The sequence below is a fragment of the Balaenoptera acutorostrata genome, chromosome 1, assembly GCF_949987535.1.
Source record: "Balaenoptera acutorostrata chromosome 1, mBalAcu1.1, whole genome shotgun sequence".
NCBI classification, from domain to species: domain Eukaryota; kingdom Metazoa; phylum Chordata; class Mammalia; order Artiodactyla; family Balaenopteridae; genus Balaenoptera; species Balaenoptera acutorostrata.
Genome location: NC_080064.1, coordinates 29,711,469 through 29,783,557, shown reverse-complemented (window position 1 = coordinate 29,783,557; position 72,089 = coordinate 29,711,469). Strand labels below are relative to the sequence as shown.

General features: G+C 48.9%; 1 pseudogene; it reads left to right on the top strand.

Annotated features, from left to right (window-relative positions):
• The first annotated feature begins 62,101 nt into the window (after window positions 1-62,101).
• Window positions 62,102-62,412, top strand: LOC103008551 (ATP synthase subunit g, mitochondrial-like; annotated as a pseudogene).
• The last annotated feature ends 9,677 nt before the right edge of the window (window positions 62,413-72,089 follow it).

Below are 72,089 nucleotides of genomic sequence, written 5' to 3'. Positions count from 1 at the left end.
CCAGGATTCAAAAAGAAAGTCTGTCCAACTGCAAAGCCAGAACTCTGAAACTCTGTGCCCTGTCCTCACTACCAGGACACGCGTGTGTGGTCGGGACAGTGGTCAAGGGATAACTGCGTGTGACTGAATGACCTGCCCTCTGTTACCTGCAGCTGACAACTATAAGAACTAAAAAGACGAAAGCTAACCGACCCCTGTGAGAACAAAAAAGTTCCAAGATTCTTCCAGAGTCTGTCCTCACTTACCCAATAATTCTGCACTGTCTCGTTCCCTGCTTCAAGTCTGTGTCTCCAACAAAACTGTAAGCCTCTGGAGGGCAAGACCTGGGTCCCCCTTTTCACCCACATTCCCCAGGGCTGCACAAAGTAAGGATTCAGTACCAACTTTCCACATGGTTATCTATGGGTTGGTTAGGTGGGTGGCTGACTGGCTTTATGTTTAGATTGTCGGTTGGTTGCTTGGATGGTGGGAGAGTCAATTAGTTGAATGTTGATGAGCTGGTTGGATGATGTCAGCATGTGGGGTAAGTCTAGGGGGCGTTCCCTGTGGGGGAAACTTACCATCTGATCCCAATGGGAGTTTTCCTGGGGCTAGAAAATCTCTCCCCAGGGGGAAATATAGAATCCTGAAATGCTTCTTTCTCCCTTCCTTTCCCCCTTCCCCCTGCCCAAGCCAGGGCTTGCAACAAGGATCAGGGTGGTCCTCCTGGCCCCTCATCAGCCCCAAATGGCCCATTGAGGAGGCCCCGGTCCTTAGGAGGGGCACTGAGTAACCCAGCACGATCACCCCTGGGAAACCCATGGGTAACTGGCTGTCCTGGGTTGAATGTGTGGGCTACAGGGTGGCTTCCCAAAGGCTGGGATGCCGCAGCGTAGAGAACAGGGAGCCCAGTTCTTGGGAGCGGCTCGGCTCATGCTGCCCAGGAAAAAGGTCATGCGCTCTGATATGAGTAATTAATTTTCTCCGAGCCGCGTTGAAAAGGTTAACCTGATTTATGGGATGCAATTGAGTGTAGAATGGGTTGTGTATCTTGTAAAAGGCCCGTTCTGGCGTCTGAGTCTATAGACTCACCCGCAGCTGGGCATCAGCTGGGAGCTCGCCCTACCTTTTATACCTTTATGTGGAATCCATGGGAAAATCCCAAAGAGAGCCCCACTTGGCCAGGAAGTTGCTTCCTGGACTCCAAACCCTAGTGAGGGGTCACTGGCACATGCAAAGGAGAGAGTCTTCTGCTCCTGTCACAACCCTCCACTCAGCTGCAGCCTCAGCCTTAATCTTCATGCAACCCAGGTCCAGAAACAAAAGCACAGCACTGGGCTTGAGTTCTGAGTTCAAGACCAGGTTTCTCCACTGACCTGATTTTAGTGCTGGGATATGCAGTAAAGATAAAGATATGGGGTAAAGATTCCTTGCCTTCTCTCCGTCTTTCTTGCCATTGACTATCTGTGTGAGCTTAGACAAGTTACCTAACCTCTCTGTGCCTCAGTTTCCTCATCTGTAAATGGCAATAATGATAGTACCTATCTCATAAGGTTGTTATGAGGATTACGTGAGTTAATATTTATTTAGGACAGTATATGGAGCACAGCGTTTGTTAAATAAACAAATAAAGTCTTAAGATGAAAGATGACCAGGGGCTTAGACGTCTGGATAGTCTCAAGGAGGTGTCAGACAAGGCCAGGGCCTGGCCAGCACCATCACCTGAGCCTTGGCTCCCAGCTGAGAAGGGCACCAATGGTCGTAGGGCTTCAAGGACATACTGGACTATGTTGGACAGAAAGGGAGCTGATGGAGATGGAATGCTGTGGCCAAGAGAAGTTTTCTCTTTCTGGTGTCTGTCTCTCCTCACCCAAGATGTAAGCTCTGCTCCCCAGAGCCAGCCAGGAATCTGCCCTTCAAACACAAAGATGCTGGTCTAGCACCACCTAGTGGAAAGACTGAAGTTAGCATGGGGGTGGCAACGAAGGTGGGACTTCCCTGGTGGCACAGTGGTTAAGAATCCACCTGCCAATGCAGGGGACACTGGTCTAGGAAGATCCCACATGCTGCAGAGCAACTAAGCCCATGCACCGCAACTACTGAGCCTGTGCTATAGAGCCCACGAGCCACAACTACTGAGCCCTCATGCCACAACTACTGAAGCCTCCGTGCCTAGAGCCTGTGCTCCACAACAAGAGAAGCCACTGCAATGAGAAACCTGAGCACCGCAATGAAGAGTAACCTCCGCTCGCCGCAACTAGAGAAAGCCCACGCACAGCAACAAAGCAAAGCCCCAACGCAGCCAAAAATAAATAAATAAATAAATAAACTTAGAAAGAAAAAAGAAGAAGAAACGAAGGTGCTTTTAACTTATCCACCTGCCAGGCACTAGAAGGGGAAAAAAAGCACTCCACCAGAACCCTGCCTGAGAAACTGTTCCAGCTGAGAGCTTTTCACTTTGTGCCCCTGTAGTACACAGTGATATAGTATTTTACAGAAGATTGGTGGTCTGGTATGTAGGTCTGCGTGGATATATCATGTGTGTGCTTCTGTATGTCTATGTAATTATTGATTAAGTGGGTTAATAGGTATGAAGAACTTAGGCCAGTGACTGCACATAGAAAGCATTTAATAAATGTTTATTATTGTTATTACCATGCATGTGCACGTGCATATACTGAGTGTTCATGCAAATGTGGATGTATAGATTGTTTACATGTCTATATCATTGTTTATGGATGCAAGCAGGTGTGTGTATGTGTACCTAAGAATGTATATGTGCTTATGCATGTATATATGTTTATGGATATAAATATATTTGTATGTCTGTGAGCATGGTGTACATGTGAATGGAGAGGTGGGAATGTTTATATGTCTGCATATATGTGTGTCTATGTACATATGGATGTCTTTGGGTATATTTGTGTACCTTCATTGAATGGAGTGCCTGTGCACTAGTCTTCTATTGCTGCATAGCAATACCACAAATTACCACAAACTTCTCCACTTAAAACAACACCCAATTATTATCTCATGATTTTTGTGGGTCAGGAATTCAGGCACAGCCCAGCTGGTCCTCTGCATAAGGTCTCACATAGCTGCAACTAGCTGTTGTCTGAGACTGTGAACTCATCTGAGGCTCAGGGTCCTCTTCCAAGCTCGTGTGGATATGGGCAGAATGTGTTTCCTTGTAGCTCATGGCAGCATGCTTGTTCAAAGCAGCAGGAAAATCTCTGTCTTTCTGACCTCTAGACCTTCTTTTAAGGGCTCACCTGATTAGGTCAAACCCACCCAGGATAATCTTCCTTTTGATCAACTCACAATCAACTGATTAGGGACCTTAATTACATCAGAAAAATCCCTTCACTTTTGTCATAAAACATAACCTAATCGTGGGGGTGATAGCCATCATATTCACAGGTCCCCCCCATACTTAAGGGGAGGAGATTATGCAGGGTGTGTACACCAGAGGGTGGGACTCTTGGGGGTCATCTTAGAAGTCTGCCTACCATAAAGTGTGTGTGTGTGTGTGTGTGTGTGTGCTTGTATGTGTGTGTGTGTGTGTATAGGCTCTGTATAAACATGATTGTATACAGGGGTGCATATATGTGTGCATCCAAGAATGTGCTTCTTTTGTGGGCTATAATCTTCCCAATGGTGTTGCAGATTTCTACAAGACTGGAAGACTTCTCAAGACCAGAACTGCCTACTCCATCAGTCCAAGGACTTTGTCAGTGTTAGGTTTTCAGCTCTTCCACTTGATGAGGAGCTTCCCAAAGTGGAGTCTGTTCTATCTGCCCCACAACCCATGCCCATACAGTGTCAGGTCCCCATCTTGGAGGTGCTGAATTATCATCATTATTTCACTGGCTCACACACATGCATGCACGTGTGTGCACATGCACACCCAAACACACACACAGAGGCATGAATCACCGTTTGAGTCAGGGTCTAGGAGTAGGTCTCACTCCTGTTCCTTGAGGGGAGTCACACCTCCCTTCTCCAACCTGCCATGTGATTACAAAGTCACTGATCTTTCCAAAAGGAAGTCAGAAGACTGGGCCAACTCACTCCCCCTCCCTGCTCCCAACCTGAGGTCCTACTTGGAACCCAACTGACCCTGCAGTCAGGTAACGGGCCTCATGTCCTTATACAAGCATTATCTAGGGGCCATCAGCTCCAGGGGATGCTGGACCCCCAGTGAGCCGTGGCTAGAAAGTTGCCCTATAGCCAAGTAAGTTTGTGAAAGCCTGCTTGCTCCTACCTGCTCTTGGAATTTTGCGTTAAAGATTAGCATAGCAAAGGCTCTGGGAAGGCCTGCAAAAAGGAAACCTCTCTGCCTTGGTTTACCCAGCACTGCCCAAGCTTATTTGTCCACACACCCGTTTTTCTCTAAACACATTCAACAAAGCACACTTTAGGCTACATGGTTTTAAGCCATTCTTCAGCTTCCTGGGAGGCTCATGCGGGCCCTTGGGGTGATGGTAAGGATTAGAGGGGTGCTGCTGTGCATGGATCTCAACCAGACGTGGGCTGGCCTTCTGGGAGGGGAAGCAGGGAACCTATGGAGGTGATTTCGCTGCATTGGAGGTAGGTGGTCAGTACAGAGGCAAGGGGGCCGTGTACATGGGGACTCCTGGATCCCACGGAAACCCTAGATTCAGAAGACAAGTGGATGCTGACAAGGGAGGCTTGTCCCTCCAAACCCAGAGTGCAAGCTGAAGGTCACATTCTGAGATCATAGGACTGGGGAGCACCCCAAAACACATGGCTTAGTGGTCAGAACAAACTTTGTCAAAGCAACTGACTTTGAATCTCGGATCAGCTGCTGATGAGCTGTGTGACCCTAGGCAAACTGCTTAACCTTGCTGAGGTTCAGCTCTTTCATCTTCAAGGCTATGGCTCTCTCATATGGAAAAAGGATTAGAAAGATAATAATAACTTATGTAGTGTTTTCTATGTGCTAGACACTGTGCTGAGCGTTCTATCTGTGCTAACTCGTTTAATCCTAGCAGCAATCCTGTAAAGTCGGTGCTGTGATTATCCCCATTCTACAGAGGAATAACCTGGCTCAGAGAGGTTAGGTGACTTGCCCAAGGTCAAAAAGCTAGCAAATGGCAGAACTGGGATTCAAACTCAGGTGATCTGGTTCCAGGCGTGGCAGGAATGGCACCCAGCCCAGACCTGTTTAGTAAATCATAGCCAACTATTACTAGCTATTAGTAATAGCTAATAATAGTCGGCTATTAGTCGGTCTGCAGTTGGTGGAGAAGTTGGCTTCTCCAGATTCTTTTCCCACCAACAGTCTATGCCCAAATGAACAGCTAAGGTGAGATGGCTCCTTCCACAAAGGCACAGGGCAGGAGAACAGCCCGGCTCCTCATGGGACAGAAAGGTGAAGGGAGGGATGTCGTGGCTGAGCTGAGCCATCAGAGACACTTAGGGTTAATTTGTTGTGTGCAGAGAATAAATCTGGGGATGGAGCTGTGAGCCAGAGCTGGGGGTGTCGGGGGCGGGAACGCAGGAACACATCTGTGCATCTCCCTGTCATCTTGAATTTCATATTTACTTCTGTTGATGAGATTTCGTCATGCTCGATTACAATTCATAGACTCGTGTTTCCAGATTTTATGCATCAAAATGCTCTGACTTACAGAGTCACCCTAAGCCTGACACTGGCCCCCAAGGTGCCGTTTCTGAGCGTGGGCACTGAGGCTTGTCCTGGGTCACACGGAGGCCTCATTTCTGGGTACAGTGGCTTCTGCAGAGCCTCAGGAGGAAGGTGGCAGGGTTGGGGAGAACACCAAACATCCATGTCTGGGCTACGCATGGGGACAGAGGAGCAATGGAGCTGTGGGGACAGCCACATGGCAGCCATGGATAGGCCTGCAATGACCCTATATCTTGTCCTATCCTCCTGACCCTCCTTCAAACTCCTCTTATCTGGTTCTGAGACTCTTTCTTGCTAGCTTTGATGAAGCAAGTATTGCTTCTAACCAATACAATATGGCAAAGGTGACAGGATGTCACTTCTGTGATTGTATTACATAAGACGGTTCTATTGGTTAGAAGCAAGTCACAGGTCCTGTCCATACTCATGGGGAGGAGTTTATGCAAGGGCATGAATTCCAAGAGGGTGAGATTATGGGGGCCACACAGTGAGTGTCCGTCACACAGTCCTCAAAATAGTCTATGACATGGTAACACCATCCCCATTTTACAGGAGAGGAGACTGAGTTTTATCAACATTAAGGACATTGTCCAAGGTCACCCAAGTAGAAAGACACTGGTCTAGGTCTTGAACCCTGGTCTTTTTGCTTCTACCACCTGACCTCTTCACCACAGGACAATACCATTAAAGGAAAATCAGATATAAGCCCAAGTTCACCTTCTTGGCAGGAGTCTGAGGCTTTCACATAAGGACAACACTCTTCTAGGACACTGGGTTCTGAGTCTGTTTGGGGAGCAAAAGAGGCTCTCATGTCCTTGATCATTGATCTGACCTTGACACCAAACTTCTTTGGAGGAGCCAATGTTGCAAAGGGCTAGAAAAGTCCAGAGCACCAGGGTTGGGGCTATAGAGATGCCAAGCCCTCTATGTGGCAAGTCCCCAAAATCAGGGAACATTTCATCCCATTCTCAGGCTGGTATCTTGACCGTGGCCTCAAGGATGGGCCTCTGTTAATTGTGCTGACTTGGAGCTCTTCTTGCCAGCTCTTCCTAGTGAAACAGGAGGGAGGGGGCAGGGCACAACCTTTGAAAGAATGACATAGCCTGAGGACATGACATAAACTGATTAGAACCAAATAGATCCAAGATGGCGGAGAAGTCGACTTCCACTAGACCTTGAGCCTCAGTATATGCTCACTGTAACACATCAGCAAGCTAAATGACACACCCACAGGCACCATGACAGTTCCAAGGCCGACCATAAGAATCAAAAAGTAGGCGGTGGCCCAATTCCTGGAAATCCCCACCCCTTCCTGAAATAGCTGGAATACTCCTCCCACTCATTGCCTATGAAATGACCCACCCCTATAAAAACTGACACCCCCATACCCTGGTGCCTTTCTCACCTTCTGAGATGGCCCACACTCTGTGGAGTGTGTTTCTCTCTAAATAAATCCGCTTCTTACCTATCACTTTGTCTCTCACTGAATTCTTTCTGCAATGAGACATCAAGAACCTGAGCTTCATTAAGTCCTGAAACCAGGTGTGTGATCTCAGTTAAAAGACCGTGGGTTTTGGCCGGGTTTGAGTCCCGACCGTGTGGGTTTGAGTCCCAATCTGGGTTTAGGCTGGGTTTGAGTCCCAGCACGTGGGTTCAAGTCCCAATATGAGGTGCACGGTTTCACTTGGAACAAGATAATGAGTCTATCCCTTGGCTCCCACCCCCCTATCTGCATTTTGGGTCCCATAGCAGACCCCCTTTCCTCTCCTATATAGGTTTGAGGACATCTGTGAAGGAGTGTTGCTTTGGAGGAATTGAGGATAAGTCGCCTCTTCCAGGCACCTATTTTGTGCCTTGACACACATTAGTCTATTTAATCCTCCCAACATCCTTTCATGGTAGGTATTAGTATTTCCAGTCTATGTAGAAGAAAACTGAATCTCAGGGTAGGTATCTTGCCAAGGACCTTGTAGCTGATGAGAATTGGGACTCATACCCAGGTCTCTCTGGTTATCAAAGCAGTCCTCCTTCTACTGTGCCAGTCACCTCTTTGAGGTTCCTCTCATCTCCCTTTTGTCCTCTCCATCCAGGTTCAGGGCTTCTGTTCTTTCTGACTTATTTAGGGCAGGGTTCAATGCTATTCTGACGTACGGGATCCCTCTCCCTTACCCAATCCCCCATGCACTCACCCACCATCTGGGGGGAACCTGAGTTTGTCTCCATGGGGTAGAATTCCTTCATACACTCCGCTTTAAGCCAACCAACACATAGCTTGTACCCCAGCCATGGTCCCTATCCTTTATCATTGGCCTCTGTCCATGGTGCTAATCTGTATGTCTCCAATTCCCAAAGCCCAACTAGAATAACTTCTTGACCCTTGGATATGGTGCCGAAGTGTGGCTTCCAGCCTCCTACACAATTAGCCTTTGGAATCCCTGCTTATCCTCCTATCAATCACCTGCCAGTCTCCCTGCTTGGGTTCCTGACTCCAGCTGAGCTGTCTGTTTCTTCTGGGACCCAAGCCTACAGTACCACTTGGCTGCTAAACTTGTGACCATCTGCCAAAATTTAGCCACTGGCACCTTACCACATCTGCTCCCACTATGGGCAGCTCACTTTGCTCAAATTGGCTCCCCCTTGGCCATCACCCACAGGCCGCATCTCCTTCAATTCCCCTCCTTATCTCCTCAATGCCATTCTTATGGGTCTTGTCCAGTCCTGTGACCACACCCAGACTTCTGATTACTTCCTTAAAAGTTATCACCATCCTTTGTTACACCATCCTTCACCACTATCACACCATAATTACTATCTCACCTCTCATATCACCACTATTGCCACCATCACCTTAACTGTCACCAATAAAATTGTCACTTTCATCACAATCCCCAAAACCATCAACACCACCACCTCTGACTCCACTATAGCCATCACCACCTCCCTTTCCCCATATCACCTCTAAAGACAGCATAACCCCAACACCATTCACCTCCTCATCATCACCACTCTTACTATATCCAACACTACCACCACCATCACCATCATCATTGTCACTTACCAAAGCCTTGATTAAGCACTGAATCAGGGCCCAGATATCTTAACTGGGAAGTGAACTAGTTCCAACTGAATTGAATCGAAGTTCGAAAGGCAGAGATCCCAATCTCAGACACGTCACGGGGCGATGCTAATTTGTCACTGAACCAAGATTAGTTTACCCACTCCTGTGCTGCCCTCACTGCCATCCCCAACACTTTCCTGCAGTCCCCTGAGGCTTTCTCTATGTCCTCAGGCTTAAAAATGCCTGTCCTTTCTGCTGCCACAACCACCTCTGTCCCTATGCCTTTTGGGGAGGCAGTTGCTCAAGCACCAACCCCCTCCCTCCCAACTTCTCCCCTATCTGAGTTGGAGGCTATTTCTAAGCCAGGCCCTCCTGATCCCCGCTGTTACTACCACTTCCAGTCTCTCCTGGAGCCCAGGAAAAGCTGTGCCTCTGCACCGCCCCCCCGGGCAGCTGAGAGTCTGGCATTGATTACCAGCCCCATAATTACCCTGCAGGCAGTGGCAGGGACTTCAAGGCTGATTGACTTCAAATGAGAAATCCATGGGGATTCGGGGAGGTTGGGGGGACCCTTGGCTGGAGGGAGAGGCAGGGAGGAAGCCTGCACAGGCCTTTATGTCTAGAACCAGAGCTTCAACAAGGGAGCATCTATCTGCCAGGATGATACCTGAAGGTCTCACCCGGTGACTGTGAGATCCAGCCAAGCCAAGCCCCCTGCCCAGAGGCACACCGGCCCTTAGAGAGGAGGTGTCTTGAGGGAACCTAGACAGGCTTGGGGAAGAGGAGAGATGCTGGAGTCACCTCTCCAGAGTAGACAAATTGAGGGCCTCTCCTTCCTGGGTGCATGGGGGAAAGCTGGAGGGTTAGGATGAAGGTTTGGAGGGGTGAGTGGCAGTTCAGTAAGGCCACTCAAGGCATTGAAAGAAACTGTTCCTGGGCCCAGGAGAATTCAGAGGGGAGGCCCACTGGGAGATGCCTTCTGAAAGGAGACGCATAAATATTGCATCCTCCGATCCCACACATATTCACAAGCCCATGAGTTTACTCCAGGCACCTGCACACTCACAGTTATGCTCGTGTACACACCCATCTCCAACATCCATGCACTCACAAGCTCAGAGGCAAAAATAAGCACAAAAGGAAGGCCATCGCTCTTGTGTCCAGTCACACACACACATACACACACACGCCCACACACACACAGGCACATCTTCCCCCATCCTAACCCCCACACACTAACACACTCCACACCGTGACGCACTCACATCCTCACACACACATATGCTCACACATCTTCAAGCACATTTTCACACGCTCAGAAGCCAAATACCCAGAAAAAAAGAGACATCACCTCCACACTCGTATGCTCCTTGAGAAACTGCAGAAAGAGGTGAGGCACTTGTTCTTCCCTCCCTCTCCCCCCTCGTGGAGGGGTTTTCATTTAAAAGTTGCCCGAGCCCAGGCTTTCAGATTACAGTCTAGACTATATAGGTTCCCTAAAGATAAGGCTGAGAAATTGATTTCAATTACCAAAGTGGAGAGGCTGCACTTCTCAGCCTCCTGAGCGGAGCATTAACCCTGGAGATCCGGGAGCTGGAGGAGAGGACTCTGGCACGGCAGGCACATGGGGAGCCCATGCATGTGCACTTAGAGCTCACACATGCACATTCACATGCAAAATCTCACTGGCATCAGCTTGGGCAAAGAGTCCAGAACTTAGAGTGAGGAGGCCTGGGTTCCAGCTTTGGTTCTGCCAATTTTTGCTGTGTGATCTTGAAGACCCGCCTTTCTCCTCTCTCGGCTTCTCTTCTTGGACCCCATTCCTGCTCCCAAGGGCTCATGGAGACTGTGCTCACTCCTGGTGGAGCACCTATCTGTTGAGACTGTCAGCTCCCCAGGAGACCTAAGCAGGCACTCAGATGCCCTAGAATCCAGGCTCTTCTCCACACTGCCTCCCAGCTAGCGTGGACATCCCCACACACCGGAAGCTATTGGGGCCTGCGTTAGTTAGAGTAAGCATCGTTAGCTGCTACAACCAGCAGGCTCTGCCATCAGTGGCTTGCAGGATTTTTTCTTATGCACACAAAGTCCTGTGGGGATATATTAGTTTTCAATTACTGCCATAGCAAATTACCAGAAAATTAGCAGCCTATTAAAAATACCATTCATTATCTCATAACAGGTGAGGTATCCAAGCTAGCATTTGTCTAGGTCCTCCGCTTAGGGTATCACAAGGCCAAACTCAAGGTGTTGGCCAGCAGGGCTCTTATCAGAAGGCTCTAGGGAGAATTGCTTCCAAGCTCATTCAGGTTGTTGGCAGATTATAGGACTGAGGTCCCCATTTCCTGGCTAGTTGTTGGCCTGGAGTCATTTTCAGCTTTTAGAAGCTGCCCACATACTCTTGACATGACATCCTTCATCTTCAAAGCCAGCAATGGCACAGCAAGTCCTTCCCACATGTCAGATCTCTCTGCCTTCCTCTTCCGCTTTTAAGAACCCATGTGGGGCTTCCCTGGTGGCGCAGTGGTTGAGAGTCCGCCTGCCGATGCGGGGGACACGGGTTCGGGCCCTGGTCTGGGAGGATCCCACATGCCGCGGAGCAACTGGGCCCGTGAGCCACAACTACTGAGCCTGCGCATCTGGAGCCTGTGCTCCGCAACAAGAGAGGCCGCGACAGTGAGAGGTCCGCGCACCGCGATGAAGAGTGACCCCCCCCCCACTTGCCGCAACTGGGGAAAGCCCTCGCACAGAAACGGGGACCCAACACAGCCAAAAATAAATAAATTAATAAAAAATTTTTTTTAAAAACCCATGTGATTATACTGGGTTTACCCAGATAATCCAGGACCATCTCCCTATCTAAGGTCATCTGACTGGTAATCTTAGTTGTGCTTGCAAACTCCCTTTTGCCATGTAATGTAATATATCCATGGGCATACCATCAAGGCAAAGGTCATGGGGCCAAAATTCTGTCTGCCCCAGTGGGTCAAGTAGCTCTCCTAAGTGGCTCTCCTCCAGTGGCAACTCAGGGATCTAGGTTCCTCTGTCATGCAGTCCTGCCAACCTAAATTGTGGTCCCCAATGTTGCCACAGATAATTACTGGATAATTTCATGGGGTGTTTTCAATGCCATCCTGGAAGTAACTTACATCAGTTCTACCCACATCTCATTGGCTAGAACCAGTCACCCCAACTTAACTGCAAGGGAGACTGGGAAACATATAGGAGTATATGGCTATTTGGAGTGCACAGCTGGTCTCTTATCACAGGGCCCAAGCTCTAAAGACTCAAAAGGCAGAGGATTGGGAGGTAGAGAAGAGCCTACCATGTTGGTTCTTTACAAAGAGAAGCAGCAGGAAACTGTGTCTCAGAACCTCAGTCTGGGGTTCTCCTTTCCAGGGCCTCCCAGTGGGCTCTGCAAAAGTGTACCAGTCCGCCCATGGGCTGAAGATCCCTGAGACGAAGGGAAGGGAGCCACCGCATGCATTGTCATCCTCTCCTGAGTTCAGGGGATGGAATATGAGAGACTTGCAAACTCAGAGCCACATCCAGGGCACAAGAGTTGTGAGGACCTCCCTGGAGCACCTAATGTGGAGCACCTGGGAGGTTCCGGACAGTGCCAACCCCCTGGGGAGCCCGGTGGGATCTTTTCAAAGAGCCAGCCTGGCCCTGCTATGGAAGACCATTCTGTTGACCATGACCACTTCTCTTCTCTTCCCTGTGCCTTCCTCAGGGTCTTAATGACCATGACCTCTTCTCTCTTCATTCTTCCTACCACGCCCCCAATTGAGAACTGATGACAAGGGGCCCACATCTCACACAGCTGTGTGGACCAAATGGAGTTGTCTTGCGGAAATGCTTCTCTTTAGTCCCAGGGTTGACATTCTTTAGTAGAGGGACAGGGAGGGAGAGAATGCCCAATCCTCTTCCATTCTGACATGACCTGGTTTTCTTGCAACATGACTGTCTCAAGGAGACAAGCATGAAGATCACCATAGCCACTACGCATGACCCAGTTCACTAGAAAGCTCTCCACCCGTGACCCAAACTGCTCGATGCAGCTAAATGCAACCCATAGGACTCTGCTAAAAAAAAAAAGAAAGAAAGAAAACTGAGTCAGGGGGCTTTGCTGGTGTCGCAGGGAAGAATTTGCCTGACAATTCAGGGGACACGGGTTCCAGCTCTGGTCTGAGAAGATCCCACATGCCGCGGAGCAACTAAGCCCCTGCACCACAACTACTGAGCCTGTGCTCTAGAGCCCGCAAGCCACAACTACTGAGCCTGAGCGCCACAACTACCGAAGCCCACACGCCTAGAGCCCGTGCTCTGCAACAAGAGAAGCCACCACAGTGAGAAGCCTGCACACCGCAACGAAGAGTAGCCCCCGCTCACCGCACTTAGAGAAAGCCCGTGCGCAGCAATGAAGACCCAACACAGCCAATAAACAAATAAATAAAATTGTGAAGTGTTTAAAAAAAAAAATACTGAGTCAGGGATCAGAACATTCAATGATCAGCGCATATCAGTGGGCTGATTTTGAGGCAGATCAGGGCAAACGATTTGGATTAGAAACTGGAAACAAGATTAAGACATATAAAACCCACTTGGGGAAGAGCTGGGTAAATCATTTGAGGCTGGAACCCCCAGCTTTAAGGTTCCTGGGCAGCTGTGATGGGGGAATATGATGGAGAAATCTAATCATGAGGAGAAGACACAGGTGGTGGTTATCTTGCAAATGAAAACGGAAATCAGTCACAGAGGACAGTTAGAGAAACAGGCAAGAGACTTGCAGACAGCTCTCAGGCCAAAAGATGTTCTTTTCGCCGCCTAAATCAACTGAATATTTTAAAATCCTTTCCACTGCTGCAGAAGATGTTCCAAGGCAAATCAAGAGTCGTTGCTTTGGGAAGACTCTGTGCAATCACAGCTACAGATGGGAATAAAAACCACAGGAATAAAAGTGCAGAAATGGTACACTCCGGGCAGGGGAAGAAAAGAGAGTCTGTGCTTAAAGGAATAGCCTTAACTTCTGTACCTCCCACCCCCGAGCCCACTCCCTGCCCCACAAAAGTAGAGTCTGAGATAAGGAGTTGTATGCGAGTAGTTTATTATGGGAAGTATCCCAGGGAATAGGAGTGGCGGCTGGAGAAGGGGATGAAAATCCAGTACAAGGGTGCATTGTCAGACTAGCCACTGCTGTGGTCAACTGGGGCTCTACCCTGCTGGGACCTTCTGAGAAACACTTCAAAGAATTATCCATCTGCAGATGGAAGGAGAGAGTATTTAACCACCAGCTCCTGAGCCTCACTGGTCAAGGGCTGGCCCACGAGTGGCTGTTAACTCCCTCCGGTAGTGTGCTAGTAAATCTGGATGGGGTTGGGGGGGAAATGCCCTGATTTGCAGCATTTGCCAATTCCCATGTATAAATACTCCCGCCAAGGCTGATTTCAAGCTGCCAATGGCTAAACAGCCTGCTAGCAAATTTTCTGGTTATATAACAATTGGCTCTTGCAAACCAGTTCAAGGCGGCCCCAGCACATTGCTGATCCACTCTCCCAGGTTTGCACGTATATGGGGGCTGCGTCCCCACGGGAACCTCCAGCCTTGGCACAGGGAGGCTCTGGGGCAGAAAGTGAAAGATACGGGGTACACCTGCACGAGGTGCCAGGGTTGGGGTAAAAGGTGAGCAGGGAGATTATAAGCAAGGCACGGGAGAGGCCCAGTACAAGATTATACCTGACCAAGAGTAGACAGAGGGGCAGCAAGGCCCCTGGCAAGCTTCTCAGGAAGTGGCCAGGCCATGTCAGATGGGACTCGAGAGAAACCTGAGAAAAACAGGAACCCAGCCCCCAGAGACAAGAGGAGGAGAGGTAAGGTAGTCATCAGGGTAGAGGAGAGGCTGGTGGTTACAGCCAGAACCACGCTGTGGGTGACCAGCAGGGGACGCTAGGTCTGTGCACCCTCACATTAACTTAAAAACGGAACATGGCTCATGCCCTAGGTGGGATCAGTTCTCCACTCTCCCTTTTATTACCTCAATAACAGTCATTGAATTATTAAATTATCTCCAGAAACTTTGCTTTCAATGAGGTACCAGCATTGGTCCCATTGAATAGATCACTGAGCCCACCCCTCACGGGGTGGTGAGGAAACAGGGCCACCCTGCAAATATAGTCAACTTTCCACAGGCCGTTGCTCATGGTTCCCTCAATTTCCATCCCTGACCCCCTGTAGCAGGTGGGAAGGGATTGTGGGCAACACCAGACCTCTATAGGCCTCCCAGAACAAAGCAGAACAGGATGGCTATCTTAGTCCATTCAGGCTGCTGTGACAGAAGATAAGAGACTGGTGGTATATAAACAAAAGACATTTATTTCTCACAGTTCTGGAGGCTGGGAAGTCCATGATGAAGGTACCAGCAGATTCAATGCCTGGTGAGGACCAACTTCCTAGTCCATAGATGGCTTTCTTCTCACTGTGTCCTCACATGTTGGAAGAGGCAAGGGAGCTCTCCAGGGTCTCTATTATAAGGGCACTAATCCAACTCACCAGGGCTCCATCCTCATGGCCTAACCACCTCCCAAAGGCCCCAGCTCCAAAGACCATCGCCTTGGGGATTAGGTTTCAACATACAAATTTGGGGGAGACACAACCATTCAGTCTATAGCAACTCTTCTATCCAGGCCCAGGATCCTCTGAGAATGGCCTTTGCCTCATCTGTTCTCCTACTGTGAATGGCAGGGACACCACCAGGGTCACAGAACTTCAGAGGTGCCACCTACTGTCTTGGAGCTGGGTGTGAAAGACTAGAGGTGTGACAGGAGTCACAATGGGAAAAACCAGAGGCAAGTGACCACATCCAGGCCAGGAGGCCATAGGGGTTGTGAAGGAGGATGGTTTGACATCAGGCAGGACAGAAGGTACCAGGAGCCAAGGGAACAAGACACATCCACGGTGTCAACAGCCAAGTTCATAGGGGATAGAGGCCCACGAGTTATCAGAGAAGAACTTCAGGGGGAAACTTCTGAACAGCCCAGAGAATTCTGGCAACTGGGTCTTCCAAGTGTATAGATGCTTTCACGTGTGGGCACTCACCTTCCCAGCTGTTTCCAAAGGCTGTTTTCTAGGCACTTCCCAGGGCCCAAGAGAAGGGAAAGTGTGGACTGTGGGGTCCAGTTCTTTCTCCTGAAGCCTGTGAGCAGAGCTCCCTCTGAGAGCATTTACTGTCATGGGGGTAGAGAGCCGAGATAGCTCTCCTGACCTCAAAGAATACACCTTAATGGTAGAAATTCAGGCCCAGGGAGGGCGTTTTTCAGGCAGAGTTCTTGCCACTCACCACACTACCCACTGCCCGACGGCCAAGGCCAGGCTGCTAGGGGTGGGGGTGGGTAGACAGTAAAGAAGCTCCAGCTCAGGCCCAGCCAGCAGGGCCCCCTCTAGAGTCTTCCTCACCTTCAAAACCTCCTCCTCTGTCCCCTGAGCAGACCGGGTCTCAGTGGACTCTGCCCACCGCCCTGGGAGGGGAGACAGGGAAGGCGAAGGGAGAGCGGGGAGCCAGGGAAGACAAAGTGTTCCCTTTCCGCTCCTCTGCGCCTTAATTAAGTGCTTTCATTTCCCTCCTTCCTCTGCACACAGGCCCGGCTGAGATAAGGCATTGATCCCCTCCCAGAGGAGGAAGAAGCCGGTGGGAAGCCTGCAGTTCTCTCTTTGTGGAACAAGATGGATGGCTTATTAGCGAGCCCTTAATTGTGTGGTTTGTAACTTGGGAAAGTTGAAAGAGAAAAGAAAAGAAGTCTGAACTGGGGGCTGCCTGGGGGTCCATTTCTCCCTACAAGGAGGGTTCTACTAAACATCCCTGACCAAGAGCCCAGCATAGATCAGCCCAGCCAAGCCCAGCCCAACTAAGGGCAGACTCAGGAATGTTCTCCACGAAAAGGACCAAGGAGGTCACACACAGCCAGAATGATGCTCTGTGTTGCCCACTCCAGCCAAGGACAGGGCCCTGAGCTGGAGTCCAGAGACCTGGGTGTAGGGACCAGCCCTGCCACTGGCTAGCTGAATGACCTTGATCAATCTTACCTCTCTGTGCCTCAGTTTCCCTTCTCATCCAGTGAGAGGGTTGGCCTGCATCCAGGGTGTTTGAACAATGTGCAAAGACTGTGTGTCAGGGAGGGGTGAAAGGGGAAGCCAGAGCCTCAGCTTCTTCTTCAAGGCCCATTTAGATCTTCTTTGTGTATTGGAATTTCATGTAAGCTCTGTGACATTAGGCATGTTCTTTAACCTCCTTGCCTCAATGGCTTCAGCTGCAAAATGGGCAAAATAATAGGATCACAGGATTGTCAGCACTAACAAAGTTCCCCAGCACATAGTAAGAATTCCATCATTATTACTTCTTTTTTTCTTAAATGATTTGATTCAGTCTCACAACAGCCCCAGGTCAGGCTATTGTCCCTATTTTAGAGGTGAGGAGACTTGGCTTAGAGTAGTTGTCTTAACAACAGACACACAGCTGCCCCCAACAGCCCAAGGCTGAGACCTCCTGGGCCCTGCCCTTTCAGGGCTCAGAACGAAGGGGGAGTGGTCTCTCATAGACTGGCTCCCGCCACTCACCAAGGCAAAACACTGACCATACCCATCTACAAAGAAGGCACTTCCCAAAAGTAGATTTCAACCCACTCGGATGCGAGGTCTCTTCTTGACCCTTTCTTGTGAAACAGGAGGGCAAGTGCCCTATCCATTCCTAGTCGATGCCCATAACAGGAGGAGAGGCAACAAAGCAGCATCTCAAATCTCTATTCAATTTCAAAAATCTAGAATCCAAAGCTGCAAATTTTCTTCCCCCAATGCAGATGTTGAGAATCAGGACAACAAAAGTTTACTGCAGGGGTTTGCAAACCAGGTGCCAGGGAACCCCAGGGTTCCTTAGAGGAGTTTTAAGAGTCAACCAGGGTGTGAGAGGTCACTAGACTAGGCTGCTACTCCCCTCCACCCCAGCCACCCCACTGCCCACACCTCAGCAAGGACAACTCCACTTGATCTGTTTTATGTTTGGGGTTGCCGTATGAGATTTCACTTTCTAAAAGATTCTGTAGGTGTTTTTGTTTTTTTGTTTTTTAAGTTTAAAAATCCCCATTTAGTGGAAAAAGCATGAGGTCGAGAGCCGGAAAGCCTAGTTCTAGCCCCAGCTTTGTCCGATGAACTTTAGTACATCCCTTCCTCTATGTGTACAGAGAATTGGGCAAGGGGGTTTGCCTCCGAGGGGCATTTCCAGCTGTGGGTCTCAAGTCCAGCTTGACTCCCTGGGCTGCTCTGTGGTCTGGGAGTGAGGCCAGGGGGAAGGCGAGCCACATCCCCAGCAATCTTTGCTGCGTGTCTCCCCGAAGCCACCAGAGGACTAGTAAAGCCTGGGGTGGTTTTCTTCCTCATATCACTCTGGAAATATTGATAGTGGCTTGCCAAACAGCAAAAGCAATTCTTCCCTCCTTACGGTGGGAGCAGAACAAGGAAAATGAGCCTGCTTATTAGCGAGGCCGCCCGAGATGTCTCCCTGCTCCCACCCCACCACCCCACCCTGCTCTCCTGATCTTCAGGATGACTTGGACACTTGGACTAAAACACAGATGAGAGATACGCGTCTGTTTGCATTTAATTTGAGACTGAGGTTCACAGCTCTTGACCACGGAGAGCTGCATTCCAATATCCAGGACCAGGATGGGGGTGGTGGAGGAGTGATTGCTGCCTGTGAGGGGTAATAATTATAAATCAGGGGCCTCTCGGTCATATCTGGGTCCCTTCTGTGTTTCCCTGGTGATTAAAGCAGCACAAGGAAGTCAGGGCAGGGTGGCTGACTGAGAGGGGCACTGGTGAGGACTGGCACTTCCTAGACCTCCAGGGAAATCTACCTCCATCAGTAATGAACACACGGCTACCCTTTATCGATTGCCTACCACACACTCAACCCTGAGCTCAGAGCAGTAGAGACTTTATCTCAATAAACACCCCCAACAGCCCTGAGGCAAATGAGGGTAACAAAAGCTCCATTTTACAGCTGTGCAAACTGAGGCTCAGTTTAGTAATTTGCTCAAAGTCACAAAACTGGAAGCCAGATTCTAACCAGATCTGTCTCACTCCAGGTTCCACAGCTTATGCTTTAACCATTCCCCTGTTGCCTCCCAAGTTTAATAAGAGTCCACAGATAATCATAATAATTTGTTGTTTACTGAGTGCTTGCTCTGTGCCAGGCACACTGCTCTAAAGTGTTTTCGGTTATCTCATTTTATTCAACAATATATGAGGTAAGTACTACTGTCCCCACTTTACAGATGACAAAACGGAAACATGGGATAAGTCAGCTACACAAGGTCACACACCTACTTAGGAATGGAGGTAGGATTCAATATTCTATAATTTACCCAGATTGCCTATTTCCCATGAGTCTGATGGCCCCTGGATGGGGAAGGGCTGACCTGAAGCCTTGGGCAGCTGGACCTGGCTGGCACCGCATGCCCTCTTGCTGACTCTCTTAGTGATAGGCCAGAGGCAGAACTGTCCTCTGACACGTGTAACAGGGAATTTCAAAAGTTTCCACAGAGGCACCAAGATACGACAGGCACTGCTTCCCAAAGTGAGGGGCCCGACCAATACTCAATCCACCCCGGGGTCTAACTCCCGTCTGGGAATTCTAACTGGCAAACGTCTCCAGTAGAGAGGAAGCAGCTGCCCTGGGGGTGGCCTTCACGTCCAGAGCAAGTGAGGCCAAAGACTGTGCAAGTAGACCAAGAGAGGGGAAGGGCTTGGGTCTACCTTAAGGGCTGCCAGGCGGAGCAGGGACTCAGCCGTAAGGGACCCTAGAGACCCAGGAGCTGAGAGAAAGCAGAGATGTACACCAGCCTTCCCCCGAGAGTGTGAAGCCTTATTCAGACCAGAGTGAGGAAGGCATTTCACTGTTCCCCCTCCTCTTCCTCCATCCTTTTCCCTGGAGAGGTCAGTTACAGCAGCTGCCTCCCTACAACCTGTCAGCTGCCCTGGCTTGGGGAGGAGAAAGGTTGGACTTTGAATCAAATTTGAAATGGAGATTGTTATCTGGAACTATACATTCAAATTTTGGAACTGAAATCTGTTTTATGCCTGAAAGTGACTTTTTTTTTTTATTTATTTATGGCTGTGTTCGGTCTTCGTGTCTGTGCGAGGGCTTTCTCTACTTGCGGCAAGTGGGGGCCACTCTTCATCGCGGCGCACGGGCCTCTCACTATCGCAGCCTCTGTTGTTGCGGAGCACAGGCTCCAGACGCGCAGGCTCAGTAATTGTGGCTCACAGGCCCAGCCGCTCTGCAGCATGTGGGATCTTCCCAGACCAGGGCTCGAACCCGTGTCCCCTGCATTGGCAGGCAGATTCTCAACCACTGCGCCACCAGGGAAGCCCCCTGAAAGTGACTTTTTAAAATGGGCTTATTACTTAAGAGTGAAGCTGTAAGCCATGGGGATAAAATTTATAAAAATAATGGGAGACACAAAGTTGTACTTTGTTTACATCCCATAAATTGAATTTGGGCTTTTTTCAATGTATCAGTTGTACCTGCCAAATGCAGGATTCTGTAGGATGAGGCAGCCAAAAGCACAGAGAAAGAAATTCTGAAGTCCAGCCCAGAGCAAAAGTAAAAATAGGACTCATGCCTTAATGGAATCACACAGATTAGTCAGACTCTCTGGCCCAAGCCCTGAGCTGTCGTGTCAGGAAAAATAACAATGTAACCTCTGAACCAGGTCAATGTCAATAGCAACACCTTCAGGGGGCCCAGGGAGGCTGTACATTCCCAGCCCTGGCCTGGTTCTTTCCTTGAGTCCTCTTATAACTCTCACTAGCCGAGGGAGATTGAGACAGAAGAACTTGGGAGTCTAGGACTTCCCTGGCAGTCCAGTGGTTAAGACTCTGCGCTTCCACTGCAGGGGGCGCTGGTTTGATCCCTGGTTGGGGAACTAAGATCCTACATGCCCCGTGGCCAAAAAAAAAAACTTGGGAGTTTATAACAAAGCCTAAACTGAGCCTTATTCTGCAGGCCATTCTAAATCATTGAAGGTAGCCTGGGACTTCAGAAGTCTGAGAGCCCAGGGGTCAAGAGGGTTGGAGGGGGCCTTGGTCTCTCAGGGAAATGATTTCTGGCTGCTTCGGGGCCACACCCACCCACCTTCTGGCTCCAGGTCAGGAGCTTTTGAAACTTCCCACAGCCCAATTTTAGATTCAATCTGGACCGCCCTGGACCCACGAACAGCCGATAGAGCTATCCAGGACCTCCCGTGTGCTATTCCTGTCACAGCTGCCCTCGCTGCTTCTAGCCACTGAGACCTCCCTGACCCAGAGCAGGAGAACCTTAGCCCAGACGAAGCATCTCCCAAAATGCCTGAGACGCGGTCTCTGCCCGGGCCTTGGGGCAAGTAGGGGGGCCAGCCATCCAGGCGGAGGTGAACCAGAAAGGATGAAGGTGACACATCTCCCAGATCCCATATTCCTTGATACTGCAAAGAGGAAAAGGTGAGCCTGGCATCTCCCCCATAGGCCTCTCATTCACAAAGAACAGAGAGCGTCCTCTGCGGGCATGAGCTCCACCCGGCTCCCAGCCCCCCAGCTCCAGCCTAGGACTCAATGTCAGCGCCAGCTCCAGGTTGGATCCGCCTCCTGTTCTAGAGCCATGCTCTGGAGTTAAGCTGCCTGGGTTCAGATTCCTGATCTATCACTGAGTAGTCCTGTGACCTCATGCAAGGTACTTAACCTCTCTGCTGTCACTTTTCCTCACTGGTCAAGTAGGCGTGATAATAGGTGGTGGTGAAGCTGAGTGAGTGGGAACAATGGGTAGGGAGCCGGTCGTTTGCTCTGAGTACCTGATTACCTCCCCCCCACCCCGTCCTAGTGCCAGCTCCAGCCCTCGCCCACTTTCCTGGCTTCCTGAGCGCAGGGGTCTGATTTAGTGCACTCACCTCCTGTCTCCCTCTCCAGGGTGGATCCGTTTGAATGCTATCTGTAATCTCCCGGAAAGCCCCAGAGGGACCCATCGGCTCCTTCTAAGGAGCATTAACTCAAACCGTAACCAGCTCTCCGTGCCTGCCTGGAGGCCAGGTCCTCACGGAGCCCTAATGACTGCCTCGGAGGAGCGGGCGGCCTCGTTTTCCAGCTCAGGAGTGGGAATCCCACGGCTGTGCCCCCAAAGCCAGCCCCATGCATGCCCAGGAGCCGACCCCCCACCCCGGGTCTCCTGCTCTGTTGCCCGCTGAGTCCACCTTATAGCGCTGGTTTCCGGGGTGAGGGGAGATGGCCGCATGGCCACCCGGACAGGGACCACAATATGGCCTGAAGCCTCCTCCCTTCCAAGGGTTGAGAGCAGCCCTCAACCTCCCAGCAAACGGTTCCCTGTGGGTTTGACTATAAATCCTTGACCCTTGCCTAGGAGGCCCTGCTTCCCCCGTGCTCCTGCTGGGGTGGAGACGAGGAATCCCCTAGTCATGCCCTCAGAGGGCCCCGTAAGCAGGAAGCAGAGAGAGGCTTACTGAGAAGTCTGGTCTGGGAAATGCTGCTGGAGCCTGGAGAGCTCCCTCAAGGGGACCAACAGGAGCTGGGCACAGGGAGGGTGAGGGAGGGGTCTGACCACCAGGCCTGCCAGGGCTGGCTCAGAAGTTCTCACTCTCAGCTGAGGACATTTTGTCCCTAGCACCCCCTGCCTTATGTGCTGAAATTGGAACTGAGGTCCGAGAGAGGGAAGGGATGATCCAGATCAGAGGCCAGAGAGAGAGAAAGAGGGGCCAGGAGAGGGAAAGAGAAAGTTTCTGCCATGCCTCTCCTCAGACGGGGCTCCCTGAGAACACAGCTGGGTCTCCCCTCTCAGACTGGGGCCCCTGAGAACAGAGCTTAGGCCCACCCCCTTCCCCACCCCAGACTTTCCAGTTCCAGACTTTCTCCACAATCCTCACCAGCCTAACCTGGCCCCTCTCTCAGCATCACCCCTCCCCGCTCTCTCAACTTGAACTGCCATTCAAGTCCACTGGGAAGCAAGCAAAGCTGGCAGGGGTGACCTGCCTCACCTTCCATCCGCATCGCCATCCCCATCCCATTCTGCTCTCTGAAGGAAAGGGGGCCAGGGCAGCTCTGACTCTGTGCTCAGCCCAGCTCCTTCCCCACAGGGGTCGGCTCTTTTAGAATCCCCTTCCCCTCTCTCTTCACTCCCGCCTCCACTGCTTCCTTCCATCTGCACTTACCCGTGGGCCAGTGTCCTGCATAAAAACAGCAAACCTCCCTCCACCCCACCTGCTCCTCTAGCTGCCACCCCCTCCTCCTTTTTATAGACACCTGCCAACTCGAAACACTGTTGACTGGATTCTGATGGGGGAGTTCAAAGAGGTGGACATAGAGATGGCTGGTATCTAGCTATACATCATTCATTCAAAACCACTTACTGAGTGTCTAGTGGGCTGGGGCCTAAGCTTTGCCAGTGAGCAAGGCAGTTGTGGCCCCTGCCCTGGTGGACCACCCAGCCCCTCCTCTGTCCCCCTCCCCAGCCAGTCACAGGGCTCGGGAATCAGAGCAGCAGCAATCCCTGGCTCGTGGGCTCCTCCCTCACTAAGACCAGAGGTCATGGGGGTAAAATAGTAGCCAACAGCTGGGGGCCCTCACCACAGGCCAGCCCGGGTCCCATTCAATCCTCCCAACAGCCCCCTGAGATAATACCTCATTCCTGGTTTATGACTGAGGCACGGAAAGCTCAGGCAGCTTCCCAAGGGCACAGACCACCAGGATGGAGGGTGGTCCCCATCTGTGAATTCCTGACTGAGCCTTCTAGGGCTTTTACAGCCTTAGCATCTTTGATTCCTCAAAACTCCCCACGCAGTGCACCATTATGTTGCTATAAAATGATGAGAAAGCGGAGCTGAGGTTAAGAAACAAATTCCTATGTAAACTCCATGAAGGAAGATATTTCTCAGTTTAATTCACTCCTGTATCCCCAGGCTCTAAAACCATACCTAGTGGGAAACACTCGAAAAAATGTCTTGTATGAATGAAGGAATGAAAGAAAAAAGAAACAAATGAGTAATCACTTCTGAGGTCAGCAGTTGCCCCACTGTAATCGCCCTGATTGTAATCGATTCCCCATTAGCCCCAACCTGTAGCCTGACCCCGCCCCCCGGCCGGAACACAGAGGCCCAGCCTACACCTATCCAGAGCTGGGGCCTTGCTGGGATTTGACGCGTGTGGCTGAGATGGAAGAAAATTCAGTTGAATCAATGCCTGAAAATCAGTCTAGCAGACAAGCCCTGAAAGCTGGGCCCCTGAGCGTATCTCATTTGGAATGGGGGAAGGCGGAGGGGGCTTTGCCCACCAGCAGGTTGGCCTGCTGTACTGTCTGTCAGCCTGTCCGCTGACTTCCTGGCCAGGGCCTAACAGCCCCTCGCCTAGCTCCTCTGGAGACCCCCCCTCTACTCAGCCCCCGACTCTGTCCGAAGCCCCCTACCTCTTACTCCAGGCCTGCTGTGGTCCTGCTGGGCCTAGAAAGGACTAAGAGCCAGGGAAGAGAGAGAATAGAGAAAAGTAAATGATTCCCTTCCCTGCCCCCCCACCCGATACGCACAGATGCAGGTTGCCACTCAAAAAGCAATCTCGCCAAACATTTCAAAACTGCCTGCAATTTATATCTTGTGCTTGACAGAGCATCTCCAAGTCATTTCCCGGCACATAGAAGTGCAGACTCCTGAGCCCAGGGCGCTGCTCTGCCCACAGCTTGGGTCAACAGGTTGGGTACCCCCCCATGGGGGAGGGGAGGGGGCAAAGTAGGGAAATCCTACTTTGAGCCCCTTCCCACCTCAGAGGGGGCCAGAGGGACGTCCCAGAGGCCTACAGCAGGAGTCCCTGAAAGTTAACAGAGCCAGACAAAAAAGGGGCATGTTCTTCAACAGATATTTATGAATAAGGCCCTCCCCACCGTGGGAAACAGGTGAATCGAATGTGGGGTGCCCTGTGGTGTAAGACAGGGAGCATGGGGACCGAAGGACTCCGAGGAGGGGTGGCAGCCTTCTCTTGCCAAGCTGAACCAGAGAGAGGAATTCCAAGTGGAGGGCACAGCATGGGCAAAGGCTCGGAGGTGTGGAGGAGCCTGCAGTGCAGGGTGCAAAGCCAGAAGGGGCAGCTGGAGGGGGGCCAGGGGTATAGGCAGGGATGGGGGACCTGGCTCCAGAGCTAGCTGTGCTTTTCGACCTATGTCCACGGGACCTTCAAAGAGGAAGGAACATTGTTGGGGCACAAAGAGAGGCAGAGAGGCCAACAAGGAGAGGAGAGAGGCCACTCAGAAAAGAGGTAGCTCACCGTGGACACCCGAAACTGGGAATGTTCCCCCCTCCCTCCTCTCCCCCGATCAGGGGCAGGGCCTGCATTCCCACCCCACCTCCTTCCACCCTCCCCTGCACACCACCCGACAGCCACACTCACTTTCGGTCTGTTTTTATAACCTGCCAAGATCATTCCCTCCCCAGAACCTTTGCCCTCACTGTTTCCGCTATCAGGAACACCCTTCCCTCAGATCCTCGGACAGCTGGCTCCTTCTCCTAATGCATCGTGTCACCATTCAATGTCACCTCCTCTAGGATGCCTTCTCTGACCTCAATATCTAACCATGCCTCCCTCTGCCCCATCAGCCTTTGTCGTTGTCTTCAGAGCATTTACCATCTGAAATGAGCTTATTATGGCTTTATGTCATTATTCTTTGTCATCTGCTTAGAATGTTAAACTCCATGGGAGCAGAGTCCTTGCCTGGCTTGTTCCCAGAGAGACCCCCAAGCGCTGAGAATGGTGCCTGGCACATAGTAGGCACTCAATAAATATCGACTCCATGAATGAATAAGCCCTTCATCACAGCCTCTGAGATTCTGGCTCCCTGTTCAGAGCGGGGCTCTCCCACCTGCAAACTCCAGCCTGGCTGTTGTCTGTGTAGTTCCTTCTGCAATTAATCATGTTCTGTTGGTGATAACCTTTGTGTTGTCATTGGAGGCTGCATCTCATTCATCTCTGTCTCGCCCCAGGGCCAGGCGCATAGTAGGTGCTCAATCAGAAGGTCCCTGTCATTAGCCCTCACCACCTCGACCCATGTGAGTGATGGGCACTGCAGCAAACAGTCCTGAGGGCAGAAGCAGAGGGGGCTGAGCAGACACCCCCTTACCCCTCCCTTGCAGGTCCCTTTGGTCAGAGGGAAGAAGCGCAAAGAGGGCAAATCAGAGAGGGGAGCCTGCAGGGAATGGCTCAAAGAGGACCAGCATTGTCAAGGACTCACCATCCTGCCCTGAGGGAAAACTCCCTTCTTGGGCAGGAAAGCAGCTGGTGCAGCCAGAAAGACCCAGGTCTTGGTCTTTAAAAGACCCGATTCCAGCTCAGAAAACAGCATCACCACTCAGGAGCTGGGTGACCTCCGGCAGGCCAATTCACCTCTCTGAGCCACAGATCTCTCATCAGAAAAAACAGTGCTGTTGGGAAGATCAAACACTATGGTGAATGGAGAATGCCGCACAGACCTAGCATCTAGTGGGGGCATGATAAATACTAGCAATAAAAATAATAGTAATAACTGATAGACATCAGGAGCTCACTCAATGTTAATCACTTTGCTTTCAGTGTTGTATTTAGTCTTCACAACAGCCCTGCCATAGGTAATACGGTTAATACCGTTTTGCAGGTGAGAACTGGGGGATCCAGAAAGGTCAAGTAACTTGCCCAAGAACACAGAGCTGGCAAGTGGAAGAGCCAAGATTCGAACCCAGGAAGTCTGGCTTCAGCGTCCACTCCCTTAAGTTTACTATTATTGCTCAAACAATGCAAAACGGAAGCATAGCAGTACCTCTCTAAGCCTCAGTTTCCCTGTCCATAAAATGGGTGTAATAACACCACCTGCCCACGAGGATATTACAAGGATTCAGGAACAAGAAAGCGGCAAGATGCAAACTATTATATATAGGATGGATAAACAGCAAGGTCCTACTGTATAGCACAAAGAACTATATTCAATATCCTGTGATAAACCATAATGGAAAAGAACATGAAAAAGAATGTATATATATATATATGTATAACTGAATCACTTTGCTGTACAGAAGAAATTAACACAACATTGTAAATCAACTATACGTCAATAAAATTTTTTTAAAAAAAGAAAGCAAGCATCAGGCACACAGTGGGCACCTAGGAAATGTCAGTGGTCTCTCCTTCCCACGCCCAAAAGGCCAGCAGCACACTCGGAGCACGGTGAGCAGGAAGCCGCGTGGAGAACAGAGCCAGCTGCTAAAACAAGTGTCGGCTGCTCATTTGGTAAACGGGATTTGGTTAGAAAGATGAACGCTGCCACTTCTGGCTAATGTGTCATGTAAATTCTAATGATAATACAGCTCCCTCGCTCGCGCCCGCCCCATGCCCACCGCCTCTGCCGCCGCTGCTCAATTATCTCCCGAGGCTCCTGGCAGAATCCATGCTTCACTGGGATCCTCGCCCCAGCCTGCCTTCCCCAGCCGCAAATAATGAAAACCCGCCTCGTCCGCGAGATTGCTCACTTACATTTTCTATTAATTTTTTCCTTTCCGAGGAAAAATGAGAGGAGTTGGGTAAGGAGGAGGCAAGGTGGGGGGCAGGGGCGAACTGCAGCCTTTCCAAGCCCAGTTGGCTCTGTCCCAGGGACCAGACACACAGACGGTCTGGGAGGGCTGGTCAGGATGGGGAAGACGCCCACACCATGGCCTCAGGCATCAAATCCCTGAGACAGCAGAAGCTCCCCGGGTCAGAGGCCCAGAGTTCCAGAACCCAGGTGTCCTGAGTTCCAGGAGTCAGGAGCAGGGGTTCCAATCTTCTATTCATTTGCTGTGTGACTTTGAGCAAGTCACTTAACCTCTCTGGAGAGACTTCCTTCATCTGTAAAAGGCAGGGTGAACTGGTTGGGTGGTGTCCAGGGCCCATGTTGGGCTGACTGGCTGTGATTCTCAGTCTCAGGGACAGACTTTGGCAAGGAAGGACTTCTCAGCAGACAGGAAGGGGCTCTGTAAGCAGTGGTGAGTTCCTCATCAGAAAAGGTATTCAAGCTGTGACAGGGATGTGCAGAGACTCACCACTCTCTCTGGCAAGGTTCTGAGTCCACCCCCAGATACTTATGCAGTATCTGGTATTCGGGCAGGTTGGAGAGTGAGGGAGGGCAGGGAGAGTTGTTCCCATCCTAGAGAAAGAGAAGGAAAGGGACAAAGAACACCCACCCCAGGTTCCATGCAGAGTCCTGAGTCTTTGTGGGGCCAGTAGCAAGCTGTAGTCATTTTTGGAGCCAGTGTTTTCTGTGTGCCAGATGGTAGATACATCCTTAAATCTGACCAGTCTTTGCCCCCAGGGAGCTGTTTATAGTCCAATGGGGTGGGGGGCACCTACAAACAGGTCATTGCTCTGAAGAGGGGACATAGACGAGTGAAAAATGCATAGGAGGGGGCTCATAGCAGCAAAAGAGAAACACCCACCCACCCCCAAGGAAGACCTCCTGGAGGAGGTGGGATTTAATCCAGCTAGCTCTAGATGGGCAAAGGCAGCTTGCATCTTTCATCACCAGAGAAGGGAACATCTGGGCTGCCCCAGACCCCATCCGGCCTGGACCCTATTCCCTGCACAGACCTCTGATCCATGTCAAGAGAGACCAGTACCACCTCACTGCCCTGTGATGAGGCCAGCACAACCTCTTTATGCCCCATCTCTGCTTCAGACGCTGCCTGGTGAGGCCACTACCTACCAGTCCCACGCCGACTGGCCTTCTCCAAACAACCAGCCCCTCCCAGAGTCTGCGGTGGCCTCCCCCTCGGCCACCTTGGGGCATCTGGGAAGGGAGTCTGTGCAACAGCCTGGGGTCCCACACAGGGCCAGACACACAGCAGGGGCTCAGTACACGTTTGAGGAGGGAGTGTAGGTGAGCAGGTGATGGAACTGTAATTATAAGCAAAAACACGATACCATTTTTGTAAAGAAAAATCATAAAACCTTATGGTCTTATTTGTATGTCTATGGGGAAAGGTCTGGAGGAATACACACCGAACTGCTGACCGTGGTTTCCCCTGGAGAGTGGGCCTGCAGGAGGGAAGGATGTTTACTCTGTACTCTATAAACCTCTCTATTTTGTTTTTTATAGTGAGGATGTATTAATTTTTTTTGAGGATGTATTATTTTTTAACATTAACAATGACTTTAAAATGTAAGAAATGTTCAATCTTGGTAGACTAATTAAAAATTCAATCTATACCGGAGAAGATTCCCTGTTCTCCCGTCCCCCATCCAGTAACTGTCCTTGCCAGGAAGTCCTTCCAGACATCAACCCTAAATCCCTCAAGATATAAAGCTCACTTCTTGGGCTATCTCCAGGTAAGAGGCAGAGGAGCTGGCAGAATTCTCCACCCACAGCCACAGCCTGATGCGCTGGCCACCTCCAACCCCACCCCGTGGAAGTGAAGAGGAGGGAGACAGTCTAGGCCTGGCCCCTCTCTGGGGAGAGCTCCCCACCTCCAAGAAGGGATTTTCCTGGCAGAAGCGGCAGCCCCTTCAGCTCCCAGGACGCGTGGGATGTCTTCAGGCCCAACATATGTGGGATCTTCTAAAACAGGGACAGGAAAGGAGGAAAAATAAAGTCTGTTCCCCCAGGTCTGTTGTCTCAACACACAGAGGCCTGCAGGAATGCTTCCCACAAGAGGCATTGTGGGGGCAGGGGGAGATTCAGAGGCAGAGTCCCACTGTACAGATGGGCAAACTGAGACCCACTGGATGAGAAAGGACGGACTCTGGCTCACCCTGCACAGTGGGTTAGAGGCAAAGCAGGACTGCACCCTAAAACCCCTGGACTGGAACATAAAGAGACCATGCGCCCAAGAGGGGATGGGGGTAGAGAAGGAAGTGGTGGGGAGACCAGGAGTCTCAGGGACAGAGCTGAGGAGGCCAGGACTGGGTTGAGGAGGGGAGGAGAAAGGCTGCCCCAGGCCGGCACTCTTAGGGCCCCATCCAGGAGCACAGTGGAGCTCCTGGGTCTGTGTCACAGGCAGTTGGCAGAGCAGACATGATAGATGCTGTTCACCAAATATTTCCGTTTCTCCCCACTTCCTGGCAGGTGGTAGGATTGTACTTCCTGTAGTTGGAAGTAAGGCATACAACTAGTCCTGGCCACTTCTGTTAGTGGTGTGGTCACTCCTAGGCCAAAGCATTTAAGTGCAATGCACCCTGCAAAGCTCCCTTTCCCTCTGCCCAGCAACTGGCAAAATCCCAGATGGCAGCTGCTCCATCAGCCAGGTGACTAAGATGAACAGAGTGACCGTGATGAACCGAGGCTCTGTGGACCCTTGTTGGATGTGTAGCAGAAATGGGAAATAACTCTTTGTTGTTTTCAGCCACTGAGACTTGGGGGTTGTTTGTTATGGCAGCACAACCTGGCCCATGCTGACTGATACACAAAATGAGCTTTAGAACCCGATGGCCCAGGTTCAAATCCTACCAACTTCAAGGACTCGCTGAATGGCCTTGGGCAAGTCCTTTCACCTCTGGTTCTGTCTCTCCTTTTATAGAAATAGAGGACCCAATATATCCGAAAAAAAACCCAAAAACACTAATTTGAAAAGATACACGCACCCCAGTGTTCATAGCAGCACTATTTACAATCGCCAAGGTATGGAAGCAACCTAAGTGCCCATCAACAGATGAATGGATAAAGAAAAAGTGGTATACATATATATACACAATGGACTACTACTCAGCCATAAAAAAGAATGAAATTTTACCATTTGCAGCAACATGGATGTCCTTGGAGGGCATTATGCTAAGTGAAATAATTCAGAGAAAGACAAATACTGTATGATATCACTTATATGTGTAATCTAGAAAAATACAACAAACTAGTGAACAAAACAAAAAAGAAGCAGACTCCCAGATATTTAGAACAAACTAGTGGTTACCAGTGGGGAGAGGAGGGGGGAGGGGCAATACAGGGGTAGGGGGAGAAGGGGGGGTTATTATGGGACCATATGAAATCATGTGTGTGAAACTTCTGAAAATTGTAAAGCACTGTAGGATTTAAAGAATCTTTTGTTCAGTTAAAAAAATTGAAAAAAAAAATAGCGGACCCATGCGTGAGATTCTTCCAGCTCCCAGAATTCTAGGACTCTCTACCCTTGTCTTAGAAATCTCCCACTCCTGGCCAAGATCACACAGGGTCCTGAAGGCACCAGGGAGACATCATGTCTCTGGGGATCCCCAGAGGGAGGTCTTTCTATGGCAGTGGGATGTTCCTTGTCAGGGGCTCCAAACCTTGCTGCTCATCAGAATCACCTGGGGATCTTTAAAAATGCAGATTCCTTAGCCTGATTCCCAGCGATTCAGAGGCAAGCGGTCTGAGGTGGCACCTCTGAGGCCAGGTTTGGCAAGCCCCAGACCAGAGAACCCACAGTGGGTCTCCCCAAGTCTGGCAACTCGGAGGCTGGACAGAACAGGCTGAGCCCATCCCCGGATCCCCACAGAGCCCACCGCCCTTCTTTCTTTTGGGAGTTGCTGCCCCCACTTCCTATGGAGCCCCGGAAAGGCCATCTCCCAGGCAGTCCTGGCTACCTCTTAGATAAGAGCAGGACAGGGCACTCAGGAATGCAGCTGGAACTCAGCTCACCGGCACTGCCACCGCCACCCTCTCCCCAGCCAGGTGCCAGCTACATGAATCTAGTCTGGAGGTGGACTCCTCCCTCCAGGTCCCTCTCCATCCTCCTCCTCCCTCCTCCCTCCTTCGTCCTCCCCAACCCCCCACTGGGCCAAGGGGAGAAAAACACCAAAGTGTGAATTTCTGATTAAAAACCAACCTCCACTTATTGCCTTGGCTGTTTTCGCAGGAGAAAAAAAAAAAAGTTAATCTTGTGTGTGTGTGTATGCACTCATGTGCTCAGACATGTGTATGTGAGTTACTGATTGGGGGTGTGTGAATAGGTATGTGTGAGCACCCAGGTGTCGGTTGGAGCCTGGGAGAGTGAGAGTGCGTGTACCCATACATCTGTGTGTACGTGCATGGTTTGGGGCAGCGTACGTATCTGTGTGTGTCTACATGTGTGCAGGGCTGTGTGTGTGTGTGCAGGGGTGGGTGTGTGTGTACATGGCTATGCTTAGGAGGGTATGTGACAGTGAGTGTGATCAGACATGTCCCTTAGTATGGGAAAAGCCTTCTGCTTAAACTAATACCACTAGTTTGGGGGTAGTGAGTTAATTTTAAAAATTGGTTCTGAGGAAATCGTTTTAAAAACACACACCCAGGGGCTTCCCTGGTGGCGCAGTGGTTGAGAATCTGCCTGCCAATGCAGGGGACACAGGTTCGAGCCCTGGTCTGGGAAGATCCCACATGCCGCGGAGCAACTGGGCCCGTGAGCCACAGTTACTGAGCCTGCGCGTCTGGAGCCTGTGCTCCGCAACAAGAGAGGCCGCGATAGTGAGAGGCCCGCGCACCACGATGAAGAGTGGCCCCCGCTCGCCGCAACTAGAGAAAGCCCTCGGACAGAAACGAAGACCCAACACAGCCAAAAATAAATAAATAAATAAAATTTTAAAAAAAATAAAAATAAAGGAAAAAATTAAAAAAAAAGAAAAAAAAGAAAAAAAGCACACACCTTGGGACTTCCCTGGTGGCACAGTGGATAAGAATCCACCTGCCAATGCAGGGGACACAGGTTCGAGCCCTGGTCCAGGAAGATCCCACGTGCCACCGAGCAACTAAGCCCATGCGCCACAACTACTGAGCCTGCACTCTAGAGCCTGCGAGCCACAACTACTGGGCCCATGAACCACAACTACTGAAGCCCACGCGCCTAGAGCCCGTGCTCCGCAACAAGAGAGGCCACCGCAATGAGAAGCCTGTGCATCGCAAGGGAGAGTAGCCCCCCGCTCGCCGCAACTAGAGGAAGCCTGCGCGCAGCAAAAAAGACCCAACGCAGCCAAAAATAAACAAAATTAAATCTTTGAAAACACACACACACACACACACACCTTCACAACCCCATTATTTTATTTCAACTTACAGCATATAAGTTTTTTGCCTTTTTAATTTTCTTTAGTGCAGGACCAAAGTCTTCCCTCTGCCTACAGGTCTGCTTTCGAGAGCTGTGCCATCTTTCTTGGGTAAATTAAACCCACGACACATCACCCTCGATTTCCAATTTCACTTTCCCTAAAGTGGAGCCTGAACTTAAAAGGCACTTATAAAGTGATGTGAGTGTCAAATCTTCTAGATTTTTACACGTTTTGTTTCCCATCTTATCTTACAGTTGCTTATCCACACCTAATTTGACAGCAACTTTTTTAGCAATCACCTTGATGGAGTCTTTCTAAAGACTTCAATTTAGTTTTACAAAAACAACAACTTTTTGTGTGTTCACAATATCTTGGTTTACTTATTATTTCATTAAATCACCCAACTTCAATAACAAGTGTCACTGGCATAAATGAATTGGGAAACCAAAGCAAGTGACACATTGAATATGTGCAGTTCTTTGTGTACCAGTTGTATCTCAATAAAGCTGTTAAAAATTGATACTTGAACAAAAGGGAGGAAAGAAAAGGCAAGTGACACTTTGTAAGCCTGTGACTCAGCCTGTGGGAGCAGATGCCCGTGGACCAGGACATTGGAGGGAAGCCTCGCTGATGGGCGAGGTCTGTAGGGGGTGGACATCAGGCTGTATGTTTTACGCAGAAAAAGTTGAACCCCAGGCAAACAGAGGAGGGGAGATGAATCAGAAGAGCCTCCTATCCATGTGGGTGTGCTGAGTGTGTGTGTGTGTGTGTGTGTGTGTGTGTGTCTGTGTGTGTCTGTGTGTGTCTTGTCTGTGTGTATCTGTGCCCAGGTGTTGGTGGAAGCACATACAAGTGTCTCTGTCACTTACCCCCAACAGACAAGTCTCAACCTGGACCACTGGGAACAATGGCTATCCACCCAGTCATCTTTCTATGGCAGATGACCATGATGTTGGTGGTGGCCGGGTCCCCTTCTTAAGTGAACTGGCCCAGGTTGTGACATGATCTGTGTGCCTGACAAGATACAGCTGGGGTGCGGCAGAGCCAGCATGTCCTGAGCACTCACTCTCTGCCATTTCTTTGAGCTCTCCCAGCATCCCGTGAGAGGGAGGTCCTTTTCTTCCCCAACCACGGATGAGGAAACTGAGACTCTGAGAGGTGAGGGGCTTCGCAGGCTAGTTAGTGGCTGCGTTATGTGGCAAACACAGGTGTCTCAGGCCCATGGCTGGCCAGGGCACCTCCCCAAGAGGTTTGAGAGACCACTGATTTCCTGTAAAGCCTTGCTGAGCCCCTTCATGGACACAGCCCTCTGGTTGTGGGCTTCTGTAGAGCAGTGGGTGGGGTGGGCCTGGAGGCTCACTGGTGGGTGCCTGGGAGATGGGGAGGGAGCTGGGGACAGGCTGGCACCCACTACTAACCAGACCAGGGCTCATCTTGGCAAAGCTCTCCGGATTCTTCAAAGCCACCCCCAACTCTCTGGGCACTGGATGCTTCCATCCTCAGGAGGAAGGAGGAGGGGGTTCTTCACCATCTTACAGAAGAGATAACAGAGCCCAAAGAGGCACCCCTAACAATGAGTGAAACTTGGGCATGACCCCTACACACCTCTGCTCCTCCCACCCAGACTCTCAATGCCTGGTAATAAGTGCACAATAAAATGCACTCTACTGCCAGATAGACAACAAATAATTTTTTAATATAGGTATGTCCCACATATTGCATGGAATATACTTACACTTCAAAATTTATTTGTTATTTCGTATTCAAATTTAACTAGGCATCCTGTTTTTGTATTGGCTAAATCTAGAACCCCCACAATGACACCACACGCACATATTCACCCACTCCTAAGCCTCCCGTGAGACACTGGCAAAGGAGTGTCAGCCCGCACCCCACCAGAGAAAGAGCCGAGGACCCCAAAAAAGGACTTGGGAGGACTAGGCATTGGCCTCAGATAGCCCTGGGTCTGACTTCTTGCTCCTTGGTGTGTTACCTTGGCCAAGTGACTTACCCACTCCAAGTCTCCATAGGCTGGTTACGAGCGTTAAATAAAATAATACATGTGAAATGCTGTGTCCTGTGTAAATGTTCGATGGAAGGGAGCCATTTTATTATTATTATTATTATTATTATTATTATTATTATTATTATTATTATTATTATTATTATTTACCAGGTGGTGAAATTAAGGCTGAGAGAGAGAAAATGACTTGCTCTAGGTCACCAGGAATCAACAGTAGCAGATCAGATGGATGCCCATACTCAGGCCCCCTGTGTCCTGGGCCTGGGCCCTGCCCAGCTGCTTTACTGCTTCGTGGCCAAAACGCTGGTGACTGGCGGGGCGGTCAGGTGACTGTCCTTGAGCATTCTCCATCTCCAAGCAGCTCCCCCCCACACCCTGGGTCACAGCAAGCAACTCAGAGCCCTAGAGTCTAGACTCACCCACTGCTCCCTCCCCAGAGCACCCACAGACTGAGGATGGCCCTTCGTCCCCTCTCCCATGTGATCTGGGGGTGCCTCCCAGCCCCCAACCCTGGGAAGTTCAGAGGTGTGCGCTAGGAGGACAGGAGTGAGCAGGGGCACCCCCATCCAGCGCTCTCCAGGAGGCCGGAAGACCTGCGGCTCCTCAGCCCCACCCTCACACCCAGCCCCGAGAGGCTGGCACTTCTCCTGAGCCTCTCATGGGCTTGGGACATCGCAGCCCCCGCTGGACCCTGCCTGGGGCTTCACAGGGGGCCTGGCAAGAACTCTGCCCCCTCCAACTCCCTTCCTCCCCCACCCCACCCCCAGCTCCCCATCTGTAACCCTAAGGAGCTGCTGACAGCTCCCGTCTGCTCCTCTCTGGCTTCCTGGGGAAAGAGAGAGAGGAGGGGACGCCAAGAAAGGTGGGGCGGAGCGAGGAGGGTGGGTTTTGACGCTCAGCCCTGGCCCCATCTCATGCTGGGGGGCTGCTCGGCATCTCTGGCCTGCACGGGTAGCCCCTGCCCTGCTGTCAGGGACCTCCTCTCCCCCAACCCTAGAGGCCCCACTGCTAAGAGTGAGAAGGTCTCTGAGAGAAGAGGTTGCAGCCACTTCCTGCCCTGCTCAGACCCCCAGACCCAAGAGCTGGAAATCTTTAGCCCCCGGAGGGACTGTCTCTAAAAGAGAAGGCACAAGCCTTCCTCCCCAATCCAGAAATTCCCAAGGTATCACCTCCCACGCCCCACCCCACCCCTATCACTCAGATCTCAGACAGCGGGGAGGGGCGGGGTTTTGACCGGAGAACTGTGGCCGCAGCCTGATTCCGCTGGCCCAGCCCAGCCCCCTTCCCGTCACCTCCTACTGGGCTCCTGCTCGCCAATGCTGCCATCTAGAGGTGATATGGGGGTACTGCAGGAACTCATGCCTGGCGCAGGAGGCCCAGGGGTCCTTCACTCCCAAGCCCACCACGGAGGGATGGACCAAGGGCGGGGATGCCCAGACACCTTACCCTGGAGGCACTGGAAGAGGTCATCTCATCCATCCCCCTGCTTCCAGCAGCCATATGGCCATGAACTATTTCCTGGCTTCTTGCTTACTGGGCAACCCTCTACTCCTGGAAAGCCGGGGTCCCCAAGAAGAGAAAACCATGTGCTGGGCGCTTCTTCAACAGAACCTCCTCTGAAATTCACAGCAGCTGCCATGTGGGTAAAGTGCTCCATTTTACGAATGAGGACACAAGCGCAGGCAGGTAGAGGGAACCATTCATTTAGAGCAATTGATGCCCACACCTGGAAGTGAGCAGTTTTCTGGCTTTGTTTTTTCTGGTTCACTTCAGTACCTCAAAGTTTCACTAACATGCCGGTCCTGAGCCCGAGGAGCACCTAATGCCTGCCAGTCTGTGCCGGGTCCTGGGCAACCCAGAGACATAACAGACCCTGTTCTCACCCTGGGCAGGCTTATCTTGTGGGGTTGGTGGCGGGTGGGGTGGAAGGTGGGCAGGGTGGGCGGTGGTGAGCAGGACCACTGGCCTGGCCCACTCACCAGGAAGTCACCTGTGGCATGAGCCAAGAGGTCCTTACGAGAAGTCGCCAGCTGTGACAGCAATGCCAGCAGAGCCACCATGGCCAGGGTGGACCCTTTGGCAGCTCATGAAACTTAGGAGTGTCCTGTCCTGGGCTCTCCTTCCAAGGCTGCCACCATGCACCAGTCCTCTTCTCCAGAGGACCCAGCATCTCCCAGAGGCACCTGTGACCAATCCCCAGCCCCCAGCCAAGCTAGAGAACCCACGGGGCCTGACACACAGTAGGTGCTCAGTCTATGTTTAAAGAAGGAGTGAGTGAGTGAGTGAGTGAATTAGGGGCTGTTCACACGGGAGTTCCTGGCCATATAATGTCAGAGCTACCTCCGCCTCCATCCCTGGCTGCCCTCGCCCAAATGGCCAGTGATGTCCTGGGAGCAGAGGAATCTCAGGAGACTAGCTTTCTAGCCCCAGTTCTGCTCCTCACTTGCTGTGTGAGCCATGGCCAGACTCCACTCTCTGGGCCTCGGCTTCCTGTATGTATAAAAGGGAGTTGGACTAGCCAGGAGGCCCCTAAAGCAGGCAAGAGCAAGGCCTTGGTGTAGGAGAGGAGACCTAAGCCCACCCAACCACCCTGATTCTCTTGCCCTTTCCACCCAGGGTCACAGGTGAGGCCAAGAGCCAGCGCCCCACAGAGACACACTTGTGTGCGCCCCCCACATACACAAAGCATGCAGGTGTGTACATACGAGCATGCACACATTGCATGAAGCCACACGCACGCGCAAGCGCCCGCGTACGCACACACCTGCGTCTGCACACTGCGCCCTCCTCCAGGCGCTGCAGATCCTTGGGAGCAAGCTTAGGGAGGCACTGAAGTTATGAAGTTGATTTCTCTGGGAACAGTTGAAATCAGTTTTAATTATCTTTATCTTTCTTCCAATTGTGCTCTCTGCCTTCTCCTCACTGCGTAATCCATTGCTATCAACTTCCCCACAGGCGCTGGGGAGGGGAGGTGCAGGGCGGAGTTGGCAGTGCGCTCAGTTTCAGAAGAAATAAACAACAGCAACAACATTCACCACCTACCTCTTCTGCACCAGAAAAACCGGCCTCTCCGGGGCAGTCCAGCTGGGCTTCCTGAAAAGCACGCACGACAGCCAGACCTCATTCTCCAAGGAAGCCCCATCTGGAAGCCCTGCCTGACCGGGACGAGGAGGGCCTGAGAGGTGTTGTGTTCAGATCTCAACATCTCACAAGTTTGGTTTTTCAAAGTGGTCCCCTTGGGAGGCTGAACTTCATTCAGGCGTCTCAAACCCCCTATTCAAAAGCCCCTTCCATCTCATGGGACCTCCCCGGCCACCACACTTACCACGGTGAGAGCAGGGCCTGGGTCAGATTCACCTCTGAGATCACGCACACAGTAGGGGATCAGTAAATATTTGTTGAATGAATGAAAGGTCTCTGTAGGGAACCTAACTTCAAAGTCTAGGGCATTCACTCATCATTCATTCAACCAATACGTGCACCAGTGATGCTCTGGGCACTGGGCCAAGTACTGAAGATACAGAAATGAATGCAACCTGGCCCCGTGCTTGGGGACCACCCCACCGAGAGATTTGACAGGTGGGTAGGAGTCCCCACACTGAGTTAAGGTGAAAGTTGTATCTGGAGGAGGAAAAGACAAGGGCAAAAGCTTTTATTCTACACACGCTGGGGAAAACCAAATCTCCTTTTTTATTGGAGGATGAGTTGATTTTCTTACTTCTGCTCTGCCTCTAGAACTGGGGGGACTGATCATAGGGTGCCCTGTTCTCCAGGGGCTCCCCCAACTGTGCCTAGACCTGGACCAATCGCTCGGCAGGCTCCCAGAGGCTCTGCTGCCCTGGGTGTGTGCGTGTGTGTGTGTGTGTGTGTGTGTGTGTGTGTGCGTGTGGAGGGGGGATATTGGCTCCTCCTCTTTAGGGCGTTCGCCTTGGAACTGGGGAGGGGGCAGGGGACCCATCCCTCACCAGCAAGGTGCCAGTGCTAAGTGCCCTGCGGCGCTAATATTTCATGATTAAAAACCATTAAGGTTTAGACCGTGAAAATCCAAGGGACACAAAATCAATGACCGAATATTGCTTCCCCTGGTAAGTTGTGTAAATATTGTGTCTTTTATTGTTTGGCCGATGGCAAGAGCAGAGATACAGGTGCAGATTATACCAACAAATCCCCTCTTGTCCCAGCCCTGATCTGGTGGAATTAGCATCCTGCCATGGAGAGGCCTGGAGAGCTGGTCACAGGGAGGTCCTGGGCTGGCCCACTGTGGAAAATCATCCCATTCCCTCCTCCCTCCCGCAGACTCCCCAGCCCCTCCCCATCCAGTCCCACTGGCCAGAGGCAGCACCACCTCCCCCAGGCTCCTCCCCCTCCCCCACGCAGTATCCCCACACACACACTAATCACACAGACACACACTTACACACAGGCACACACATCACATGGTGACATCCTCTCCTGACAGCCCGTCCATCACCGTGCTCCGCCATCTGCTTGAATTTGCATATTTAATCAGGATCTGTCTTTTCTCCTCTGGGGGTTCAGATTAAGGTGGGGAAGATGATTCCAGGGGTTGCTTCTATCTTTATGGGGAAGGGGATGATGAGGGGGTGTCTTTCCTATCTGGAGCTGGGGTGACTGTGGAATGCCTGGGGTTCCTCCTGCCTCTCTGGGGATGGGGTAAGGTCAGGTACTCTCCCTGATTCTGGGAGGGTCAGAGATGATGCTGGGGTCCCTCCTGTCAATAGGGGGATGGGGATGCCTGAATTCCCTCCCTCTTCTTCCAGTCTTGGGTGCCTCTTCCTCCCTACCCTGTGCCTCTCAGGGAAGAGCAGGATTAGCCACCACAGGCCATACCCCTGCTTCCCATGTGGGTGAGGGAAGTTGGAGCAGAGAGGGGGGACCCTCTAGCAATACCAGAGAGGCTGCCCTGGAAGAACCCAATATAGCCCTGCCACCCCCTGAGAAGGTGCCCAGAAAAGATATAAGGAGAGAAGAACCAGCTTATGGGAGTGTACAGCTGGGCTGATGTGATGGGGAAAGATGCTGAACAGATATGGAGGGGAACAGCTGGGGAGACCTGAGGAGGAAGAGCCAGGTTGATGTTGGGGGAGAACAGCTGAGCAGATGGGGCAGAACCCCTGGCCTGATGTGAGGGCAGAACCACTTGTCCAATAAGGTAGAACAACTGGTGACATGGGGAACACCTGGACTGATATGGGGGAACAGGCAGTAGATGTGAGAGAACTAAGCTTGTGATGGGAAGCACCTGGGCTAACATTGGGGAACAGCTAGGCTTATACTGGAGAGTAGTTGGCTGACGTGGAGGAGCAGGTGGGCTGATCTAAGGGAACAGTTGTGCTGATGTGAAGGGACAGCTGGGCCTAGGTGGGGGGACAGCTGGGCTGAGGTGGGGGACAGCTGGGCTGAGGTGAGCTGGAGGACACCTTGGCTGATGGGGACAAAACAGAACCTCAGGGCAGTGTCAGTGAGTCCCCAGGTCCTAGAGACCCTGGATGTAAACCACTGTCTTCAGTGTTCTGGCCCACATCCTACTTTCCAGAAATGCCTTGGGAAGGCCTGTCCTGATGCCTCAATCCACAGACAGGGGAGGGTCACAGGCAGGAATATCCTCCCCACCCCTGACCCCACCTCCCACCACAGCGTCACAGCTCCAGGAAATGGGGTGGAGGGCAGGCAACAGGAGCATGCAGGTCTGCCTTCCACCACTTCCCTCCAGAGACTCACCAGGGAGATGGGAAAGACCCCAATTCCAGGGTCACATGGTATCAAAATGGAGCAGGTCTTTGGAGAGAGTCCAACCTAAGCCTCCATTTTACAAGTGAGAAAGAGACATGAGACGAGTCCTGGGCTGTATTTGGTTTGTGAGAGAGCCCAGTGTTGGTGCCAGCCTCAGACCAGCCCTCTCCAGCAGCCTTCCATCCCTGTCCTAATCAGCTCAGGCTGCCATAACAAAATACCACAGACTGGAATGGGGGTGGGGCTTAAGCAACAGAAATTAATTTTCTCACAGGTCTGGATGCTGGAAGTTCAAAATCAGGATGCCAGCATGGTTGGGTTCATGCTGGGGGAAATAGGGGTACAGAGAGAGAGTACTCTTTCTGGTATCTCTTCTTATAAGGGCACTAATCCCATCATGGGGGCCCCACCCTCATGACCTCACCTAAACCTAATTACCTCCCAAAGGCCCCACCTCCAAATACCATCACATTGGGTATTAAGGCTTCAATTTATGAATTTGGGAGGATACAATTCAGTCCATAGCAATCCCCCAGCCCACCTAACTCCAGACTCCAGCCATTGGGGCACCCTCTTGATCTGAAACTCCCTCCCAGAAGGAAAGCAGAGCCTCTCTGCAGACTCTGGACTAACCGCAGGTATCCGGGAGCTGCCCTCAGCAAAGGTCCCAAGAACTCAGCAGCCAATGGGACAGAGGAGGCTGTCTGTCCCACCCCATTGGGCCAGGCACTTTAGTATGTCATTTTATTTAATCCTCCAAGGGATTTCAGGTGATCTTGTGAGCGCCATTTTTCCGATGGGGGAACTGAGGATTAGGTTAAGTGATTGCCCACAGAGGTGGGTCAGACAGAAGTTGTCAGGGTCTCAACAGGGGTTGAATATGGTCAGCCCAGCTCCAGGCTCTGTCACTAGGCGGCAGCCCAAAGCCCCTTTCCAGAACTTGTCCAGGGAGCAAGGCCTCCAGGCCCAGCTCACTGCTGTCTGCCTTCCTGACTCACCCTCCCCCTTCCCTGTTGGAGAAAACCAATTTCCTGGCAGCCACTCACTGCCTGGCAGCCTTCCTCCCCCGGGCCCTGGCCCTGGGAGATCCCAGCTGCATCAAGCAGTCATTGCTGGTTACGTGCAAATAAGATCTAAGGGAGCTGCCTGCTCAGACAACACACCCGGAAAGCCATCCCCACACTGGCCCTTGGCCCTCTGGACCCTCTCCAGAGCCTTTCCCAACAAGAACTGCCTCCCACCTGCTCCGTCAGAGGTCCCACCTCAAAGCTGCACCCGCCCTCCACACAGCCCTCACTGGAAGTAGGGGCATTCTCCAAGGAGGGTCATTCCCAATGGGCCAGGCTGGAACCTTGGGTGTGTGTCTGTGTGAGCAGGCGGGTCTGGGGCTGTGACGTGGTGGCCAGATGCAGATGTGAGGAAACAGTACACGCAGAGGTTAGACATTGTTGGGAGCCTGATGGCCTGAGTTCAAATTTCAACTCTCCCACTCCAGAGCTGTGTGACTTTGGGCAAATTGTTTAGCTTCTCTGTGCCCAGGCCTCTCATCTACAAAATGAGCCTAATAATAGTACCCAACTCCAGAGGTCGTTGTGAAGATTTTAGAAGTGTATCCATGTAAAGTGCTTTGAACAGCGAGAGGCATATGCTAAGCGCTGTACGCGAATTAGCTGTAGGTATTCTGGGTGTCGTCTCCCCAACTAGAGGCAAAGCTGCTTGAGGGCAGGCACTGAGTCCCATCCTCCATCCAGCCATAGCACCTGCCCAGGTGTTTCATACTGACCTGGGGCCTGAACAAAGGGAGCTGCCAGTGGGTTTATGAGTGTGCATGTGTGTGTGTGTGTGTGTGTGTGTGTGAATATTGTGTATACGTGTGTACATATTATATACACGTGCATCATTAACTTGTATGTCAGTGATAGATGCAAATCCATATGCCAGCATCACACTGTGTTTGTGTCTGTCAGTACTAGGCTATCAGTGCGGCACAGATGTGTCACTTGGACGTGGATGCCAGTGTACACTGGGTGTGTCTGTAGAATGTAGGTCAGTGAAGGTGTATTTGTGTGTGCATCCATGCTGGGCATGTGTCAGCACCATGAGTAGGAACGTGTCAGCATGCGATGTCAGTGTATGTGCGTATGTGTATGTGTCCAACATTGTGTGAGTGTGTGTGCCAGGGTTGTGTGTCTGTGTGTGTCAGCATTGAACATATACATGTCAAGATTATGCATTTGTGTGTGTCAGCATTTGGAGGATATGCGTGTCAGTGATGGGTGTGCATGTGTCAGGGTTGAGTATTAGTGTAGATGTGTGTCAGTGGTGTGTTCAAATGTGCGTCAGCGATGGGTATCTGTATGTCAGCGCGCTTCTGTGGCTCTGCATCAGCCGTGGGATGTACGTGTGTCAGCATGCTGTCTGTGTGTGTCAGCCTTGTGTGTATGTATGTGTGTCGATGACGTGTGTCTATATGTGTCAGCCTTGTGTGCATGGGTGTCAATATCAAGTGTGTATATGTGAGTGTGCCTGTGATTCAGTGTTGGGTATTTGTGTAGATGTGTGTCAGCCTTGGGTACGGACGTTTGTCAATGTTGAACATACGTTTGTCAGTGTTGAACATACGTATGTCAGTGTTGTGTGTGCGTGCATGAGTTGGTATTGGGAGTATGTGTGTGTGTGTCAGTGTTGCGTGTGTATGTGTCAGCGTTGAACACATAGGCGCACCAGTGTGTGTGCATGTGTCTCTGCCCCCTCATCCCCCGCCTTGTCACCTGCGGGGAGGGGCTAAGGAGGGACTCCCTCGGACCCTGGGTCTGAGCCTGGGTCCCCAGTGCCCCTGGCGCCTGCGCCCATCCAGCCCCTGCCCCCACCCCAGCCTCTCCCTGACTGGCACCCGAGTTAATAAGTGTTGCTTTTCTCCTATTCTACTCAGGCCTGTGATGGAAAATCCTCGTGCTGGAAGTGAGCCCCGAATCGATAGTCCATTCCATTTAACAGGGTGGCTGTCACCATAACGAGATAAAAGTGGATTAGCTTCTGCGCTGCTGCCTTGTCCACAGGGAGCCCATCTGTTCCCCGCACAGCCAGCCCGGCTCGGAGCGGCAGCTCGGCCGACAGGACCTTGCTATGGGGGCTCCGGCCGTGGCCTGGGATGGGTCAGAGAGAGTCAGAGGCAGTCAAGAGGGGGGTCCAGATAAGGTTCAGAACGGGTCTCAGGACAAGGCCCAGGTAGGATTGAGGTGGGCTCAGGACAAAGATGGGGATGGGGAGGTAGACAGCATGAGGCCGGGACCAGCTGTGGGCCCGTGCGTCCAGCCTGAAGAGCCAGTGAACCCTCAGAGCAGCCTGAACCCTCCGAGACTTTGCCTGTGGCTGAACAATGTCTCCCAACGCAGGAAGGCCCCGAGGCCTCCTGGCCTCGACACCCTAGAGCCACACAGAATGCCTGAAGTCACTTCAGGGAAAGGTCCTAAGGCGTGAAGGATAGAAAAGGCTCCTGTTGCAGCAAGAAGGATGCAGGATGGACACCAAGAAGAACTTCCTGATCATGAGGGTGAACACGTTCACGAGCAGATGACCAGATGTTTGCCTTTTCAGGACTTATTCTAGCTTCTGCTGATTTTTAATACTAGGTGTCAGGAGCCAACCAAAATGGAGATTGATTCAATTCAACCTTACTCAATTTCTTCTTTTTTTTTTTTCTGTGGTACACACTGCCAATATATTTTCCCAATGGTCTGCTTTTTAACGATGGGAGTCTGTATTTTTATTTTGTCAGTTCTCACAGCTTCATCTGTGGTTTCTTCCCTTGTTTCCTTGGGAAGGCCCACCTCATCCTGAGATCATCACCTTTGTCTCTTCTATTTCTTTTATGGTTTCACTTTTTATATCAACATTTTTATCCGTCTGGAATTTGCATGAGGTTAGGTGTCTTTATTTCCCCAAATGATTAACTAATTATCCATCTCCATTTCATGACTAGCTTATCCTTTCTACACTAATTAGAACTGCCACTTTTATCACTTATTAGGGTTCTGTTTTGGACATCTCTGTTAATTTGTTAATTCTTGTGTTAACCAACACAAGTTTTATTTGGGATAGCTTCGTGATGTATTTTGATATCTGGGAATGGGTTTCTCTTTAACATTGATGGCCCTATATCAGTATTACTTAACGGCTCTGTAAATGCAAAACTTTATCTAATGAAAGTACCAGAAAAACATACTATTTGAAGCCTGTGGCAACTGCTTTTGAAATGTAAGTAGCAGCCCCAAACACTGTGTGCATTCAGATTTCTGGATCTAGGCCACCGGCAACGGGAAGAACTCCCTTTGCTGCAGCAGCCTGATGGAACAGGAAGTGAAGTACTGAGGGCTCCTCCTGTGATCCAGGGAAGGGAGTGAAAGAATCAAACATGTGTACCCCAAGACTCACCCTTGGGTGTGCAGGAGGAACAGACCACGAGTCTTGTCTTGGTTTGTGTTCCCCTAGTAACCAACTCTGAGCAAGGTTTGAGTGCAAGCAGTTTCTTTGGAAGACAGACCCAGGAAAGCAGGCTGCAGCCCCAGAGAAATGCTTCAGGCTTTTGGAAGTAGGCCGGACTGCACTACTTGGGAGGGCCCAGGGGATCTGGATGGGGCGCCAACAGTGAGGGGTAGTTGGGCAGAGAAGGGGAGGAAGCCGAGAAGCGGGCCTTTATCAAGCCAGTTACTACAATGGGGAAATGGAGCTTCATTCCACTGGGGACCTCAGGGTCTCGTGTAGACCAGGCCTCAGCCATCCTGCCCACGAGGAAAGGAGCTGGGGCATTTATATACCAACTCCCCTCAGCAACTGGCCGAGAGGGGCCCTGAGAAGCAGGGAGGGCCATCACTTCTCCCGCACTCCTTGCCTGCCTGGGTGGAGGCAGCATGCTGCAGCCCCAGGGAAATGCTTTTGGAAATCGCATGGGCAGACACTACATGGGAGGGCCCAAAGGGATCTGGGCAGGGCACCGGCCAGTGAGGAAACAGGTGTGGAGACCCAGACTAGGGCAAAGCAACAGGGATGGGAAGGAGAGGGGCGAGTCAAGCCTTTTAGGAAGCATAATGGACCGAGCTTGGGGACCAGAGACTGTGGGGCTGTGGGAGGGAGCAGAGAGCAGGGCGACACTTGGATTTCTGGCCTGGGACACAGGAGGGATACTGGAGCATGGCACCTAAGTGGGAAGAGCCAGGATGGAGACTTTGGAGCATCAGAGAGGAGACATCTGGGATGCAAATGGTATGTGGGTCTGGGGCAGAGTTGGGAGGTAAATGGAGCATTGGGAGTCGTTGCTGAAACCACTGAAGCCAGGGGTTTGGTTGAGGAAGGATCCAGGTTAGGACCGGAGATGGGACGTGCGGGCCCTCAGGGAACATCCCACAGATGCGCAGGAGCAATTGTGAGTGAAGCTTGACAGGAGCTTGTCTTCTCCTGGCTCCCCAGTGACTGGGAGGCCCTCCCATCCTCCTGGGGTGGGGGGGGGGGGATGTCGAGGGGGAGGGTGGGAGGGAAGGGATGGGACAGGGTGATGTGGATTCCAAAGGAGCCGACAGCTGTCAAATAATATAAAACCTCATATGTTAATAATTCTTACAATTTTGCCAGACTTAATGGCTGGCCTGTCAAGAGCAATGACAGAAGCTATTATAGAAACAAGATGGGAATATTTTGGAGGCAACATCGACATCGCAGCCTCGCACTGGGCTTCCAAGGACCAGGAGAAGGACAGCCTGGCCTCCTGCCACCCCCACGAAGGCCTCGTGCTCGGCCAAAGAGGAGCTGGGTCGTTGAGGATTCAAGCCATTGACTGTGGATTGATCACCTATGACGACATTATAATTAACCGTCAGATCCCACAGCTGCCCCATCCTTCCTGTCTCCACTCCCTCCCTGGTTTGCAGCCACCTCCAACCCCAACACACAAAAAAGAAGCAATCAGCCAACAGCACTATACAGCCAGAGGCACCCGGAAGGTTTCAGTTGTGGGAGGGCCAGACTGGAGGGTCCAGGGACTCACTATGGGGTGATCTGGCGGATCTGGGAGCTCTGGGAGGGGTCTTGCCCTGCTCATGGCCTCAGGTCCTGGGACTAGACCCAGTTCTACAGCTGTTTCACTCAATGAGCTCAGAATAATCACTTGGTTTTGAAATGCCTCCATTTCTCATGTTTAAAATGGGAACAATAGCAGAAAGAGTAAATAAAACGTGTGCAAGAATGCTTTCAGAGCTTCGATATCTCAGAATCACTTTCCACGACTCTCTGAAACACCTTCTGCTTGATCTTATTTAACTCTCCCATCAGCGCCGGGAGACAGCATCAGGATCTCCATTTTCACTGATGGGGAACACGAGGCAGGAAGCAAGGCTAACCTGGGCACACAATACAAATGCGCAGAGCCAGGACTGAGCCCCATCTTCTCTCCAGCGCCAGAATCTGCCTTAATATAGGGACTCTTATTAGACTAATAGTCACCAGGACAGCTACCACTTGTCCTGTGAGTGCTTCCCTTGTGCCAAAAGTTGTGCTAAATCAGAGTTTTTCAAACTTGACTGTGTACAAGGAATCTCTGGGCATCCTGTTGAAATGCAGATTCCGGTTTGCAGGTCTGGGGTGGGGCCTGAGACTCTGCATTTCTAACAAGCACCCAGGAGATACCGAGAGTCCAAAAACCATACTTTGAGTATCCAGGTGCAAAATGCTTTTTCTCATTTAAGTGGCACAGCACCCCCTAGGAAATAGGTACTATTATTATCGTCTGTATCCTGCAGAGGATACTGAGGCTTAGGGAGATGGAATAACTTGATCACGTCACAGAGCTCGGCAGAAGAACTAGGACTGGAACCCCGGTCTCCTGGCCTGAATCTGCCCACTTAGCCCCAGAGCTCTACCATCTCCCCAGCATTTGCCTGAAAAGTCAATGACCTGGAACCGTATGAGCCACACCAGGGGCGAGGCTCTGAGGACGAGCAGGACAGCTCCGATGAGGCAGGTGGTGTTAGCAAGGAGTTGGGATCTTCAGCCAGGGAGGAAGCTGCAGTTTGGAAAGCAGGTGTTGCTGTATCCAGAAGAGAGAGATGCTGGTTCTGGAAAATTCTCCTGCTTCAATGATGGGGATGGTTTGCTTTGAAAAGAAAAAATGTTAACTGGTCTGGGAAGAGGCCTTGGAGCCAGGACAAGAAAGAGGAGTCCCCACTCTCCTTGTCTCAGGGACAAGGAACTGGGAGGACTTGCCCTGGCCTTGGGTTTAGGGGATGACCTTGCAAGTGCCAAAGAGAAAAACTGCAAATGTGAGAATGTTCACACCGTTTCCTCCTGCTCACCTGCCCAGGAGGGGTCTTTGCCTGCCCAGTTCCTCAGTGTTTGTGGTAACAGTGACGGGGAGAGCTGGGAGGCCCCAGGAGCTAGCTGTCAGAGAGAAATCCCCAGAAGGGGGAGGGGAAGACGAGAGCAAGGGTCATGTGCTCAAATGTGGACAAGGGCCAGGTGGGCGCCAGGAGGAAGAGGGGCAGGCCATGTGGGGAGCTGGAAAGCACACGTCTCCATCAGGGCCCTGTGTTGCCAGAGCTGATTTCTCAAGCAAAGCTGCAAATGCAGATCTTTATGTGAAATCCCCACCTTTTTAATGTTACCCACTATTGCAAAAAATATATGTGTAGGGCTTCCCTGGTCGCGCAGTGGTTAAGAATCTGCCTGTCAACTCAGGAGACACCGGTTCGAGCCCTGATCCGGGAAGATCCCACATAACACGGAGCAACTAAGCCTGTGCGCCACAACTACTGAGCCTGTGCTCTAGAGCCTGCAAGCCACAACTACTGAGCCTGCATGCCGCAACTACTGAAGCCCGCACACCTAGAGCCCGTGCTCTGCAACAAGAGAATCCACCACAATGAGAAGCCCGCACACCTCAGTGAAGCGTAGCCCCCGCTCGCAGCAACTAGAGAAAGCCCACGCACAGCAATGAAGACCCAACACAGCCAAAAATATATAAATTAAATAAATAAATTTTAAAAAAATATATGTGTAATATTGTGCAGACTTAATAAGTTTATGAGAAAGATATGCCCTTGCGTCACCATTTTGCAACCTCGGGACCAGAGCCAGCACAGGCTGGGTTTAGGGAAGGGTTTGGGGGAGTCCTGAGAGAGGGTGGAGAGACAGCAGCCATGCCTGTTAGACAGATACATCGTGATGATGAGAGAGAGAGCACAGAAACTAGGGTTTTAACATGCAGTGCTGTTTGTCGTGAATAGAATCTTCCTTAGTGCTCTTCAAAAGACTTTAATGAACATTCAAGTGGTTTTTCCATTTTTGGCTCCCAGACTAGAGTGTCTTTAACTGTGACAATAGGCAGAGACTGAGCCATACAGCTCCGTGATTTTATACGGGTCCCACAAGGAAGGCCAAACCCACAGGAGGCAAAAGTCTGGGGGAACTGCCAGCCAGGGGCTGAGGGCAGGACCAGGAAGTGGCTGCCCAGTGCACTGAGCAGACAGACATCCTGGGCTGAGCAGGTGAGACCACGTCCTGCCCATTCCACTTGGAGCGGAGGGTTTCCTGAGCGCCAATGAGTACATCCTGTACCCTGAGCCGCTAAAGACCCACAGGCACCAAGGAGAGAGAGGCCACTGGCACAGAATACAAGCGGCTGCTGGAAATACCTCAGGGCAGCCAGGCCCAGGTGAGCCAGGGAGGCTCCTGTTCACAGGTGTGGGTCTAAGGCAAAGGGTCTGGACAGACAGAGGGACAGGTACAGATGGGAAACCAGACTTACAGACAGACATGGAGGAGGAAGAGAGGGAGAAAGGCGAGCTGATGTTCCGAACACAAGGCACTGCTCGCATCACCTCATTTCATCCCCACAACAACCTTTTGAGGCCCTTCATCGTATCAGCCCCACTTCGCAGATGAGGAAACTAAGTCTTGAGAAGATCAACATGAATGGTCCAAGGGCATCCTACTAGGAAGTGGCCCAGAAGGACTGTCATTCCGGGCCTGTCTGGTTGCAGAACCCAGGCTCAAACCAGAGTTTGGGAGCCCTTTCCTGGTGTCTTAGCTCAGGCTGCTATAACAAATTACCGTAAACTAGGTAGCTTAAGCAAGCATTTATTTCACACAGATCTGGAGGCTGGGAAGTCTGAGACCAAAGTGCCAGCAGGTCCAGTGTCTGGTGAGGCCCGCTTCCTAGTTTGCAGATGGCACCTTGTATCCTCACATGGTGGAGAGCAGAGAGTGAGCAAGCTCTCTCATGCCTCCTCTTAGAAGGACAGTAATCCCATCACGAGGGCTCCATCCTCATGACCTAATTACCTCCCAAAGGCCCCATCTCCAACACCATCACATGGGGGCTTAGGGCTTCAACATATGAATCTGCGGGGGGCAGGGGGACACAAACATTCAGTCCATAGCACCTGGTATGGGAGGAGGGTGCTTCCCTCAAGAGAGGCTCCCAGGATCCACTTTCCCACAAAGAACAAAACCACAAAGCCCCAGACAGTCCCCAGAGCTCTCTGTCCGGCAGCCAGGAAACACAGAGACACTCTTGCTGGGTCCTCCTGGTCCCCACCTGCCCCTGCTCCCAGGCCATTGGGCTGCAAGCCCACACCACCTGCACCCTCCTGCCCAGGAGCATTAATTGAAAATTAATCCGCTCGGTACGTGCCGATGTGCAAATCAAAGCTAAGTGTCTCAATTAGGAAGAGAAATGGAGTCGGGCACTCTTCTCAGGTGCTGGCTTATTTATGGGGATAATATCATTTTTAATGAGCGGAGCTACTAAAAGGCACGACAAATGCAACATTAAATAGAAAAATATTACAGCATTCCATCAGCAGAACGCTGCTGGGAGGGTGGATTCTGGGGATACACGAACAACTAGGGATCTATCTATGGTTGCGTCGGCGCCTGTGTATGCGCATCTGTGTGTGCACACGTGTCTGTGTCAACACGCATGTCCACATTTGAACACGTGAGAATGTGTACACTTGGGGGGGGGGTTCTGGAGGGAGAATGAAGCATTTTTGCTACAGAAGGTGAATTTCCCAACCACTGCCCAAAGTCCCCCATTCAAGGTCCTGGGCCAGCCAAGTAGGAATTCAGGGTATTTTCCAATATTAAGGGAGATCTGGTCCATCTGGTCCCCTGGAGAGTTGTAGGTCTCTGTCACCCACCTCTTTGGAGAATCATAAAGGGGGAAATTATACCCTTGGGCTCCAGCCTCCTCTGGGCTCTCCTTGCCACACGTGGGCCATGGTTGTCCCAGCCAGCCACATCAGTATCAACTGCAGGACAAGGCCCTCTGGGCACCACCCCACTGCCCCAAGCTGGAACTTAGGCCCAGCTGTCCCCTTCAGCATTGATGTCAGGCTCAAGAGCCAAGGACTTTGCTTGCCAGGCTCAAGTCCAAGTTCCCACCCCCACTGCCCCAAGTGCAGCACAGCCCCAGACCCAGGGTCTGCAGCCCCAGCTCAGGATGGCCTCAGCTCTCCCATCTGTGGAATGCGGAAGCGGTTGAGGTGAGCGGCTCAGGACCCAGCCAGCCCTCCCAGCCCCCCACACAGCCTGCACACACCGACCTCCTCACCTCTGCTCATGTGGGACCCCCTCCTAAATGCAGGTCCCAAATCCTGCCCTCACTTCCCTGCTTGGAGCAGCAACCCGCTGCCCCTGCCACGCCCCACAGGCAGCATTTCTGACCACTCCACCCTCCTCAGGCTCCTCACCCATCAGATGGGAATACAAGAGGGCCTGCCTCACAGTGAGGTGGCTTGCAGCAGGGAGTGGATGAGACACATAGCGCACTCGGTGTAACCCCATCAGCACGTGGGCCAGAAGGGCTCATATTTAGGATGAGCTTTATCCCTGTGGTCAGGGTTACAACATCTGCCTCTGCCACCTCTTCCTCGCCCCATACAAACCCTGGGCAGCACAAAGTGGGGCTTTTATCCCTACTTCTCGAAAGAGGAACCTGAAGTTCAGAGAGGTTGAGAGACTTGCCTGAGGTCACACAGCAGGTGTGAAACATCAAAAGGTTTGCAGAGGTTCCAGAGGACACTAGAACCCAGGCCTCCTGGGGCCGAGATTGGGCTTTCTCATCTCAGAAGAGCCTGGAGGCTCTAAGCCAGGGGACTCAGGTCTAACCTGGCTATGCCTCCCACCAGCTGTGTGACTTTGGATTCGTTACTTAACCTCTCTGTGCTTCTGTTTTTTCATCAATAAAATGAGGTGATAACAGCACTTACTTCGTGGGGTTCTGTCAGGGTTAAAGGAATACCCATAAAGCACATAGAACGGGGCCTGGCATGTGATAAACGTTCAGTATGTATTAGGCCACCCTACTCCCAAATCGTTCTCTCCCTAGTCAGGCAGCAAGAATCATCCATCAAGCAGTCTGCCAAGGTCCTCCAGGCAGGGCCTTCCCCTCCCCCAAATGCCCAGCACACGAGCCGAAGTTGGATTCCTTGACCTGGGCAAGGTGCCTTCCTATACATTGTCATCATTCATTGAGCTGCATGCTTATGCTTTGTGCATCTTTCTGTGTGTATGTTATACTTGAATTGTTTTAAGTACAATAACAATAATAATAAAATAAAACATAGCAGGGGGCAGGGGCACTTGTGCCCAGTAGAGGGGTTCTAACTGGGTGGTGGTGCTGGTGGTGCTGGCGGTTATTCATTTGTCCGCCTCCACATCACCTTACGCTACACGTGAGGAGCATCTATCTCCTTTCCTGCGGTGCCCCAGCACCATTAAACTGTCTGGATGTGCTAGATAATCAATTGGCATTGAAGAGAGCGAGGGGGCTGAGGGTGGGCTCTACCCTGGGTGGAGATCTGAGTCCATGGGCCCTCAGTCTCAGGAGAGGAGACCCCCACCCCAGACCAGGACCCCAAACTGGGGGCTTCCCCCTCCCTCCCAGACCCCAGGCACCTCCAGATTCACGACATTTGAAAGTTAACTTCCCACAAAAGTCACTCTCCAAGATTAATATTTATTTCTTATGAAATTTAAATTTTTCAGCGTAATGAAATTTTTATTCCTCGTGAGTTATGGATAAAAATATTTATAACTTTCCCTTTCGCGCCACTGAGGATGGGGCTTAGATGGAACCAATTACCCAGGCGGCCTCGTCCTGGTGACTGCTCTGGGGTCAGGGCAGAGAGGGGCTCAGAAGGGCTGGTGGGGTGAGAGCGGATGCCCCCCAGGTAACAGTGCCAGCCCTGCTTCCTGCATCTGAGCAGTAGGGGTGATGGGTAAAAGGGGAAGGCTCAGACCCACCCCACCCGCAACTCCCGGCAAATAACTCAGCAGGTGCTGGGAATTGGGGCCAGAGAGAGGCCAGAGGAGGCTGGGAGAGGACACAAAAATTAGACCAGCAAATGAGCGAAAGAGAGAAGGAGAGAGAGCACCCACAGCTTCCCACCCCAGCATGGGACATGGTGGAAGAGCCTGTCAAAGGCAGCCCTTGTTGCCAAGGAGACTGTGGCTCTGGGGCCTTTCATCAGTTTGTGCCCAGAATCATCATGAGTGTGCCTTAGGTGAGGAGCAGCCTGAAGGGTACATCTTCAGCAGACAGCGGGGCGGTACAGCAGCGGAGCCGCAAGCTCTAAAGCCAAGCAAGCCAGCATTCAAGTCCTGTTCTGAGTGACCTGGACATGTTTCATAACCTCTCTGCACGTCAGTTTCCTCATCTGTGCGATGGGAGCCCGAAGATGGCATCAGACGATGTGTAAAGGGCCTGGCACACAGCTCGGGTTCCATTAATGGTAGAGGATCCTGTGCTGTCTATCTACTGACGGGGAGCTCACTACCTCACAAGGACAGTCAGCTTGGTTGGAAAAATCCATCTTCTCACTGAGATGTACACCCTGAAAAATGGGGCTCTCTGGACACCCTCTTATTGCACATGTGTTGCTCTAGAACACAATTCCTTCAGGCACTGGGAGACCAGAGCCCACCCTCAAAACCTCCCACACCCATAACACAGGCTACCAACACAGCCTCAGATCTGCCCACAAACGTGCTGCCTTGCCAGGAGACTCCATGGGTCCCACATGGCTCTTGATGCAATAATGCTACGAGGGGCACATCATACAACTGCCTTCCCCAAGTAATGACATGCGCGAGACACACCACCAACAGGGCTGCATTAACAATGAAGGTTAAGCAGGCACTTGCCACTCCCTCCTTACCCCCTCCCCCCGCGTACCAGATCTCCGAAGTCCAGACTGGACAAGGGCTACGTCTCACCTCCCTAACACCCCTGGGGCCAGGACCAGGCTCACTCTTCCTCCTCACCTTGCCCGGGATGCAGTCTGTGTGCACTAATTAGACCTGTCACAGGCCCTGAATCATTCCCAGGCTGGGCCGGGGAGGTCATTAAGCCAGAGATGGATAAGTGCTAAGCCTGCCCTGCTCTGGAGATTTACAAGGCTCAGGCTGGGGAGGATTTATAAGGTTTGTTAAATTTCTAATTTAGTTTAGAATGCAGTGCCATGGTCTCAGTGACCAAGCTGCACGGGCGAGAATTAAAACAAGTGCACCCATCCCTCACGCTCCGGAAAGACAGTGGCCTCCCCACCTCCCACGCCAGCCTTGGGTCACAGGCCAAGGGCTGCCAAAAGACAGTGTGGTCCAGTGGGCAGCCCCAACCAAGCCATTCAGCACATCCTGCCCTGCTCCAGGCCCACAGACATGCCTGGCAAAGAGTTGCAGGCCCAGCATCTGTTTGTGGTTGATTGCTGGTTTGGATTTGTTGTTTGTTTATTCATTTGGGGTTTTTTTTGAATAGTTAATGTACTCACATGGTTCAAAATTTAGAGTATAAAGGGTACCCAGAGTAAATCTCTCTCCCACCCTGTCTCCCCGCCACCCAGTACCCCTCCTTGGCAAAAACCACTGTTACTAGTTTCTGGCAAATCCTTCAAGATTCATACACACAAACAAATATATATATCCATACACGCACATTCTTTTATAGTATATATACTCTTTTTCCCCCTTGATATACACCCTTATGTACCTTGGGGTTTTTTTCACGTAATACCAGATTTTAGGAATCTAGAATAGAATGCCCACTGCTGAGCATCAAACAGGCCTGGGTTGGAATCCCAGCTTTGCCCCGTGGTGTACTGAAGCTGGCTCATCCCCGCTCACAAGAGCCAGTTGTGAACATCTCTTCCCAATCTCATGTTCAGTGATGCATATTGGTAGCTTGAAATTCCGTGGGTGTGTCTACACCATAGAAATCGACAAATACAACAGACTGAGGCTTTTTTTTTGTTTGGAGAGCATATTGACCAGCACACCACCAGCTTTGCCACTTGTGTGCCGTGTGACTTCAAGCAAGTCACTTGACTTCTCTGAGCCTGTTTGTTCATGTCTAAAATGGGTAAGAAATAGTATCATATCTGTGGTGTGCCTGTCCCGACGCTGGGCATGAGGGATCCAGAAATGAATCAAGCCCCAGGCCTGCCCACAAGGGGCTCTGGTCTAGTGGGAAGGGGACAGAGATCTATACAGACAATGCCATCATGCTATAGAAATAGGCAGAACAGGGTGACTCCAGGACAAGAAGAACCTGCATCCCCAGGTGGGGGTGGGGTGGCTTTGCAGAAGAGGTACCCTTTTATGCTGGGTATTGAAAGATGGCCAGATATACGTATACAGTGGAATATTACTCAGCCATAAAAAAGAATGAAATAATGCCATTTGCAGCAACATGGATGCACCTAGAGAATGTCATACTAAAAAAAGTCAGACAGAGAAAGACAAGTATTATATGATATCACTTATATGTGGAATCTAAAAAATAATACAAATGTATCTATATACAAAACAGAAACAGACTTACAGACATAGAAAACAAACTTATGGTTACCAAAGGGGGAAGGGATGGAGACAGGGATAAATTAGGAGTATAAGATCAACAGATACACACTACTATACATAAAATAGATAAGCAACAAGGATTTACTGTATAGCACAGGGAAAAATATTCGATACCTTGTATTAAACTATAATGGGAAATAGCCTGAAGAAAAATATATATATGTACAACTGAATCACTTTATTGTACACCTGAAACTAACACAATATTGTAAATCAACTAAAATTCAATTAAAAAAAAGAAAGAAAGAAAGATAGATGGCCAGGAAACCCAGATACAAAAGCCTGGGCCTGGATGGTAGAGTTCCAGAGCCAGTCCCAGAAAGCGGACTTCATTTCTTCCTAGCTCAGAGAGAGGAAGTTTCTTGCCCAAGGTCGCACAGCACGGAAGTGACTGAGCCAGAACTCTAATTCAGATCTTCTTGACCCAAAGCATGACGCGATCTCCAGCTTCATCGTCTGCTCTCCACCCAGTCACCAAGCCGTCTTGCAAGACAGCTCACGGCACTGGGAGGGCTCTCAGGGGCACCTCAGACTCGCACAGTAAAGGAGGTGCCCTCGGCAGCCTCCTGACAGAGAACACACACTGTGACACAGGGCAGTCAGCATGGTCAGAAACCTATCCACACACTTAGCCTGAGTTTGGAAAAGCAAAGGTACTCAGCACCTCTGTCATTCCTGGGCTCCCCTCCCCAGAACACCAGGGGCTGGACCCCACTAGGGGTCCACTGCTCCCTTCCTTCCTCCTGCCCTTTCTTGGCTTTGATTCTTAAATCAAACACTCCATTACTTCCTGTCTGAGGAGCATGCTCACTCAAGGGGGAGCAGATGGGGAAGTAAGACGCCCAGAGAAGAATGGGCATATCAGCCCCAGAGTGTCGCAGAGCCTGGGGCCTCCAGGGAGGGGTCAGCGTGACTCTGCACTATTGTCTGGAGACCTGTGTGACTGACAGGCAACTCTCCACCCTCCTTGTTCACGCATTCAGTAATGCCCATAGGGCACCTCCTGCTGTGTGCCATGTGAGAGACGGGGCCCATCAGGGAACAAGTCAGGCAAGGTCCCTGCTCTGGTGGCACTTTCATTCTGACAGGGGAGACGGAATGCAAACCATAAACGAGGAAATTGTCTAATTTCAGAAGGTCATAAGTGCTCTAGGAGAAATAAAACAAGCGGGTGAGATAGAGAGGGACCAGGTGTGGTCCAGGAAGTCCTCTCTGAGGATGTGACATCTGGCCTGTCACCTGAATGACAGGAAGGAACCAGCCCCATGAAAATCTGAGGGTAAGACATGCCAGGCAGAGGGAACAGCAAGTGCAAAGGCTCGGAGGCTGTGTTTGAGCTGGAGGAGAGAACTCTCGGGAAAGGGAATGGCCCGAGGCGGCATTGGGCGCACCCAAAAAAGAGGGTGCAGTATAACCAAGCATACCACATGCTGATGTGTGACTTCAAACTGTCTTTCCTACTCTCTGAGCCTCAGGAGTCTGAGGGACAATCTGGAGTCCAGGGCGGGGCCTTCCCCAACCTGAGGAGGGGCAGCAAAGGGCTCAGCCCTGGAGGAGGCCAAGGGCTAAGACAGGTTTGCCAGGTTTCTGACTCCTTGGAGTGACCCCAAGAATAATAGGGTCACCCTGATCAGTGATGCCGAAGGGTTGACTTGTCCATAGCCACAAGGTGATTTGGAGTCCAGGACATGTGAGAAGCCACTGAACGCCCCCACCCAGTTTCCATCCTAGTGAGCCCACTTCTTTCTTTCCTTCCCAGGAGGACACAGGTGAATCATTTCCTGGGGTCTGTCTCTATCTAGGTGGGGAGCCATGAGAGGGCAGCACGAGTTGACTCCATACCCTGAGCCCCCGGAGTCAGGGCTCCTAGAAGTGCCTTCCCACTCCCTACACACACTTACACCACCTACATACAAGGGTCATAAATGATGGTCAATCACAATCACAATGACTTCTGCCGACCCAAACAGGAGCTACAGAGCCCCTGGTCCACAATCTCGGCATCGAGCGCCCCCTGGTGGTGATCATGGCAATCCAAAGCTTGGAGCCATCAAGCTCGGACGGAGAACACCTGGCCCAGCCCCCTCCGGTCGGGTGTGGAATTGAAGGGCAAAGCCCAGGACTCATCTGGCACAGTGCACAGTGAGGGGCTGGGGGGCTGACTTTCAGTCAGTGGGCCCGTGCCAACTAGAAGAGGACATGCCCTGAGATTGTAAAGGCTTGTTCACAGTCACACAGCAAGTAGGTTGTACCTAGTGGCCAAGAAGAGCACTCATTCGTTCAATCTGCTTCATTGAGCATCTACCATATTCCAGGCACTCTTCTAGGCATAGATAACCCAAGAGTGACCAGGATATAGTTCCTGCCCTTGTGAAGCCTGCATTCTACTGAGGGAAAAGGATGATAAGCACATGAACAAATAAATATGCAGGGTGTCAGGTGGGAATAAGTTCTATGATGGAAAATAAAGCAGAATAAGAGGAGAAGCAGCAGGGGTGCTGTCTTAGATCAGAGAGTTGTGAAAGGGCTCTATGAGGAGGTGATATTTGAGCTGAGACCCATGAAGAGATTGACAGGGAACTATCCAGGGGAAAGCATTCCAGGCAAAGGAAAAAGGAAGTATTCTCTAAAGGAGGGGGGTCCTTGGCATGTTCCAGTAACAGTGAGAAGATGGGTGGCCAAAGTGGAGTGAGCAAGGAAGAGAGGGGAGATGAGGTAGGAGAGGTGGTGGAGGTCATATCCTAGAGGGTCCTGTGCACCGTGATTAGGACTTTGGGCTTTATCCTAAGTTGTGTTAGGAAGACACTGGAGGGTTTTGAACGATCATGATGGGGCTAGCATCTTTAAGGGCTCACTGGCTGCCGAAGGAAAAATAGACTGTAAGAGGTTAAGAAACGAAAGCAGTTAGTTTGGAGTTGGGAGCCTAATGCAAGATTCTAGATGAGTAATGACAGTGGCTTTAATCAGTAGTAGGGATAATGAAAGGACCTCAGATTTGAGATACATTTTGGAGGTCAAGGCTAAATGAGTTCCTGAGGTACTGATATAGGATGTGAGGGAAAGAGAAGAAAAGAGGATGAGACCAAGGCTTTTTGCCTGAACATCTGGGTGAATATTTCCTGGGATGAGGAAGACAGAAAGGAGAGATTTGTGAGAGGAGAATCAAGAGTTCTATTTTGGACATGGTGAGTTTGAGGTGCTGGCCGTGACTATCCCAAGTTGGATATAAGACTCTGAAGTTCAGGGGTGAATGTGGGAGACATTAGCATATAGATGGTGTTGAAAGGCATGGAGAGACTTCTGCTTCCATCCAAGATGAGGGAATAGAGACCAGTTTACCCTTCCACCTGAAACAGCAAAAATAAATGTTACAAAACAGATGGAACAATAGTTTTCAAGACACTGGACATCAGAAAACACAGTATCCCTAAAAGACAGGAAGCAAACAAGGTGAACCTTAAAATCATCTTAGCTTACTGCCTTGAGAAAGTTTCCAGGCTGCAGCAGAAAAAAAATGGGACTGGAGGTGATGCCTGGAAAGCCCTGTGAATTGAGGAGGCGGAGCGAGAGACCAGGGAGACGAAGATAACCAGAATTTGCAGGACAGAGTACTCAAGAGGAGAGACACACATAGAGAGAGAACCCTGGAGATCTGGAGAGGGACCCCTTAAGTCTTCATCAGAGTACTGATCAGCATGTGTGTGTAAGGGAAATACCTAGAGTCAGGCCAATAACAGTCCAAAGGTATTAGAGGGAATGGCATCCAGGACTCCTACAGGACCTGGAATAACATCTATGCTCACCAAAACCAGAAAACCTCAAAATTCACGCAGCACTGGGTAGAATACTCAGAAGAACCTTGCGTCAGTGGTGAGGAATAATTATCCCTAGACTAAATGCTACTCTGTTCCCACCTGACAAATATTAAAAGCAAAATCCAAAAGGATCAAACTCTTCCTGCAAATAAATTGCATTCCAGAACAGAGTTCAGAACATTTATAAGAATATAAAAATAACCAGGAATACAAAAACACCTAATGTGTGTGTAATTGGAGTACCCAAAGGGATGCGAAAATACCCAAAAAGGTAAAAATCACAATGTCTGGCACCTAATCAAAGATTACCAAGTATGCAAAGAAGCAGGAAAATATGATCCATAATGAAGAGAAAAATTGATCAATTGAAACTGACCCAGAACTCACACAGATGTTAGAATTAGCAGATGATGACATTAAAACCATTATTATAGGGCTTCCCTGGTGGCGCAGTGGTTGAGAATCTGCCTGCTAATGCAGGGGACACGGGTTCGAGCCCTGGTCTGGGAAGATCCCAAAGGCCACGGAGCAGCTGGGCCCGTGAGCCACAACTGCTGAGCCTGCGCGTCTGGAGCCTGTGCCCCGCGGCAGGGGGGGCCGCGATGGTGAGAGGCCCGCACACCGCGATGAAGAGCGGTCCCTGCACCGCGATGAAGAGTGGCCCCCACTTGCCATAGCTAGAGAAAGCCCTCGCACGAACCGAAGACCCAACACAGCCAAAAATAAAGAAATAAATAAATAAAGTAGCTATAAAATTTAAAAAAAAAAAAACCATTATTATAGCTGTAGTCTATATATTTAAATTGTTAAGTGGCAGCATTTAAGGTATTAAAAAGACCCAAATCAAACTTATAAAGATGAAAACCACAATCTGAAGTGAAAAATACACTGAGTGGGATTAATGGCAGATTAGACATTGCAGAAGAAAAAAATGAATGAACTTGAAGACATAGCAATAGAAACTACCCAAAATGAAACACAGAAAGAAACACAAAAAGAATTTTAAAAGAGTATCAATGACCTGTGAGACAACTTTAAGCAGCCTAATATATGTGTAATTGGAGCGTCCAAAAGAATAGAGTGGGGTTAATCTGTAATTCTAAACCCAGCAAAAATATCTTTCAAAACAAAGACAAAATAAAGACTATTTCAGACATACAAGAGCTTAAAGATTTCATTAATAATAGTTTTTCATTATAAGAAATATTAAAAGAAGTCCTTCAGTCAGAAGAAAATGATACCAGATAGAAATATGGATTCAATGAATGAAAAACACCAGAAATAGTAACTACACAGGGAAATATGAGTTTTAACATTATTTAAACCACTTTTTAAAATAATTGATTATTTAAACAAAAACAATAACAATGTACATTGTGGGGTTTATTATATATATATATATATATTGAATAAGTTAAATGTATGACAACAATAGGATAATGGCTGAGAGATGGGAAATGGAAGCACACTCTTGTAAGAGTCTTACACTCTACATAAGTGGTACTTTGAAAGTCGACTGTTATAAGTTAAAGATATATACTATAAACCCTAAAATAATGACTAAAATAACAAAACTAAAAATTTTAGCTAATAAACAATAGAGGTAAATTAGAATCATAAAAAAAATCCAAAAGAAGAAAGAAAAATATTAAAAAGGAAACAAAGAACTGGTGGGACAAATATAAAACAAATAACAAGATGACAGACTTAAGCTTAACAACATAAATAATCACATTAAATGTAAGCGACCCAAATACTCCAATTAAAAGGCAGAGACTGTCAGATTGGAAAAAAAGCAAGAACCAACTAAAGGCTGTCTCAAAAAAGACACGTTCACTATAAAGACGTGAAAAAGTTAAAAGTAAAAGGATATAAAAAGTATGCCATGCTGACACTAAAAAAAAGAAAGCTGGCATAGCTGTATTAATATCAGACAAAGTAGATTATCAGATCAAAAATAGTACCAGAGATAAAGTTCATTCCATAACAATAAAGGAGTCAATTCATACAGAGGACATAAAAATCTAAAATGTTTATGCACCTAATAACAGAGCTTCAAAATACATGATGCAAAAAGGGTTAGCACTGCAAGGAGAAACAGACAAATCCACAATTATAGTTGGAGATTTCAACATTCTTCTCTCAACATTTGCTAGAACAAGTAGAGAGAAAATCACTAAGGATATAGAAGACTTGAACAACACTATAAACAACTTTGACCTAATTGACATTTATAGAAAACTCCACTCAGCAACATCAGATTGTGCATTAGTTTCAAGTACCCATGGAAATTTTAAAAGATGGAGTCATAAAACAAGTCTGTATAAATTTAAAAGGATTCAAGTCATACAAAGAATGTTCTCTGACCACAATGGAATTAAATTAGAAATCAATAACAGAAAGATATGAGAAAAATCACCAAATACTTGGAAACTAAATAACACACTTTTAATAAAGTCAAATGAGTCAAAAAAGAAACCAAAAGGGAAATTATGAAGTATTTTGAACCAAATGAAAATGAAAACACAACACAAAAGAAAAACACAAAATTAGTGGTATGCCACTATAACAGTACTTAGGAGGAACTTTATAGCATTAAATGCTGAGACTAGAAAAGAAGAAAGGTCTCAGATCATTGACTTTCTACCTTAAGAAACTGAGGGGTAGAGGGAGAAATGGGTGAAGAGAATCAAAAAGGACAAATTTCCAGCCATAAAATAAATAAGTCCTGGGGATGTAATGTACAGCATGGTGACTATAATTAATAATACTGTGTTATGGGGTGACATTCAGCCAGCCAGTGAGGGCAATGGACTTTCTGTCCTCGAACCATGGCCCAGTTTGTCTGTAACTTCACAGAGAAGGCCCTGGCACTGGTCAACGCTGCTGTGACTTACTTGAAGCTCGAATGGCCACATTTTGGCACTATGCCAAAGTTGAGCTGGTTCCTCCAATCCCTGCTGAGATCCCTACAGCTACTCAGAGCTTGAAAAAATTTGTCAGTAGTGCTCCAACCAGTAGCTTCAAACAGCTCACAGTTAAGGAAGCTCTACTGAATGGTTTGGTGGCCACTGAGGTGTGGATGTGGGTTTATGTTGGTGAGATCATAGGCAAGCGTGGCATCATTGGCTATGATGTTTGAAGACCAATCTTTAACACGTGATTATATTTGCTTTATTATTTGGGTGTTCTTGGACCATGTATGAGCATGCTGGTATTTGAATAAAATAAGACAATGTGTCAAAAATCCGTGTTTTCTCTATCAAACACTACATGGAAGGTCACAACTTCTCTTGATATTAAGTTGGGTTGTCGTTTGCTTTAACACATTAATACACCTCTAAATGCATGTCTTTGCTTAGCCTGCAATTGGATAGGATATATATGAATATACCAACCTGGTACATGTATATATGAGGATAACATTTTATTCTGAAGGCTTGAAATAAATATTTAAGCTTTATTTCTAGAAAAGTTGGGGGAAAGGCTTTGAGAAAGCAGGATCTTACTCCAGTAGGAGAATAATAATACCACATGCCAAACATGATGTAGTTCAGCATGCAGTATAAAGAATACAATTTGGACTGTTTTTTTCTTTGCTAAAGTCAGAGAAAGACCCTTTTGACAACACCTGTGTTTGTAAATGTAGGGGTACTTTTTGTCAACTTGAATATAGCTTCCCCAAAAGAGAACAGCAAGGCAATATTCTGTGTATCTTTGTAACATCTTTAACACTAGGACAGAGTGAATGAGAGCAATGACCTGTATTTTTAATCTAATTTTGATATGTGTTATATTATTATGATGTCAGGTATTTTTTAAGGACCTGTCTTTGCAAAAATAAAATATCCTATAGATGTTTAACAGGGTTATAATTTAGTATCATCCTGAAATAAATACAAGTGATTGGTATCAAAATAATAATAATAATAATACTGTGTTGCATATTTGAAAATAAGAGAGTAAATCTTAAAAGTTCTTAGCACAAAAAAATTTGTAACTATATAAGGTGACAGATGTTAACTAGACTTATTGTGGTGATCATTTTGGAATATATACAAAAATCTAATCATTATGCTGCACCCCTGAAACTAATATATTGTTATATGTCAATTATACCTCAATTTTTACAAAGAAATAGGGGGGAGCAAATTAAACCCAAAGTAAGCATTAGAAAGGAAATAATAAAGATTAGAGCAGAAATCAACAAAAAAGAAAGCAAAAAAAAAAAAGAGAGAGAGAACATCAATAAAGCCCAAAAGAGATTCTTTAGAGAAATTAATAAAGTTGATAAAATCTCTAGCTAGACTGATAAGGAAAAAAGAGAAAAGACACAAAATACCAATATCAGGAATGAGAGAAATGACATCGCTACAGATTCTACCAATATTAAAAGGAATAAGGGAATATTATGAACAGTTTTCTGCAAATAAACTTGACAACTTAGATGAAATGGACAAATTCCTTGAAACACAAGCTACCAAAGCTCACTCGAAAAGAAACAGATAACCTGAAGAGCCCTATATCTGTTAAATAAATAGAATTTATGGTTAAAAACCCTCCAACAAAAAGACTACAGGATCAAATTATTTCAGTGGAGAATTCTAGCAAGTATTTAAGGAAGCCATAATATCAATTCAACAAAAACTCTTCCAGAAAATTAAAGGAAAAAATACTTTCCAACTCATTCTAAGTGGCCAACATTACTCTGATTGATAACAAAGCCAAAGACATTATAAGAAAGAAAACTACAAAACAACAACCCTCATGAGCATAGATATGAAATTCTAAACAAAATTTTAGCAAATCCAACCTGACAATATTTTAAATGGCTAATATATCATAACCAAATGAGGTTTAGCCCAGGAATACAAGTTGGTTTAACATTAAAAAATAAACAAATGTGGGACTTCCCTGGTGGTCCAGTGGGTAAGACTCTGTGCTCCCAATGCAGGGGGCCTGGGTTCGATCCCTGGTCGGGGAACTACATCCTGCATGCATGCCACAACAAAGATCCCACATGCTGCAACTAAGACCCAGCGCAGCCTAAATTTTTTTAATCCAGTATCGGTGGGAAATAAATTATAAAAAAATAAAAATAAACAAATGTATGGCATCATATTAACCGAAAGTATTAATGTCCTATTGCTGCTATAACAAATCACCACAACCTTAGTGGCTTAAAACAACACAAACTTACTATCTTACAGTTCTGAAGGTCAGAAGTCCAAAGCTGTTTCACTAGACTAAAATCAAGATGACAGCAGGATTGCATTATTCTGGAGGCTCTAGGAAGAAAACATTTCCTTGCCTTTGATGGCTTCTGGAGGCTGCCTGCATTCCTCGCCCCCTTCTTTCTCCATCTTCAAAGTCAAAGGCAACATCTCTCTCCCTCTCTCCCTCCCTCTCTCTCTCTCTTCCCCCTCCTCCCTCCCTCCCTCCCTCCCTCTCTCTCTCTCTCCTGTTTCTGTCATCACATCTCTGACTCTTCCACCTTTTTTTTTTTTTTCCTGTAATGTCTGAAACATTTATATTAACATATTTCCATACATATTTCCATACAAATACAAATATAAGATTTTTAGAAGTTTCCTGTAATGTCTGAAACATTTATATTAACATATTTCCATACATATTTCCATACAAATACAAATATAAGATTTTTAGAAATTTCATGTAATGTCTGAAACATTTATATTAACATATTTCCATACAAATAACCTAATGAAAGTTTAGTATTAGTTGTTTTGTTTGTTTTTTTATACTGCAGGTTCTTATTAGGCATCAGTTTTATACACATCAGTGTATACATGTCAATCCCAATCACCCAATTCAGCACACCACCATCCCCACCTCACCGCAGTTTTCCCCCCTTGGTGTCCATATGTCCATTCTCTACATCTGTGTCTCAACTTCTGCCCTGCAAACTGGCTCATCTGTACCATTTTTCTAGGTTCCACATACATGCATTAATATACGATATTTGTTTTTCTCTTTCTGACTTACTTCACTCTGTATGACAGTCTCTAGATCCATCCACGTCTCAACAAATGACTCAATTTCGTTCCTTTTTATGGCTGAGTAATATTCCATTGTATATATGTACCACAACTTCTTTATCCATTCGTCTGTTGATGGGCATTTAGGTTGCTTCCATGACCTGGCTATTGTAAATAGTGCTGCAATGAACATTCGGGTGCATGTGTCCTTTTGAATTACGGTTTTCTCTGGGTATATGCCCAGTAGTGGGATTGCTGGGTCATATGGTAATTCTATTTTTAGTTTTTTAAGGAACCTCCATATTGTTCTCCATAGTGGCTGTATCAATTTACATTCCCACCAACAGTGCAAGAGGGTTCCCTTTTCTCCACACCCTCTCCAGCATTTGTTGTTTGTAGATTTTCTGATGATGCCCATTCTAACAGGAGTGAGGTGATACCTCATTGTAGTTTTGATTTGCATTTCTCTAATAATTAGTGATGTTGAGCATCTTTTCATGTGCTTCGTGGCCGTCTGTATGTCTTCTTTGGAGAAATGTCTATTTAGGTCTTCTGCCCATTTTTGGATTGGGGTGTTTGTTTCTTTGATATTGAGCTGAATGAGCTGTTTATATATTTTGGAGATTAATCCTTTGTCAGTTGATTCATTTGCAAATATTTTCTCCCATTCTGAGGGTTGTCTTTTTGTCTTGTTTATGGTTTCCTTTGCTGTGCAAAAGCTTTGAAGTTTCATTAGGTCCCACTTGTTTATTTTTGTTTTTATTTCCATTACTCTAGGAGGTGGATCAAAAAAGATCTTGCTGTGATTTATGTCAAAGAGTGTTCTTCCTATGTTTTCCTCTAAGAGTTTTATAGTGTCCAGTCTTATATTTAGGTCTCTAATCCATTTTGAGTTTATTTTTGTGTATGGTGTTAGGGAGTATTCTAATTTCATTCTTTTACATGTAGCTGTCCAGTTTTCCCAGCACCACTTATTGAAGAGACTGTCTTTTCTCCATTGTATATCTTTGCCTCCTTTGTCATAGATTAGTTGACCATAGGTGCGTGGGTTAATCTCTGGGCTTTCTATCTTGTTCCATTGATCTATGTTTCTGTTTTTGTGCCAGTACCATATTGTCTTGATTACTGTAGCTTTGTAGTATAGTCTGAAGTCAGGAAGTCTGATTCCTCCAGCTCCATTTTTTTGCCTCAAGACTGCTTTGGCTATTCGGGGTCTTTTGTGTCTCCATACAAATTTTAAGATGACTTGTTCTAGCTCCGTAAAAAATGCCATTGGTAATTTGATAGGGATTGCATTGAATCTGTAGATTGCTTTGGGTAGTATACTCATTTTCACAATGTTGATTCTTCCAATCCAAGAACATGGTATATCTCTCCATCTATTTGTATCATCTTTAATTTCTTTCATCAGTGTCTTATAGTTTTCTGCATACAGGTCTTTTGTCTCCCTAGGTAGGTTTATTCCTAGGTATTTTATTCTTTTTGTTGCAATGGTAAATGGGAGTGTTTCCATAATTTCTCTTTCAGATTTTTCATCATTAGTGTATAGGAATGCAAGAGATTTCTGTGCATTAATTTTGTAACCTGCAACTTTACCATATTCATTAATTAGCTCTAGCAGTTTTCTGGTGGCAGTTTTAGGATTCTCTATGTATAGTATCATGTCATCCGCAAACAGTGACAGTTTTACTTCTTCTTTTCCAATTTGTATTCCTTTTATTTCTTTTTCTTCTCTGATTGCCGTGGCTAGGACTTCCAGAACTATGTTGAATAATAGTGGTGAGAGTGGACATCCTTGTCTCGTTCCTGATCTTAGAGGAAATGCTTTCAGTTTTTCACCATTGAGAATGATGTTTGCTGTGGGTTTGTCATATATGGCCTTTATTATGTTGAGGTAGGTTCCCTCTATGCCCACTTTCTGGAGAGTTTTTTTCAGAAATGGGTGTTGAATTTTGTCAAAAGCTTTTTCTGCATCTATTGAGATGATCATATGGTTTTTATTCTTCAATTTGTTAATATGGTGTATCACATTGATTGATTTGCGTATATTGAAGAATCCTTGCATCCCTGGGATAAATCCCACTTGATCGTGGTGTATGATCCTTTTAATGTGTTGTTGGATTCTGTTTGCTAGTATTTTGTTGAGGATTTTTGCATCTATATTCATCAGTGATATTGGTCTGTAATTTTCTTTTTTTGTAGTGTCTTTGTCTGGTTTTGGTATCAGGGTGATGGTGGCCTCATAGAATGAGTTTGGGAGTGTTCCTTCTTCTGCAATTTTTTGGAAGAGTTTGAGAAGGATGGGTGTTAGCTCTTCTCTAAATGTTTGATAGAATTCACCTGTGAAGCCATCTGGTCCTGGACTTTTGTTTCTTGGAAGATTTTTAATCACAGTTTCAATTTCATTACTTGTGATTGGTCTGTTCATATTTTCTGTTTCTTCCTGATTCAGTCTTGGAAGGTTATACCTTTCTAAGAATTTGTCCATTTCTTCCAGGTTGTCCATTTTATTGGCATAAAGTTGCTTGTAGTAGTCTCTTAGGATGTTTTGTATTTCTGCGGTGTCTGTTGTAACTTCTCCTTTTTCGTTTCTGATTTTATTGATTTGAGTCCTCTCCCTCTTTTTCTTGATGAGTCTGGCTAATGGCTTATCAATTTTGTTTATCTTCTCAAAGAACCAACTTTTAGTTTTATTGATCTTTGCTATTGTTTTCTTTGTTTCTATTTCATTTATTTCTGCTCTGATCTTTATGATTTCTTTCCTTCTGCTAACTTTGGGTTTTGTTTGTTCTTCTTTCTCTAGTTTCTTTAGGTGTAAGGTTAGATTGTTTACTTGAGATTTTTCTTGTTTCTTTAGGTAGGCTTGTATAGCTATAAACTTCCCTCTTAGAACCGCTTTTGCTGCATCCCATAGGTTTTGGGTCGTCGTGTTTTCATTGTCATTTGTCTCTAGGTATTTTTTGATTTCCTGTTTGATTTCTTCAGTGATCTCTTGGTTATTTAGTAACGTATTGTTTAGCCTCCATGTGTTTGTCTTTTTTACGTTTTTTTCCCTGTAATTCATTTCTAATCTCATAGCGTTGTGGTCAGAAAAGATGCTTGATATGATTTCAATTTTCTTAAATTTACTGAGGCTTGATTTGTGACCCAAGATGTGATCTATCCTGGAGAATGTTCCGTGCGCACTTGAGAAGAACGTGTAATCTGCCGTTTTTGGATGGAATGTCCTATATATATCAATTAAATCTATCTGGTCTATTGTGTCATTTAAAGCTTCTGTTTCCTTATTTATTTTCATTTTGGATGATCTGTCCATTGGTGTAAGTGAGGTGTTAAAGTCCCCCACTATTATTGTGTTACTGTCGATTTCCTCTTTTATAGCTGTTAGCAGTTGCCTTATGTATTGAGGTGCTCCTATGTTGGGTGCATATATATTTATAATTGTTATATCTTCTTCTTGGATTGATCCCTGGATCATTATGTAGTGTCCTTCCTTGTCTCTTGTAACATTCTTTATTTTAAAGTCTATTTTATCTGATATGAGTATAGCTACTCCAGCTTTCTTTTGATTTCCATTTGCATGGAATATCTTTTTCCATCCCCTCACTTTCAGTCTGTATGTGTCCCTAGGTCTGAAGTGGGTCTCTTGTAGACAGCATATAGATGGGTCTTGTTTTTGTATCCATTCAGCCAGTCTATGTCTTTTGGTTGGGGCATTTAATCCATTCACATTTAAGGTAATTATCGATATGTATGTTCCTATGACCATTTTCTTAATTGTTTTGGGTTTGTTTTTGTAGGTCCTTTTCTTCTCTTGTGTTTCCCACTTAGAGAAGTTCCTTTAGCATTTGTTGTAGAGCTGGTTTGGTGGTGCTGAATTCTCTTAGCTTTTGCTTGTCTGTAAAGCTTTTGATTTCTCCATCGAATCTGAATGAGATCCTTGCCGGGTAGAGTAATCTTGGTTGTAGGTTCTTCCCTTTCATCACTTTAAGTATATCATGCCACTCCCTTCTGGCTTGCAGAGTTTCTGCTGAGAAATCAGCTGTTAACCTTATGGGAGTTCCCTTGTATGTTATTTGTCGTTTTTCCCTTGCTGCTTTCAGTAATTTTTCTTTGTCTTTAATTTTTGCCACTTTGATTACTATGTGTCTCGGCGTGTTTCTCCTTGGGTTTATTCTGTATGGGACTCTCTGCGCTTCCTGGACTTGGGTGGCTATTTCTTTTCCCATGTTAGGGAAGTTTTCGACTATAATCTCTTCAAATATTTTCTCTGGTCCTTTCTCTCTTCTCCTTCTGGGACCCCTATAATGCAAATGTTGTTGCGTTTAATGTTGTCCCAGAGGTCTCTTAGGCTGTCTTCATTTCTTTTCATTCTTTTTTCTTTAGTCTGTTCTGCAGCAGTGAATTCCACCATTCTGTCTTCCAGGTCACTTATCCGTTCTTCTGCCTCAGTTATTCTGCTATTGATTCCTTCTAGTGTAGTTATCATTTCAGTTATTGTATTGGTCATCTCTGTTTGTTTGTTCTTTAATTCTTCTAGGTCTTTGTTAATCATTTCTTGCATCTTCTCAATCTTTGCCTCCATTCTTATTCCGAGGTCCTGGATCATCTTCACTATCATTATTCTGAATTCTTTTTCTGGAAGGTTGCCTATCTCCACTTCATTTAGTTGTTTTTCTGGGGTTTTTTCTTGTTCCTTCATCTGGTACATAGCCCTCTGCCTTTTCATCTTCTCTGTCTTTCTGTAACTGTGGTTTTTCTCTTCCACCTTTTAAGGACCCTGATGATTACATTGGGCTCACCTAGATAATCTAGGATAATCTTATCCTTGTCTGTGAAGTCCTTTTTTTCATGCAAGGCAACGTGCACAAGTTTCAAGTAGTAATGCAGCTCTGAGGGTGAGCTCGCTGCCCCAGGAAAACCCTGGTGGAAGGTCAGACCAGCAGATCTCAGAAACCAGCACAAAGCCCCTGCTTCTGGGGGCTCAAACTATTGGGAGTCATAGGAGTGTTAAGTGTTTCCCTGCCCCAGAGGAGACCCGGTCCCCCAACCACCACTCAGGGGCTACTGTCCCCCACCCAGCCTCATCCACACTCACTCTCTGGTGCAGCAGTAGATTCCCCTTTAGAACTTGTCCCCCAGGGACAGTGGGCTCCCAGAGTGGAGGCAGCTGGTGCAGAGAGAACTCCGGCTTCAGAGTCAACAGGCCTGGGCTCAAGTATCAGCTCCATTCTCACAGTAGCACCCTGGGTAAGTCCCATTAGCTACCCTCAGCCTCCATTTCCTCTTCTGTAAAGTGGGGGGACTAACCCCATCCCCCCAGCATGGTGGTGAGGATGGCAGGAGATAACACATGTGCAGCTCCAGGCACAGAGCGGGGCCCAAGTCACAGGCGGTGGGTGATGGAGCATTAGTCCTTTTCCCTCCAGCCTGCTCTCCGCCGTTCTCCTCCCCTAGCTTACTCCCATCTTGGGTCCCCATTTGACCCCAGAGATCTCCAGGCCATCCCCTGCCGCTGCCCTGATATGAAAGTGTCCCGTGGCTGGGCCCAGCAAACCCAAACAGCAACCCCTGCCTAGGGTGGGCCTGAGAGAGGAAGTCTTCCACCTCCCCAATGTCTCCAGGACCCCTGTGAGGACAGGTGGGAGATGCAGGAGCCCCACCCCAGGGGACGTTTAGCAGAGTGGTTAAGACTCTCGCTCAGGACCTTTGTTTAGATCTAGGCTTCCCACTTACTTGACCCTGGCCCTCACCACCCCCAGAGCCTCAATTTCCTGTTTTGTAAAATAGTATCCATTTCAGAACTATCATGAGGATTAAATGAGATCATGCATGAACGTGCTTCACCCAATGCCTGGCCCATGGTGAGCACAGTACCTACGGGCCATCACTGTGGTTATTTGCTCCCACCCAGCTCACCAGGAAGGCTGGTGTCCCCCACCCACCTACAGTCTGAGTTTCCTGTGAGCCTGAGTTCAAAGAGCCAGGTGGGGCACCAGGGTCCAATGATGTCCCCTCCCCTAACACAGTCACACCTCCATCCCTCCGCTCACCCAGGAGCTTCACAATAATAGAAATCCTCTCATCCTGCTTGTCATCCCTCTAGTGTCTAGATTAGTTCTGAGATCTCTGGCCCGGGGCTGCTCCTCTCCCAGCAGGGACCCTCCCTCCTTGGCCCTGATGTGCCCGCCTTGGGAGCAAAGTGGGACCGAGCAGAGGAGTGGTGAAGTCTAGGGGCTGAGCGTGGACTCTGGAGCCCGACTGCCTGGCTCTGTGTCCTCCCAACTTGGTAACTTTAGATAGGTCACTTGACCTCTCTGAGCCTTATAAAACAGAGCTAAGAACGGTACCCTCTCATAGGGTTATGGTGTAGATTAAATGCTTGCAGTGGTGCCTGGCCCCACTAAGTGCCATGTAAGTATTTGCTATTCTTATCATCACTGTTATCTTTTTCCAGCACGTCGCCACACGCACAGTGGGTTTCAGGGCATGCTTACTGAATGAATGGATAGATGGATGGATTAATTAATGAACCAACCCACCTCTATGGGTCCTTAGCTCAGGGATAACTGATAACGGTGGTTATGGGTTTTGAGGGCCTGGCAGGTGCCAGGTGCTTCATAACACGTGATCTAACTGAATCCTCACAACAACCCAAGGAAGTGGGTACCCTCCTGCCTGTTTCACAGATAAGGAAATCATGACCCTTAGACGTTAATGTGTCCAAGATCACACAGTCACTTTTTTCTCGCCTTTAGTTTTTAATTATACATGATACAAAATCACTGAGGAAAACATTTAAATAGAGAGGCAAAATAAA